This window comes from Borostomias antarcticus (genome assembly GCF_949987555.1).
Source record: "Borostomias antarcticus genome assembly, chromosome: 24".
NCBI classification, from domain to species: domain Eukaryota; kingdom Metazoa; phylum Chordata; class Actinopteri; order Stomiiformes; family Stomiidae; genus Borostomias; species Borostomias antarcticus.
In genome coordinates this window covers 9,971,494-10,041,844 of record NC_140257.1, presented here as the reverse complement: position 1 = coordinate 10,041,844, position 70,351 = coordinate 9,971,494, and the positions used below count along the sequence as shown (strand labels likewise).

Sequence of the window (70,351 nt, the reverse complement as noted above, 5' to 3'; positions counted from 1 at the left end):
CACCAGGCCGGAGGGAAGGGTAGAGTCTGGAGGGAGGTCAGGGGAGGAGATAGATAGAGAGAGATAGAGAGATCGCTTGAGAGAGTGAGGGTGTCTATAATAACTGAGAGCTTTTGATATGGTACTGTATCAGCGTCTGCTAAAATGAGATTCCGTACCAGTATAGTAACTTTAGACAACTTTCAACTGTCTCCCATAGACACGTGTTGCCATTAGCAGCGGTCAATATTGCTCGGTTGCCCTTGATCTGGTGCAGGCGGTAGAATGTGCGATTGTCCAATCAGAATCGAGTATTTAAGAGAGCAATGTAATGTTGCATGCCACACTATGCCAGGGTAGTGTGCTAGTACACTGGTGTAATGTAGGCTACTGTAGTAGCTTGGTGTAGCCGGCCTGATCTCGCGAGCTCATATTCTATTTCACTCCACAGATCAGTCTGGATATTCAATCGTTCTAACTGAATCCACTCTAACCGAGATTGGTTCGTGCCAATCACAACCGTTTATCTGATATGGGGCGGGTTTAATAAGATGACGGAACAGAGGAGCACCGTAGAGGTATTTTCGCTGATTGGTTGTAGGTCTATCCAATTGCGTCCAGAGGCATTTTGATCTACGCCCGTTGGTAACGCCCCTTGGGAATTGGAAAGCAACTGTGAATTTCCAGACCCTTTGCATTTTTTCCAACTGGGTCTGGCGAAACCAGGCTAGTAATGTAGTCTGCTGATACCTTTCAAATGGTAGAGAAAATTTGATGTGGTCCCCCAATCCCACTTCCTGACCAGAGGGAAGATGTTCTCGATCACCCACGCAGCTGAGGGAAACACAATCAATCAATCAATCAATCAATCAATCAATCAATCAATCAATCAATCAATCAATCAAACAACCAATTAATTAATAAATAATGAATGGGTTTGTATCATGTGTAGCACTGTACAGACATGGACATGAATGTCCTGTAAAGGTAATCTATCTATCTATCTATCTATCTATCTATCTATCTATCTATCTATCTATCTATCTATCTATCTATCTATCTATCTATCTATCTATCAATCCATCATGGCTTCAGCAAACTTTGATCATGACCCTAGCAAGGGAGATGGTGACACAAACACACACACACACACACACACACACACACACACACACACACACACACACACACACACACACAAACAAACAAACAAACAGAAGAACACTATTAGATTCAAAGACTGAACAGGAATACGTTACAATCAGATTTGGGGCGGGGGAGCCAGGAGGAAAACATTGAGGAGAAAAAAGGGGTCCCCGCAACCTTTATCCTGCCACCTGTAAACACAGAAACACAGGCTTTAGTTCAGCCAGCTAACTCAGTCATGAAGACATTGGTATTGAGACTGTCCTTTTGCTCAGATAGATAACACGGCAGCTGCTTTGGCTCCGGCTCTGCCAGCGAATGGGCTAACTGTACTCACCATTGCAGTCGCAGGATTGGTCCTTCCAGCCTTCAGCCCAGTCTGGGTGATGGATCAGTTCCGCGCTGATGGTGTCTATGAAGGCCCGCCTCTCCGCCATGCTGGACATCTGCCAGGTCTCAACATCCATGTTCCACAGCCTCTCCCCAGCACTGTTCAACTTGCCTGGAGGCAGGGACAGAGTTTATTGTATGTCTGTGTGTGTGTGGGTGTGTGTCTACGGTATGTGTGAGAGGGTGTTCATATTTCGTTATTGTTAAGTTATATAGAGAGGCACTTTGACACCGTGGCTTTAGGGACACATGAATGACTTTATTCTCTTCTTTGCACCCCCTTTTGTGGGGAATAAGCCACTCCTACAGTTATGACCTGCATGTGTGTGTCTGTGTTCATAGTTCGTTATGACCTGTACTACGTGTACTGTATGTGTGTGTGTGTGTGTGTGTGTGTGTGTGTGTGGGTGTTCATATTTCGTTATGACCTGTACTACATTTGGATATTTTGCAAATGTATTGTACACTTTTTCATGTGTGTGTAAGCTTCCGTGTGTGTGTGTGTGTGTGTGTGTGTGTGTGTACACTGTAAATTATGTGTGTGTGCCTGCGTGCATACCTTCCAGTAGCTGTCCCAGTGTGTTGATGGTATGTAGGATTTTCCGGTCGTCCAGCTGTGCCTTAGGATCGTCTCCGTACTCAATCAAGTCGGACACGCCCCTCACCACCTGCGACGGGCCACACATGCATTCCCCAACTAACCCGTTCTCTTCCTCCGACTCGGGGCCTGCGGAACAGGAAGAGATTAGAAGAGTATATTTGCTCTAGATGAGCACACATGACCTTTTTTAAGACTAAAGAAGAAGGTGAACAATGTTTACCGTTCTCGTGCTCTTTGCCTGGAAGTAGATCAGAGACACAAGTCAGTACTGACAATAGGACAGATAGTGAAGATGGCGAGAGAAGATAACTGGCCTACATACCAATGAATGACAGTGGTATTTTAAATCATACTTCAGATAACAATTGACAGACTTTCCTGCAGAACGACATGAGGACACTCACTTCCTGTCAGCACCACGGGCACCACAACTTCATCTGCTTTGTTACCTGGAACGAAAAAATACATCAATGTGTTTCCAATCAACGATGCCAATCTTATATGGGTGTAACTTTACGGTATTACTGTTTTGTATAAGAGAGATATTCAGTGTGTGTTTGGTGGTTGACCTTTGAGGAAATGCCAGATTGTGCTCGTGATCTCCTTCATGTTCCTCTGCCCATCAGCCAGGGCACTACCACAGGTACCTAGCATTCAAATATGAATGAATGAATGAATGAATGAATGAATGAATGAATGAATGAATGAATGAATGAATGGAATGATCATCCACATCAACCATGTGAACAAGGAGGTCAATATCAATCTTTTTGTGGAGGTATTATTGTTCTGCACAAATACACACTTTCTAGATATTAGATCTGTGTGTGTGTGTGTGTGTGTGTGTGTATGTGTGTGTTTCCACCTTGCAGCAGAATCATGTCCATCTCTGGCCTCTTCTGTATCAGAACTCCACCCTCAAATTCACTCCGGAGGTAGGAAGTGGAGACAAAAGCGTCCAATCCAGAAAAACCGCTTTCATGTGGCGTTATCTCAAACCACACCCCTACGGGAAACAAAGAACTCCAAATATTCGGTTCCTCTGCTCCTGGGACCAGGGACCACAGAAGAACCCTATATGGTTCTAGGAGGTAGTTTTGCCTAGAGTGTAGCCCTCACCTTCCGCGCTGCCTTCTCTGTTGCGGTCCCTCTCGATGGCGGTGTAGATGGGGTAGGGATTGGTGCCGTCTCTGTGGGCCTCTGCAGACAGGAGACGACTGTCCATCTACCGGGACGGAGGGAGGGAGTGAGGGAGAGAGAGAGAAGGGAGGAGAAGGAGAAGAGAAAAGGGGGGGGGGTGAAAGAGAGAGAGAGACAGGAGGGAGAGAGAAAGAAAGGGATTGACCAACTCTCCTTCAAAATTTAACCTACGCCGTGATAGTGAGACCAAGACGCTGACCTCCTTCATGAAAAGCGAGGCGACCAGAGCCCCCCACATGTCGGTGAGGCTGAAGTCGGGGTCCTCTTTCTTCCTGCCCCTGAGCCAGCTGACCGCCTTCTTGAAGCCCACAGCTGGACCCCCCAGCGTCTTGATCACCTCCTGCGCCCGCTCACCGTCCTCAGACCACTCTGGGTCCTTGTACAGGGAGGCCATGCACCTGGGGGGGGGGGGGGGGGGGGGGCGGGTGGAGAGAGAGAGAGAGAGAGAGAGAGAGAGAGAGAGAGGGGAGAAGAGAGAAAGAGATACAGTAAGCAGATAAGATCTAGAGACCTAAACAATAAATAATGTTCTGTTTGTGAAGTGTGTGTGTGTGTGTGTGTGTGTGTGTGTGTGTGTGTGTGTGTGTGTGTGTGTGTGTGTGTGTGTGTGTGTGTGTACCAGGTGGATCCTGACACCCCACACATATAGAGGGCGCTGTCCAGCAGGTCGTCTTGTCCCAGCTGCATCAGAGATCCTAACAGACCCACCGCTGCCCTCTCCCCTCCACCAGACCCCAACAGGGCGATGTGAGGAACATCCTCCTGAGAGAGAGAGAGGGGGGGGGGAGAGAGAGAGAGAGGGAGAGAGAGAGAGGGGGGGGGGAGAGAGGGAGAGGGGGAGAGAGAGAGAGGGGGGGGGGGGGGAGAGAGAGAGGGGGGGGAGAGAGAGAGGGGGAGAGAGAGAGGGGGGAGAGAGAGAGAGGGAGGGAGAGAGAGAGGGGGGGAGAGAGAGGGGGAGGGAGAGAGGGAGAGAGAGAGGGAGTGTTAGGGGGGAGAGGAGGAGAGAGGGAGAGAGAGGGAGGGGGGAGAGAGCGAGGTGTCAAATCATATCAGGTAGATCCTACCATAGTGAAAATGTAGCCTCGTGAGACCATCCTGTCGCAGGCTCACGTTATTCACAATTCGCATGAGAGACCTTTTCAGACTTTTTCAGATGGTTCATCCAATCCCCTGTCAAGTATTTTTGAAAGTGTCTGCCCTTATCCAGTTTCCAACAGAGAGCTCTGGTGCGCCATGTTAGTGAAAAGGAGATAGAGAAAGTGCTTTCTACAATCTCAATCTGAAGGACAGTATATCACGGATGTAGAGGTGTCTATTTGAATGTATGTACTCATTAATTTATAGTCATTAATGAGGGCTTTTGATGACTGATTATAATACAATTTCCCCCAACTCAGTACAGACCCCAAGTGATCTATTATTTGTATTTACTGTATGCATATACTGTATGTTTCTTCCTTTAAAGGTGCAGTTGGGGGTTTGGCTGAGGCACTTTTGTTATTATTATTTTTTAAATATATTTTTGCACTTCTCATTACATCCCTACAGCAAACAATTGATAAAGTGCCCAGACACAATGAAATAAATCCATAATCTGTGGAAGTCGCAGGACTGTAATATGTGCATCCAATCATTTCGAGCTGGCAATTTGAAATGATTGGATGGCTTACCTGCCTGTCAACCCCTACCTAGCGAGTGTCATTTGTTTCCTCCCCGTTTGGAGGAGTGGCTTTGGAAGGTGTCATGGATTTCTGTTTAATAAACCCATAAAGAAGAATAGCCTTGTTTCTCCATTCATATAAAATTGTTTTATTCAGTTACCCTGCAGGGAGGGATGTTTTCCAGTCATGACTATCTATACTGTCACGTCAGAAGAAACGTAGATCAGAATGTACAGAGTATACATGTAGCCTTTTAGACACAATGAAAACATGAATGTGTAAATTTATATTAATCAATAATTGAAGAGATAACAGAGAAGAGGGCAGTCTGGCAGATCAATAGCTGACGTGTAATGAGATACCACAGACCATTGTTTATGGTCCTAAGAAAACCAACGGCAAGACCATCTGGAGAGTGGTATCCCCTTACCTGACATAGCCCTGGGCTTAGGTGGGCAAAGATGGAGGTAGTCTGAGAAAAGCTCTCACATAGGTGTGGGGGTTGTCAGTTGCATTTTTCAAAATGGGTCAACTGTTGTTGTTTTTTTCCTCTCTCTGGTAAAATGTGTGTCAAGGTCTGGAGCCTATGCAATTCTGCGTTTAGTTATTGCTTCCGTCTTGCCTTTATGGCTCCAATTGTTATACAAATAAAAATTTTAAAAAAGTTTGCAAAACTATTTTATTGTTCGTTTATAATTACCAGTCACTAACACTGCATTTATCGTTCATTATCGTTTGCTTTGGCAATATTAGAAGTACTTTCTTGTCGTGCCACTAAAACATTGAAATTGACAGAGGCAGAAACAAAGACAGACAGACAGAATGTAGGAGAGTGGAGAGAGTGAGGAAGATTGAATACTGGAATACCTACCAGTTTACACTCCACGTTCTGACTGCTCAGCCACTTCTGAATCCTTCTCTTTCTTTGCATGACATAGTCCTCCTCTCCATCGCTGATGGTGGGAGATACACAAACAAACTGGCCAAACAGAGGAGAGACCCCATCAGGATACTTTCAGAAGTCAATCATTCATTCATTCATCATTCATTCACTGATCATGGTATTACCCTACCAGCTATTCAAAAACTAAAAGTAACAAGAATGGGCATCTTACTTTATGGCCGTCCCTCTGTTTCACCATACTGCTGGCTTAGTCTTGATGCTGATGCTGATCCTGATCTTGATCTCTCCGCACTCCAGTCCTAGAGTGTGGTCTTATATAACCCCCCCCCCCCCCGCCCCCATACCCGGGCTCAGACTCGCTGAAACTTGCAAGACAGGTGTTCAGGTATGGCAAGACTTTGGCTTGGGGGTTATTAGTCGCACAAACGCACGCCTACTCGTGCACATGTCCCCTCTCCACACACACACGCACGCACATACACACATACACACACACACACACAAACACACACCCATGCACACACACCCTCCTCTCTCTCTCTCTCTCTCCCTGGATGAATGCATCTTTAAACAACTGAAGAAAGATAGTGTTCCCTAACTCTTATCAGATCGGGTATACCTTTCCGCTCCCTGTGTGTGTGTGTGTGTGTGTGTGTGTGCGCGTGCGTATTGTATATCACGTATGTGTGTGTTTTGTATGAGAGAGTTTGAGGCCCTGTTTACACAACAACAAATTTTTCCGAAACGGGAAAGTTTTACAAAACCTCTGCGTTCACACAACAGTATTGTGATAAGGATCCGCGTTCACACGCAAAAAAGATAGAAAACGCTGTAGTAGGCTATGCATGCCAGGCCAGCAGGCAACCGGCTTTGGACATGGCCTACGGAAGTTCTCCCTCCATCTAGGCTCGAGCCATTCACAAAGTTCTCCTTCCATCTAGGCTCGAGCCATTCACAAAGTTCTCCTTCCATCTAGGCTCGAGCCATTCACAAAGTTCTCCTTCCATCTAGGCTCGAGCCATTCACAAAGTTCTCCTTCCATCTAGGCTCGAGCCATTCACAAAGTTCTCCTTCCATCTAGGCTCGAGCCATTCACAAAGTTCTCCTTCCATCTAGGCTCGAGCCATTCACAAAGTTGTCCCACCAAACGCTTGTTCTCCCAGGTCAAATGTTTTTTGACATTTGTTTTTTGTTTGCCTTCAGTTTGCATGTAGCCTGTTTCTCTGCTGATCACAGCATGGGCCTAAAAGTGCAGCACATCTTTGCTGGAAGATAGTTAATGATTATATATTATGAAGAGCATGGTTGCGAGATATCCATTTTAAGAAATGTTGGTTATTTGACATTACGGTTAAAGAAATCAAATTCTTTCACATCCTTTATGAACACCGCTTCCACCAGGTTTTCACACACCTGTCAGACCACTGTGTGAAATGTAGGCCTTGTTATTTCACAATAGTAGGCTAGCCTAAGCACAGTCTTAACACATGTATATTTTGTTATATTAGAAATAAAAAAGGATCCTTAACAGCACCCAGATATGATGTAAACCTAAAAATGACGTGTCTTTTAGCCATATTGACTGCCTTGGGCTTCATGGCCTAGCTGATTTGTAGGTTATGCTATAAAAAAAAAACATTTTGTTACAAGACTATTCTATTCAATTCTACTATATTTTTGTTTTGCTATTCTATGTTATTATTATCATTATTATTATTATGCTTTTCTAATCCCTTTTCTTTATGCAGTAGGTCTCAGCCTCTGTAGTCAATAGGCTAGTCCTAGGTCTCGTTCTGAATGTTTTTGTAATGCCCAGATTATGAACAGCAATCGTTGTGCCCAGTGAGCCAAGTTGTCTGGCGATGGACTAAAATGCTTTAGGGTATCCAGATGTGGTTCCGGGTTTTTTAAACTGGTCTCTTTTGGGGTGAGTTACCGTGCGTAATGCACAGTGTTGAAACTGTAGGCCTAGGCTATATATATATATATATATATATATCATAGGCCTTCCTCATACAGACACATACAAATCATATGATGTTGCTTTCAGTAACATTAAAAACAATCATAAATCATGCAAAGTTGAAGGCCACATCTTCATCAGTTACTGTTGGCATGACACAGAACAGGATTAGATGCTCCATGGTGACCAGGTAACTTGGTGTAATCTTGGCCTTTTCTCACTGGTGACTTGCCTTTGATAGTTTCTTTCCCGCCCTAAGGCAGTAAGAATGATGGGCTCCCATCAGAGAGATAGGGAGGTCCTGTAATAGAAATTTAACTGATCTAGTCAAAAAAGGATTTACCAAGATTCGCTCAAAAGGTTAAGTCTGGTTTATTGTGAAAAACATACGAGCGCAAGGACTTCCTGAACGCAACGAGGGTGGTATCCAGCGAAGTGCCGGCTCTGTCTTTTGCTGTGCCTTATATGCAGTCAAACACAGGTACGGTGCTTCCAGGATGTGATTGGCTACTCCATTGTACGTCATATGAAATGGCAGGCGTGGCCAAGAGTACAGACATGTGACATGAGAAAAAGGCGGCAATTGGGGACAAAGGATGGTTATTCTGTTGTAGACAGATGGCCTCCTGGAAGCCATTTTGTATGTTAGCACAGCTATGTGAATATTTGGGGGAGGTGATGAATTACAAAAGGAGAGAGAGAACAAAGGTTTAAGGTGTTTGGATGTAAATTCCTCAACAGTCCCATTCTGTCAAAAAGGTATGACGTCATATAAATGTAATAGTGGAAAATAATCATGGAAAAGTCAGTTATGTAAATTGATGAGTGGAAGTGCAGTCCATATATGGTTTTGTGAATTTCGGATCCGGATACTGGCCTTTAAACCCATGTCTCTGAAGTGATGGGGAAAGTTGCCCGTACGCATTGCTGTTTTACAACCTAACGCCTGCGGAAATTGACATAAGGGGAAGGGTAAAAAAGAAAATGAGTCCAAGTACTTTAGATGAAACTCATTATCTATAATGAGTAATATTTTACTCCCCTGTGCTATAACGAATGGTGTTTTCATCTGTCTTACGTATGCGTTTAATATCAGGTAATGGTCAAAGCCTTTTCCATAATGAGAGATAAAGGTAGTACACATACTTTTTTTGTCTGAGTAAGAAGTCTAAAGCACACATTGGCCCTTCAGATGACCACTTTTCACCATCGAGTGATAAGGCTGCAACATAAATAGACACATGGTTTCCACCAGTCTGAGTCGTCTTCATCGTTCTCACGTTTGAGATATAGATCTGACTCTGTAGGGCTGTGCTGACTGATATCGATCTGACTCTGTAGGGCTGTGCTGACTGATATAGATCTGACTCTGTAGGACTGTGCTGACTGATATAGATCTGACTCTGTAGGGCTGTGCTGACTGATATAGATCTGACTCTGTAGGGCTGTGCTGACTGATATAGATCTGACTCTGTAGGACTGTGCTGACTGATATAGATCTGACTCTGTAGGGCTATGCTGACTGATATAGATGTGACTCTGTAGGGCTGTGCTGACTGATATAGATCTGACTCTGTAGGGCTATGCTGACTGATATAGATCTGACTCTGTAGGGCTGTGCTGACTGATATAGATGTGACTCTGTAGGGCTGTGCTGACTTTCACCATCTAAAAGAGAATAGAAGAGAACATGTCATTAATCATTAATTAATCTAAGCTGTTCATATGGGTCTGTATCTGGCCGGCTGCATGTGCCTGTGTGTGTGTGTGTGAGTGTGTGTGAGAGAGAGAGAGAGAGAGAGAGAGAGAGTGAGTCAATGTGAGGCTCCTCCATCCATTCATTTAAAAAAAAGTTGGCTTGCGGCTCTTCCATCCTTTCATTTTAAAAATAAATTCATTCATTCCATAAGAACGTTTCTCTCTCTCTCTCTCTCTCTCTCTAGTCTCTCTCGCTGGTTAGTCTCAGTCAAGCTGAGTTTGATGTTCTGAGAGGCTGTTGGGGGAGAACATTTATGGCATCGTTCTGGAGCGCGGATCCACGACATAGAACCTAAGTTACTGGATTGTAACTCCAAGGTTCTACGAGTGGTACGAAAGTCCCTTAGAGCATCGAGCTCTGATATTTTAATTCACTACTTACCTTTGAATAAATGCTTACATTTAGACCAAACAAATAATATGATGGGTAAACACTGCATCTCCCTAGCAGTGTGGTTCACGCTCCCTGACCCACTCCCGGCCCTCTGTGTGCAGGTTCTGTGTGTTGACGCCCGACGAGACCATGGAGGTGTTGAGACGTCTGAGCAGCTTCCACCTGCGCTTCATGAAGGAGTTCTCCTGAACCTGAACCTGAGCCCTGATGCTACTCCTGAACCCTGCTCTCTCCAGCTGCTCGCGTTCCTCTACAAATGGATATGGTTAATGCCTTAGATAGATACTGTATCTCAGTAACTTCCAATGTGCCAATGTTTTCTGTTTAAGTTATTGCTTTATGACTGAAAACATACAGAGAAACCAGTATCGTTTTAAATGTATGACATACACTGGATTTAAATACTATGCATAATTATTTTTTAACAATAAACAGTATTTGCCCATACACTTTTCTGCCTTCGAATTATTCACTGGCCTTTGGACAACGCATATTTCAACTCATTGTCACAAACACAATAGATACTCATTAACAGAGTAAAATATACATTCAACTTCTGCTTTTCAGAAAGCAAATACCAAGTGTCCATAATTCAGATCCACTCAAACAAGTGGATTCCATCATTCCATGTCATGTCCAACAGACAGAACTATTAAGTGTGTTGCCAAAACATTGACCCACTTTGGATTGACCTAGCATGCTTCTTTCAAAAAGAGGCCTGATGGCTTCAGAATACAGTGCACTAGATGAACAGAATTAGCATTTTAGCTAATTATGTGTGGGTAAGATAAAACATCACACAACTATATCACATCCGTCTTCCCTGACTCCTCCGTGGGAGCAGACCCGTGTCCAACGGACGTACGCGTGCGGCAGCGCCCCCTGCTGTCCGGGTTGAGGCGCGCATCCGTCCGCCGCCCTATCAGTCCTCCTCGCCGCCGCCATGCCCCTCGCCTGGCTCGGAGTCCGTGCCGTTGAGCAGCTCCACCAGCAGGGAGACGAGCTGGCCGTCCTGGGCGGGCGCGGGAGTGGGCGTGGCCGGGGCGTGGTCGACGCGCAGGCGGCGGTGCAGCATCGCCTGGACGGAGGTGCGGAGCCCCCAGAGGAGCTCCCAGGACCGGGCCGACAGCTCGCAGCGCACCAGGGAGCGCCCGGGGAACGACACCTCCACGCGGTCCCCGTTCACTGGGGAGGGAGGAGGGAGAGGAGAGGAGGAGAGGGAGGGAAGGAGAGAGGGGAGAGGAGAGGAGAGGAGGAGAGGGAGAGGGAAGGAGAGAGAGGGGAGAGGGAGAGACGGGAGTTAACGAGGCAGCAGGAGGTCGCCCGTGAAACGCCGCTGTGAACTGCGCGTTGGGAGGTGTCCGGTTCCACCGGTGAGGTGTTGGCGGGATACGGTAGATCCGCCCCCTCCCGTACCCACCTCTCTCCGTGATGTCACAGTCGGTGAGCAGCAGCAGCGCCAGCGGGTGGACGGAGGAGGAGTCGCGGACGAACACGTTGCCGTTGGACTTGACCGCGGTGAAGAACGTGAGCCAGCGACTCGGGAGGTCCGCCTCCCCCCTAGAACGCGCCGACAGGAAGAGACAGCGTGAGTACTACGGACTCACACACTCACACACACACACACACACACACACACACACACACACACACACACACACACACACACACACACACACACACACACACACACACACACACAGAGAGACAGACAGAGACAGACAGAGACAGACAGAGACAGACAGAGACAGACAGAGACAGAGACAGACAGAGACAGACAGAGACAGACACACACACACACCTGTTGACGGAGGAACGATGGAGCAGCACCGGGCCGCTCTGCGTGCGGTAGCCCACGGTGGTGGGTTTGAAGCGGCCCCCTTTGGTCACCGTGCCCCTCTTGGTCTGAGAACAGAAACAACGGCGGATGAGGGAGGGTGACCAGGGCCACGTTATTAAGGGGATGAGGGAGGGTGACCAGAGCCACGTTATTAAGGGGATGAGGGAGGGTGACCAGGGCCACGTTATTAAGGGGATGAGGGAGGGTGACCAGGGCCACGTTATTAAGGGGATGAGGGAGGGTGACCAGGGCCACGTTATTAAGGGGATGAGGGAGGGTGAGTTTTGAAGGGGAGGTCTAGCGGAGGAGGGGTACCTGGATGAGGTTGGGGTAGAGGCCGGCTAGCAGCACGGCCTTCACCAGCTCGTCCTCCCGGCTGTGCTGGTTGAAGGGGGAGGTCGGCCGCTGGCACTCGGCAGAACGTGGAACCAGCCGGGCCTCGTGCAGGTTCTCACTGAACTGGGATATCAGACCTGGGGGGGGGGGGTGCACAGGGGGGTCAGAATATGTGTGTGTGTTTGCGCGCGTTCTTGTGTCACCATTGATAATGTGCAGGGTTGCTCCAGACAGTGTGTGTGTGTGTGTGTGTGTGAGAGAGTGTGTGTGAGTGTGAGAAAGTGTATTCTGGGGTCAGAACCTGTGTGTGTGTGTGTTCATGTCTCACCATTGATAAAGCGCAGGGTTGCTCAAGACTGTGTGTGTCTGTGCGTGTGTGCGCGTGTGTGTGTGAAACTGCATTCCGGGGTCAGAACTTGTCTGTGTGTGTCAGAAAGTGCCGGCTGGCAGAAAAAGTGAATGTGATAATGTGAAGTGAATGATAAAGCGCAGGGTTTGCTCCAGACAGAGTGTATGTGTGTATGTGTGTGTGTGTGTGTGTGCGCGCGTCTACGTCTCACCGTTGATAAAGCGCAGGCTGGCTCCGGACAGCGTGTGCGTGTCCAGGTACTCCTCCCTCTCCTCTCGGCCCCCCTCATGCTGAACCCTCCTCCAGCCCAACACGGCTCGACTGAACACCAGGTAGTCACTGTAGCTGGAGCCACTCAGGGCCTGCTTAGCCTGCATAGACCGAGGGCCACAATTACACACAGCACACACTGTTCTGAGGAATCAAACTCAACCTCCCAACTTAAACGAAACCACGGGTTCTCTTCCAGCAGGCGGGGAGGGGGTGGGGGGGGGGGTCCAGACCTTGGAGACGAGGGCCCGGTTCTGCATGCTGTTGTAGAAGGGGTCACGGGTCAGGCAGGCGGCCACGGACAGGAGGGGCAGGACGCAGCGGAACACGGCCGACAGGACCAGCACCTTCCCCAGCCGCGGGTCACATGACATGCAGGCCACGCGCTCTCCCAGCGGCGTCAGGGCCTCCTCCCGGTCCAGCACTCCTGGGTGGACGGGATTGGTCGATTGTTTGACTATTCAAAACCACGTCCACAGCCACCATGACTTGTGCAGAGACAGGGGGAGTGCATCTGAACAACGGTTTGTCGCCATGTCGTTTTTCAACATACTAGGAATTTGCTTGCTGGCTGTTCAGCTAACCTAACCTAGTGGCTGGTGCCATTAGCTAGCTGGCTAGCTTATTCTAGCAGCCTATTCTCTCGCCTATTCTAGCAGCGTTCCCTTCATAATATTTGTGGAGGCAATTTGGCGTCGTATGCCTCCGCAACTTGCCTGCAAATGCACGATTAGAGATATAAGATATAAACGTTATGCTCAGTCCTGTGCTTCTGAATCAGAATTTATTTATTGCCATGTAGTTTTTCAACATACTAGGAATTTGCTTCGGGCATGGAGCATATTCCTAGTACAGTAGGCTATGTTGAAACACTGCATGGCAATAAACAAATTCTGATTATAAAGACGCACAGGGCCGAGTGTAGCGTTTATCTGACCTTACTCTGATCGCGCATTTGCAGACAAGCCGTGAAGACATACAACACCGAAGGATACACAACAGTGCTGTTCAACATAAGGCAGAGGTCTAACGGTAAAGATTCAAGTAAGCGCTCTCATACTGTATGCTAGACGGTGTTACCGGTAACACCGTTGTTGTCATGGATTTATTAGTCGGTGGGAAAAAAAATCCACACCGTGACATCCCAAAGCTACAGAGACCCTGTGTGCCATCAAGTAGTTGTCTCTCTCTATCGTCTCTCTCTATCGTCTCTCTCTATCGTCTCTCTCTATCGTCTCTCTCTATCGTCTCTCTCTATCGTCTCTCTCTATCGTATCGCCGACCGGCGGGGTCGTGCAACGGATCTACAACAGTAATAACTGGGTGTAACTGGCTACCGCATTGGGAGTAAACAGGACAAAATCTGAGAAGACAAAAACAAAACTGGTTTTCTCACCAATATCCTGCAGGTTGCGGACCGCCTCCTCCGTAGCGTCGCGCTCTGGGCTGTCCAACACCTGGGACAGGAAATCCACCGCCTGGACAGAGACAGCGAGCGTCGTCATCAGAAAGCACGCGCACGCACGCACGCACGCACGCACGCACGCACGCACGCACGCACGCACGCACACACACACACACCTCCCCCCCCCCCTCCCTGGCCCGGTCTCTGGTCTCACCTTGACGTGCGGGCTGTGGATCTTGGCCTGCAGCACCAGGCTCTCCAGGGGGGTGCGCAGGATCTCCGGCACGGGGAAGGAGGGCATGGCCCCCAGCCGCGTCCTTGGGAACAGGTGGTAGGCGTGTCCCGGCTGGCACCGGCCGGCCCTCCCCCTGCGCTGGGTGACGTTGGAGCGGGAGATCCACACCGTGTCCAGGCAAGACACCTGCGCCGCGGGAACACGGGAGATACTTTACACCGCTACGCCGCCGTGGTCGGTCACCCCAGACGAAAATATACTTAAAGGGGCACAGTCACGCTTGTTTCAGTTGATATTATTTGGATTAAATGTTTAAATTCTGTGTGTAGGCCTTTTTAAAATCACCGTCAGTGCAACCGTCACCCTACATGGAAAATGGAATCGCATAAAAACCTCAAACGGCAAACAAGTGACATCCAGTGACGTCATTTTGTTGCAGTATTTCCTATACATGGATTTTAAAAAGTCCTACTCAAAGAATTTCAGCATTCACAATATCAAACAACATCAAATGAAACAAGCGTGACTGTGTCCCTCTAAACTGGATCCGACCACACAGGAACAACTCAGGATAGATACTCCACTGATATGCCTTTCCGACTCTACAGTCCCTTTCTAACTACAGCCACATCATATCGACTTTAACAAGGGAGCCTGGGTGTTGTAGTTCTTTACCTTGGTCCGCGGGTCGTAGTTTTGCTCCTTCTGGGAGCCGGCGTCCACCACGTGGACGATGTCGTCGATGGTGATCGAGGTCTCGGCGATGTTCGTGGTCAGGACTATCTTCCTCTGGCCCTCCGGGGGGCGCTGGAACACCACCTGCTGGTCCGACACCGACATACTGGAGTGCACTGGACAGGAGAGAGAGAGAGAGAGAGAGAGAGAGAGAGAGAGAGAGAGAAAGACAAACAGAGAGAGAGAGAGAGATAGATGGAGAGAGAGAGAGGGAGAGAGCGAGGGAGAGAGAGAGAGAGGGAGAGAGAGAGACAAACGGAGAGAGACAGAGAGATAGATGTAGAGAGAGAAAGAGATGGGGAGAGAGAGAGAGAGAGAGAGAGAGAGAGAGAGAGAGAGAGAAATATGTCTCAGAGATGCTACCTTGTCTTAATGGGCATGTGTCCTAGACAAAGGTAGTATCTCTAGTATCTCTAGTATCTCCGGACAGCGTGAGTGTCTGAGGCAGGTGAGACTCCTCTGTCCCGTCTTACGTGGTAGGATCATGTGGGAGCCGGAGCGGAAGGCCGGCTTCTCCTCCAGCCTCTGCTGGACGGCCTTGATCTCCTGCCAGCCTGGGAGGAAACACAGTACTGCCCCTGGGAGGAGAGAGGAGAGGAGGAGGGAGGAGAGGAGGAGGGGAGAGAGGACAGCTGTTAGATATGGGGACGGAGGGAGGGGAAGAAGTTTCAAACGAGAGACGGTGGTCGGATGTTTATTTACCTGGCTCTCGGTGTCTGTGAATGTGCTCGACCACGTCGGCCACGAGGCTGGGGTCCGGCGCGGCGTTATCTTTAGGATCCCCCTGGTCGAACGGACAGAGAGGGGGAGTCGGTTTACGAGACGCAAGGAGAGAAAAAACGCATTGAGGGGAAAAGCATCACGACCGCCCGCTTGACCCCGAACCCACGGCCACAGAAACGAACGGAAGACGCGGACGAAATTAAAAACTGAGTCGGCAGAATCTCCTCACCCGTTCCCCGGGGTCCGCTCGGGCCGGCGGCGGCGGCGGTCGGCCCATCTCCCTCAGCACCTCCTCCAGGTAGCGCTCCTTCACCGGGTGCATGAACCCGGGCACCGTGACCACGGGGCAGCCCCCGAAGTAGCCGGCCAGCCGGCGGGAGTCGCCCGTGGCGCTCATCAGCAGCACGCGCAGCCGGGGGTTGTCCCGCAGGGCGGTGCGCAGCAGCGCCAGCAGCAGGTCGGTGTTGACGTCGCGCTCGTGCACCTCGTCCACCACCACGTGGCTGACCCCCCGCAGAGAGGCGTTGCCCTGCAGCTTCCTCAGCAGGACCCCCACGGTCAGGAAGAGCAGGGACCCCCCGCTGTGCTCCGGGGGACGGCTCTCCAGACGCACCTGGGGGGGGTGCGGGGGTTATTATACTTAATGATCATACTTATTTTATTCTTTGTTAATTGTTATCATTATTATTATTATTATTATTACTACCACTTATTACACATGATACCACATTTCTTATTTCTTAGGTGCAAACCGATCACAGGTGAAAAAGGTGACAAACATGCAAACCCATACATACACTGATCAAACAAATGATCTATTTTGGATTAAAAACGGTTATTTTCACCTAAAGGTGACAAGTCTGCACCCCTGTATTTGTAAGATACATTTTAGAATAAGTATTGTTGTTATCATCTCTATTTTTGGTTATTTAATTAGATAGTTGGTTCTATGTTTTGGTCATATTTGCTATGTATTTCCTGCCGAGCCAAAAGCTGAGCCAAAAGCCGAGCCAAAAGCCGAGCCAAAAGCCGAGCCAAAAGCTGAGCCAAAAGCCGAGCCATCATCTCTCCAGCTCACCTGATACCCCACGGAGCGTTTGAGGGCGGGGCCCATCTCCTGGGCCACCCGGTGAGCCACCGACACGGCGCTGATCCGGCGGGGCTGGGTCACCAGGATGTTACAGTCCGCCCCCTCGCCGCCGCGCACGCCCGCCTCCAGCAGGAAGCGCGGGATGCGCGTCGTCTTGCCGCACCCAGTCTCCCCGGCGATCACCACGACCCTGGAGGACGCCACCGCCGAGAGCACCCGCTGGCGGTGGGAGTCGACCGGCAGCTCCGGCCCCAGGCCGGGCTCCGCCCTCTCCCACTGCTCCCGTAGGTCGGCGCTGAGTTGCTCCGCCTCCTCGGCGGCGAGGGGCCGGTAGGGCCTGCCCGTGATGGCGTCTGTGACCAGGTCCTCGTCCTCCTCCTCGTCCTGCTGGTTCAACCGCTGCTGGGCTCTCTCCTCCTCCTCCTCCCAAAGCTTCTTCATCTCCACCGACACCGGGTACTGCCGTTCAAGACAACACACGCCAGCGAGACCAGCATGAACCCTTTGCCAGGGGTATGAAGGACAGCATGTGCAGTGGGGGGGGGGCTATATGTGTGTGCTTTTAGCTTTCAAGATAAACCAAACCAAAGCCTAACCCGATAAGGCTACCATAGCAGTCAGTCAGTTAGTCAGTCAGTCAGTGAGATCACAGCAGGGGGTGAACTGACCTGTGTGAGGTATTCTCTCAGCCTGTCTTCCAGGTACCCGGGTATCTCCAGAGGGCATGGCCGCCGGTCTTTCGCCCCTGCCTCACGCACCTGCTCCTGGTGATACCTGGCGTGAGTCAGAGGGTTGTTGTCCTGGTCCAGCAGGTTCATCTCCTACATCAGGGGAATGAGGAGGAAATTAGGAGATAATGAGGAAAGGTATCTTCAACACACGGAGCTAAAAGCTGTTCGGCGCAAGTGCATCGGAGGATTTCAAGGATGCTCTTTTTTATTTTATTTTAATACTTTCATTTTCTGAAACTTTTCCCCCTTTTTGTCCCAATCCACCCGTCCTAGTTTCCACAGCCTCTCCAGCAATTATCCCCTGCCTAATAATGAGAACCCATCGCACAACCCTGTCAGTCGGTGACCTGCAATAGGGAGACAGCTTCCTAACTAACCACCAGCCAGGGAGTGACTGGCCAATGTGTCGCTCCCTATGGGCATCCGGCCAGACTTAACGCCGATGCGCTGGACCGCTACGCCGCAGCGGACCCCGGACTCCCAGGATCCTCGGCCCGCTGGTTGCGCCCTACCTTTAGTTTCAGACAGGCGAGGGCGGCGGCTCTCCTCTCTGCCTCCACTCTGCGGCCGGCTGAGGCCACGAAGGTCAGGTCCTCCGGCCACCGCAGGGTCAGCTCGCACCTCTTCACCTTCCCCCCGGTGGTCCGGTACTGAGCCAGCTCCTGCAGAGAGGAGGAGGAGGGGGAGGGGGAGGGGGAGGAGGAGGGGGGGAAGGAGAAGGAGGGGAAGGAGAAGGAGGAGGAGGAGGAGGAGAGGGAGAGATTTACCGTGAAAGAAGGCCGGTGGACTACCAGTGAGTACCGGTGAGTGTTGGACCAAGAGTCGGGCCGTGCTGCGATGGTGAGACAGAGCTACGCACCCTCAACCTGTTGGAGGACGTGGCCACCTGGATAACCCTGGCCAGGAGGCATTTGGGCTGGGGGAACAGGGTAAGAGCTTCACGCAGGTTGGGGTCCTCCTCGGGCAACCTGTCCACCCAAACGAGCACATTGAAGGAAAAAATTATATATAATCAAAATAAGAATTTAAATGCAAATTTTATTCCATGGGGGGGGGGGCGGGGGCTATCCCTAATACCCTGATTGTCTTTGAGGGCCTAGGGATCCACCCTGTGGGATTCCTCCTTCAGGCACGTGGACATGATCAACCTTGTGGTCCTCCTCCGTGTCAAACAGGGCTGACGACATCTGAGCTCCTCTCCCTCGGCCAGTTTTCCTCCTGGGCAGCTGGTTCTCTGGACCCAGTACCCCCAACTCCTGGATGAGTGACAAGGGGAGGAACAAACAGATAATAGATGATTGCAAAAAAAACTTGAAAAAGGCATGAGGTATATATCCCACACCATGTTTGGCGAGGCTTCCTTTCACCTTCAGTCTGTGACAGGCAGCGGCGGCGGCGAACCGTTCAGCGTCAACCTTCTTGGAGGCCAAGCCCTCCACCTCAATCTTGGTGGGCCACATGACCGTGACAGTGGCTTTCTGCGAGCAGACACAAGATTCAACACAATATTATCATAACAAAAGAGGCAAATGGCCTTAAAAATTAAGCGAGGGGTCTCATTCAGATCATCACTGACCTTGACATTTTCAGTGTCTGTGCAGTGGTACTGGATTATTTGAGACACGTCCGACACCCCGAGTGCACGGGAAATGGTGTTATTCAGCAAGGTTTTCGGCTCGGGGAACTCTCTCAGGAGGTCAGGGTTACCTGGACATGAATGATGATACGTGAGAGTCAGAATTAGTGGCTGACATAGCCTAAATGAACAAAACGGAATGGAGATCAGTTCAAACTAACTTACTCTAGCTTTTAACTAAACTAAAGTTATTATACTAACCACCCATGAAGCCTTACGCGCATGCATTTTAAATTAATGTCGACAGCTAGCTAAATGTCCTTGAGGTTACATGATGTGTGTGTGTACATGATGTGTGTGTGTACATGCTAACGTACAGCTAGGCAGATATGTCAACCCCACGTCTCACCCCATTTAGCTCGCGTCGCTGACGTTCCAGGGAGCTGAAAGGTTTGGGCTTTGGTCTTGTACCACCGCACCTCGCTTCTGAAACGGAATCCAATTTTGCCCTCTGAGTGAAACGTTTTTCCAAGGTTGCACAGCGCTCTGAGCCGCACGAGTACTGTGCCGGGCAGCGCCATCTTTGAACTACAAGTTTCTTCTGCTCCTCACGTGCTAATCAACAACAGCCAAATACTGTACACCGCCATCGTCTGGTGGGGAGTGAAACAGTCTACCTTTCAGCATGTGAGGTGAAGGCTAAGCTATGATACATGGGTGCAGAAACAACATGATGCATTACCATAACATATGTATCTGTAGTTTGTTAGTGACCGAAATTGTATTTGTAGTTACCGAAAGTTCGCACCACTCTCGTCATCTCTCTCCCTCTCCTCATCCTCCCCACTGTACCCGCCACCACCATCAACGGCCAGGGGTGCTGGTCTTGCAGCAATCATATCTGTGGATTTGGCAGTAGGCCTTATAAGGGCCCGTCTTTTGTTGGTCCGCAATTTCTCCGCGCTTCGCTTGCGTTTCGTCTTACCCATTTTGAAAATTGAAACACTTTTTTTGTTGTTTTTGTTTAATTCAGATGCGTTGTTTAATGTAACCTCGCGACACTTAATTAATGCACCACCCAACGGGGGAGGGGCTTGACCTATTTCAATTGTGTTGTTTTCTATTTACGATATCCACTGCTATTATAGTATCCACTAGCCTGGCTTTGCCCTAATAATGCATCTCATGTGAGTGCCATGCTATTGGATATTGGTGAAAAAAGTGCTTTTTATATAAAAGTTGTGGGGCTGCAACTATAGCCACCTCAGAGAAAATCCTTCAGCTTTCGAAACCTGCCCATTTCGCTGAGTAACAAAATAATAGGCATATTATCTGTAGACACGGTAATGTAGACCGAGCGACAAACGTCAATGGCGCAATGAATGGTCCCTCACAGGTACAGTATAACCCCAAATAGTATACCGACCTGGACCAGGGCTAGCACAGATGCACTTATGCTTGGTCACATGTTTAGAAAGGAGATTGTATCTGGGAATGCTCGTTTCTGGGAACTGGTAGCAGACAAGCTCTCTGCTGCTGCAGGTCACTGTGCCCCTGAACCTGTCTGCGCTGATCTTAAATCATATCTCAACTTCACTTACAAAAATCTTGAGAGCATGTGTTTTTCTTTCCAAGAAGATGGTGGCGACCAGATGGAAACCGACACAAACTTCCTCTGCGACAGTGGGTATTCACTTTTCTAGATGTGGTCTATCTTGAGCTGTCTACGTAGACACGCATTCATGGAGCAAAGGAAGAAACCATTACTTTGGACCCAAGCGGTGGAGGATGTTTTGATCTGTATGGGCCATGGATGTATTAATAGAACTAATAATATAGTAGTTATATATATATATATATATATATATATATATATATATATATATATATATATATATATATATATATATATATATACAATAATGCTTGATATTTATGAGTCTAACTGGAAATCTTCTATGCCTACTTTTAGTAAAATTGCGTCCACAAATAAACCAAAAAAAGTCACTTTTCACTCCAACACATTTCTCATAAATACCCCAGGCGGAGCTGTTGAGCTGCACAGCTGATTTTTCGCCATCTTGGTCCAGACATAAACACAACACCGAAGACTCGATGGCTATTTGATAATGTGCTGACATCTTGAGGAAACATCTAATCGAAGATATCAATTACCAATCAAAAGGGGACCAATCGTAGCTTGATCGTAGCCCACTGTCTTCCGCAGTGCGAATAATATTTAGTCCATTTGTTTTTCTCTTGAGCTGAGGGTAAGAGATCATTATTTTATTAGTCGTCAGCTGATTGTATTTAACGTTAGTGATCTAGCTGGCTGCTGCGGACAGAGTTGTGTTGGAGGGGAATGAATGATAGCAAGATACCATGGCGACGTGACTGTCTGGCACCCGTCCACAAACACACGCTGCCCTGCTTGAAATATAAAAACATTTTATTGCGGTTACACGCAGATCAGGACTAGCAGCTAGCTGGTGGTGCGTTACTGCTTATAGTCGGCTCGCTAGTTAAATGTTGGCTTTCCCATCTCTCATGTTCCTTATCGATAACAGAATTCCCCTGGAGTCCAAGGATGGGCCAGCGGGGGTCTCCGTGTGCGGACTGAGCCGCGGGGGTGACAGTGCAAGGGGGGCGCGGGGGTGGGTGTGTGAGTCTGGCTGTTCTGGGACTTGGCATGGTGACAGTTGATGGTGGTGCTAAGCGATGGACCAGGACTACGAAAGACGACTGCTTAGACAAATCAACCATCAAAACCTGCCGGAGGGCCAGCTTGCTAAGGTGAGCGACCACAAAAGCTTGGTCAGCAAGGCATTTGTGTCTGTCTGTATGTAACCTCCCAAAACTATGATAAAAGACTAATTCTAAGTGTGTAGATTTAGCACCAGATGTCTATACAGACAGAGTGAATTTAAATACAGCATTAAACATGTCTTTCTTACTCTGTCCACCACAGTCGGGAGGTGCCACATGCAGTCCTGTGAGTGTAAAGTCAGGGGATCGCTTCATTCCTATCCGAGCTGGAAGCAACTGGAGTATCAACTTTCACTATGCCAATGTAAGCTATACAGTCAGTGTCAAAACACTCTCAACAACCTCACTTACACTGCTTATTCTGTCTGCTCAGCCACAAGACTCGTTTGGTTTGCTTCCCAGTGTGATCACAGTCGCACTTAACTTGTCCCCTCTTCACAGGAAAACTGTCGATCTCCCAACCAGAACCACAGGGCAAAGGACACGGGTTCGGACACGGGGAAAGGTAGTCACAGTGCTTGTCTCATCGAGCTCATCGATCAGCTCGGGGCTCCAGCGTGTGTGTGTGTGTGTTGGAGCGCTTTTCATACTGAAATGTTACTTTCCCTTGGCTCTTTGTCTCTGACCCCCACACACACACACACACACCTCTCCTACAGACACTGTTGCGTATGCAGCCCTGCTGAGGAACGAGCTGCTGGGAGCAGGTATAGAGACCGTCCCAGACCCCCACACGGACGACCGCAGGCACACGGCCCCCGCCCAGGACACCCGCAGCCTCTTCAGGGTGAGAGACGGACACACGGAGGTTCACAGACGAGACTACTGACCCACGGTAGCCTCAGGCGACCCTCTGCGTTCGCTCGCAGCGCCCCAAGACGGTAATTTTGCACTGGTTGGATTCCTGACGTTTTTGTTTTTGTTGACGCTTTTGTTGTTGTTGTCCGTAGTACACTATCCACACAAAGAGAGTGCCTTTCGACAGCGGTAACGAGGTATCGCCGTACTCCCTCTCTCCACTCAGCAACAAGAGGTACAGGAAGACCGACCCCGCTCAACATTGAACTACAGACATTTTGAAACATGTCACATTTTGTCAGTTACGTACATTTGTATGCCAAAACATAGTGTCACGGGATGTCGTCGTCTTCTGACTTCGCGATTTCTGATTTTTCTTTTTCCGCAGTCACAAGCTACTTCGCTCCCCTCGAAAGCCGGCCCGCAAAATCTCCAAGATCCCCTTCAAGGTGCTGGACGCCCCGGAGCTGCAGGACGACTTCTACCTCAACCTGGTGGACTGGTCGGCCGGAAACCTGCTGAGTGTGGGCCTGGGGGCCTGCGTGTACCTGTGGAGCGCCTGCACCAGCCAGGTGAGACCCCTGGTTTAAATGAACAGTCATGGCTGCCCGGTCGGGTGACACAGCAGATGAAGAGAAGAACCGCAGGTCACGAAATTAGACTGTGTACTCCGAAGACTATGCTGTCTATTTCGTGAGTGCCGGCTCTTTTCGTTAGGGTCCTGTTTACGATCAGAACCTGACATAAGAATAACCTTCCGTTGCGACGTTAAGAGGCTGAAGAGCGTGCGGTGTGTCAACGGGGCGACCGCTCATTTTCCATCGCCGCGTCTCCCTGCAGGTGACGAGACTGTGCGACCTATCGGTGGACGGGGACTCTGTGACGTCCGTGTGTTGGAATGAGAGGGTGAGTCGACGGGACGGCAAAAACAAACCGCTCCGTGTGTGGAAGATAAGTCCGTTTTCTGTTGTTGTTTTTTTGTTTGTTGTTGTTTTTTTCCCCTTCTCGGTTTCATTAGCTTCGCTCTGTTATCTCAGGGGAGCCTGGTTGCTGTGGGAACCCACAAGGGCTACGTCCAGATCTGGGACGCGGCCGGAGGCAGGAAGCTCACCAGTCTGGAGGGACACTCGGCTCGTGTGGGTCAGTGATGCGCGGCCCGGGTTAGGGGGGTCCGGTTGCGCGGGTGACGGGTGTGGGGATTTTGCATAGCGCTCAACACCACCTCTCTCCTTCCTGTGTGTTCAGGAGCCCTGGCCTGGAACGGTGACCAGCTGTCCTCGGGCAGCAGGGACCGGGTCATCCTCCAGAGGGACGTGCGCACCCCTCCCACCGCCGAGAGACGGCTCCAGGGTCACCGGCAGGAGGTGTGCGGCCTCAAGTGGTCCCCGGACCACCAGCACCTGGCCTCCGGGGGCAACGACAACAAGGTGAGGATGGGCCAGGCGGCGCTAGCCGAGCGCTCGTCGCCCCCCACCCCCTCCCCCCGGTCAGCGTCCTGTCAAAATCAGTCGAAGGTCACTCACAAACCGCGGCGGATCCTCGCGCCGTTTGCCCCCCGCCTCCCCTCCTCTCCCCTCCAGCTGCTGGTGTGGAACAGCTCCAGCCTGCTCCCGGTGCAGCAGTACAGCGACCACCTGGCGGCGGTGAAGGCCATCGCCTGGTCCCCCCACCAGCACGGCCTGCTGGCGTCCGGCGGGGGCACGGCCGACCGCTGCCTGCGCTTCTGGAACACGCTGACGGGCCAGCCGCTGCACAGCACCGACACGGGCTCCCAGGTCTGCAACCTGGCCTGGTCCAAACACGCCAACGAGCTGGTGAGCAACAACCGCCCAAGACACTGACTTTAAACGTCTCATACAAGATACTGTGACAGAGGAACGGAAATGTTTTTGAGATGCTATGTTTTACTCCAGACTGTGTATAGGGCTTGGGAAAATATAGTCCCAGACACAACCATCTTGTTTCTACACAGGTGTTTCTATTCGTCTGATTGCATAGGATTCTATGCAGTAGAGCCAATCAGACAAATGGATACACCTGTGTAGAAACAAGATGGTCGTGTCTGGGACTACATTTTCCCAAACCCTATTGCTTTATGTATTGTTGACTGTTGTATAGTCTGTCACTGTATACTGCTGCTACCTTGACCAGGTCTTTCTTACAAAAGAGATTATAATCTCAATGAGTATTCCTGGATAAATGAAAGTTGAAAAAAAAAAAAGAGAGATTTAAATGTGGACTCAAAGTACATCCCTGTGGGTTTGGTGAATAACTGTTGAATCCCACCGTGGAATGTCTTTAAAGTTTAGCGGTTGGGATTTCTTGAGGCTTCTCGTGACCCGTTAAAAAAACAGACCTATCCAAAAAGCTCGTCTCAAGCTCACCGCCCTAATGGGGGTCACCCGTTGATTGGTTTGGTTGTACCTTCCAGGTGAGCACCCACGGCTACTCTCAGAACCAGATCTTGGTGTGGAAGTACCCCTCGCTGACCCAGGTGGCCAAGCTGACCGGGCACTCCTACAGGGTGCTCTACCTGGTAAGACTGGAGCCATGGAGGGGAACGCAAGTGGCCATGCTGTGATCAAATTTAAAATGTCTGTATCAGATGCCGCCGGTTCACAGTTTAAAAACATTTGTCTTGAAAATGGCAGTTTTAGAACTTTCAACGTTCCAAAGTCTCGAACCGTGTTCTTAACCAGCTTAAAGCGTTGGCTGTATGTAGACCCGGTTTTAAGGTGCCACTTCAAATTGCCTCAGATACGTTTAAGTCATGGAGGAAGTACGGCTTCTGAGCCCTCACTACTCCTCTTCACCCTCTCACTTATCCTCTCATCCCTTCTTTCCTCTCCCTCTCTCCTCCTCTCCTCCCATCCTCTCTTCCTCTCCAGGCTGTGTCGCCAGACGGCGAGGCCATTGTGACCGGGGCAGGTGACGAGACGCTACGCTTCTGGAACGTTTTCAGTAAAACTCGCTGCACCAAGGTACCATATCCAACCAGAGACCTTCACATTAGGTTTCCGTGTTCCATTAAACTAGTCCATTTTAATCATTTAAAAATGTAACAACCTGTCTCTGTGTCCCAGGAGTCCAAGTCGGTGTTGAACCTCTTCACAAGGATACGATAGTGAAAGGGGGAGGGCTCAGACTGTAGCAGGTAGGAGGGCTGGGGTGTGCTGGACATCTCGATGCTGCCCCCCCCTATCCTGCATAGGACCCTCCCACAATCACTACACTGTCACTCAGCGCACCAACCATCACTACAAACTCCTCAATTCCACTTTTTTTTTTTCTTCTTTTTTTTTTATACAAAGGACATCCACCTCCAATAGTGGCTTGCCACTGTCCCTCAAAAGCGATGTCAGGTATTACAAAGCAGAGTCAGGACATGTCAATGTACATGTCAAAGGTCTCTTCTATTTTGTTGTGAGTGTCATACAGATGTTTTGTTATATAATATATATATATATATATATAAGGTATACAGAGATTAAAGAGAGTATAAGCTATGTAATACACCTTCTCATAATGGTGTTATCATGTTTCTAATGAGAGAGAGAGAGAGGGGGGGGGGGGGAGAGAGAGAGAGGCCTGACAACAGTGGCCTTGCTGGGGCATTTCTATATTTTGATAATGTGTGTATGTACTATGACCATAGTATACAGCAGAGAGAATAAAATCCAGTACACAGCCTGCCCATGCAGCTGCCAAGAGTCACTTGTGTTTATTGCTGTTATTTCATCCTACACTCACACGTCTCATACATCCATATTCAGGATACAGTGTAGGTTTTTATCAAAATGCCCTTTGGACTTAATAATAATAATAATCACATACTACACACCACATGCTTTTCACAAATAAAAGGATTTTCCTCGGCCCCTTGTGTGCAGTGTTCGCGAGGCAGGTTCTGAATCCACACATCTTCAGCCCATAGTTGGCAAGTCCTTGTATTGGCAGCGTCGAGTTCCATGGCCTTGACGTAAAATAGAGAGACCGTCCCCGATACACTCTGGTTCACAGGCAACAGCAGCGTCATCAGCCGTCATTTCTCTTTGACACCGACGTTCACAATCTCCCCTGTAGGAAGACAACACAGCACAGGCCAGGTCCTCGCAACGCGCTCCCATATCTCTTTGAGCTACAGATCCATCTGCACCGGTCCCAGTATGGTGTGGTGACCCCGTCCCGGTCGTCCACACAAACGGCTAGTAGTCTGTGGTGTATCCGGCCCCGTGCAGGCCTCGACACTGCAGAGAGAACTCCTTCACTATCTCCTTCACGTGCTTCTTGTTGGCGTGTTCCCTGAGAGGAAAGATACCAAAACATGGTTGTAGAGTGTAGCCTGTAGATCAATAATACGTTGTCTTCAGTTTCAGCTCTAGAGCTTTGTTAGCCGACTGGAAGTTGCGCAGATGCGCAGAGTTTAAGTGAGTACAATGCACACCTGCGGTGACACGGCCTAGAAAAACAAACATAATAAAGTAGGTCGTCGCACACTCGACTCTATCCTAATTATTGGTGGAAGTCGGGAAACGTTACGGTGACAGGCGTCCGTCCGTATGTGCGCTGTGCTGGAGGTTTACCTGAGGAGGTGCTGGCTGAACGTCTCCTTCTGCTCCGCGGAGACCTGGGCTGAGGGGAACCCAGGGGTCTGCAGCCCTTCCTTCAGCCACCGGGTCAGCAGCGCTGGGCAGTGTCTGTTCAAACAGAACAGCACCTCGGAGAAGTGCTCCGTCAGGCTGCACGGTGACTGGCCTCCAACAGCCTGGACACAGGAGAGAGAGAGAGAGAGAGCGTCCCTCACACTCCAGATAACCAGATTATATTATTAATTCAAACGACTGCGGCGCGTGGGTGTTTACCGGCCATGCGACCGTGTTTTTGCACATATTCTCAGGGAGGGAACTCGGTCTTACTTACTTCCAGGATGGTCTGAGTGAGAAGTTCTCCATCCCTCTGTAACACCTGCCCTACTGAGGGTACATCTCCACAGTGGGGCACCAGCTCCGTCTGAGTGGGAGGGGCCAGAGAACGCTTAGATGATCACAGATATACAGCACGGTGAAACAATATGGTGCAGTGGTGTCAATTATGGGGGCGAGGAGCTGTGTATTATTCCTAGTTCCACTTACAAAGAACATGCAGGCTGACCTCGCTGTGGGCATCTCTGGGAATTTGAGTGATAGGACCCCTAGTGGGAGAGACCAGTGTTAGCCAGGCAGATTGGATACCAGTTTTTACAAACCGGTACAAAGGAAACTCAGATTGCATGCTTTGAAATAACAGACTATATTTTGTCATAAGGGCTACACACAGTGCTACTCACCGCAGTAAAACAGTGCTTTAACATCAAGCTGGTCAGAGAGGTAGACATCAGGTTTCCTTTTGAACGCCTACAGAGTCCAAAACACAGACAACAATACACACAAAAGTTTTTCTACTGTATAATTTATATGGCGTAGCACGCATGAATAGCGCGACAGCGACGTTCAAACGAACCTGAGCATGTAACTGCATGAACGACTCTGCAATATCTGGGTGATCCCTGGGACCTAGGAAGACGTAGCGACACAACAAGGAACCAAACACATACTAGTACCATAAACAAGGCCAGAAAAGAAGAAAGAGGCTCAGGGATGTACAGTAGTACAATTACCTTGCTGGAACACGGAGAGAGTGGTGGACGTGACCAGCTCGATCAGGCCTTGGATGGGAGTGAAGTGGTCTTTCTCTCCCGCGAATATGTGCACCATCTAGAAGAACACAGGCCAGTTTGTGTCAGGAAATCATTACGGGAGTGAGCGCTTGGGCACGGAGCTCTGGAGTGTGAGTGTGTCAGACTCCGCTGCTCTCCGATTGGACGCCCGGAGGCCCACCTGGCGCGTGAGGTCCAGAGCAGAGGCTTGTGGGACGGCGCTGTACATCTGGCCCAGCATCTCGCTCAGCTGCGCCACCATGGGAGCGAAGTCGAAGAGGAGGGTCCGCACCGACTTCTCAAACACCCCGCACACGGCCTGGGAGGGGGCAGACGCCGGGGTTTGGTAAACGCACACACACGCACGCCTGACACGCATAAACGTACCGAGACACACACTTCCTGATCGTGCTCCACGTACCTCCACTACTTCGGAGTCACGGAGCCACTTGCTTAGGACGGTACGTATCAGTGTGAACACCTGCTGCAGCACCACCACCACCTGGGAGACGAGAACATCACCGGTTTCAAGAAGGTCCAGCGCGTCCGAGGTGAGGTTAAGGTTCTAGGGGTTCCGGGCAGGCACACTCACGGGGTGGGTGCCGGCCTGAGCCGGGCCGGGTCTGGCTTGGATGGCCTGCTCGGAGCCCTCGTCCTGACGGTTGACGTCCAGCGTGGTGAACAGGCTGGACAGCATTCCCAGGATGTGCACGATGGACGGCTTGTTAGTGGGGCTGGGCTGTGACCAGACGGGGATTGGGGCGACACAAGAGCGTTTCGTAGCTTTTCAAAATCTCAGTATTGAATTCCAACACAGAGCAAGCGGATGTGTAATGATTCTGGGCCATATATGGGCCGGAACTAAGCCACAAGGGCCAGATCTGGCCTGTATATGGCCCAGATCCGCTTGCTATCTGGGGAGGTTGTGCCAGCCTGCAGATAATAATATGTGTAATCTTCAGTTTCAGCTCTAGAGCATCAAAGTGAGAACAACGCCCACCTGTGGTGACGAGGTGCCGACCAACAAAAGCAAAAGTGAAACTTAAAGCCCCATTATGTAGCAGTCCAGTTTTGTGCACTTTAGCAGCCCCTAATGGCCACTAGAGCCATTACAACCGCAGTACCATTGTGGTAAAACGCTGAGAGACGCACGTGCATTTGTTGACAACTGACAGGCTGAGGAAAATGGAGTCTGCCGGCAAATTCGAAGAGGAGAGCTAAAGGTAAAGCAGAACGTTCATGCGAGAGAAAACCGCGGCTCGCGGGCAAAAGTTACATAGTGCAAATACAGGCCGCCGGACCCCTCTGTGGGAAAGGAAGAGGTGCTGTTCTCGCTCCTAATAATCCAGCACACCAATAGATCGACTTTGAAACTGATATTTTAAGATGAAATCAACAACATAGTCGGGCTTTAAGTAGCTCGCCGCACGCTTAAAGCTCTGATGCAAAAAGATTTAATAACACATAAAGAATCCCAATGTGTGTGGGTCGTAGCTTTAGTTAGTAGGTCTGTGATGGTGCGCTGTGGGTATACTGTTCTGTATGTACCTCCTGATGGGCTAGGGCTTCCAGCCTCTGGATGTGAGGGCTGATGAGGGAGTGCAAGTTGCCCAGGATCTTCTCCACGGGAAGGGCAGAGAGGAGGAAGCCCAGGGCCTGCATTAGCCACATGCACTGGCTGCTCTGTGTGCACACACACACACACACGCACGCACGCACGCACGCACACACACACACACACACACACACACACACACACACACACACACACACACACACACACACACACACACACACACACACACTGTGGGGTCTGTCTTCAATTATATCCCTTTTTTTATCTTATTAAACTACTACAGCAAGTAAACAGATTCTGCAGGGGCTTCATACTGACCTTGTGGATTTCTTTGACCAGCGCATCCTGTGAAAAGAACTGGCATTAGCTCTGAACTACCAAAAGCTACTGTAGCTGAGAATTATGTACGGTTGTCGTGGAACAATGTGGCTGCCCGGGCTAGACCTGTGAGACTGCCATGATGTCATGAGCGTAGGGGCCGAGGTCGTGGCGACACTCGCGACAGATCCTCTTCAGGGTGGAGACACTGGATACAGAAAGCTCCGCCTTCACCAAGCCCTGCAGCACCATGGGTAACACATTGGCCAACATCACAGGGTGGTCTGCCAGCCATTCAGCCAGAGAACCTATGACAGGAAGAGAGGACATATAAGGAGAGAGAGAGAGAGAGAGAGAAAAAGAGAGAGAGAGAGAGAGGAAATACAACCACTGTAAAGACTGAATCATCTGTGTATCCGTGCATTATCTGGACTGTACTGATCTCTGTACATACGCCTGGTGGCTGTGGCTCAGTGGTAGAGCGGTTTGTCCAATGACCGCAGGGTTGGCGGTTTGAATCCCGCCTCCTCCTGTCCATATGTCGAAGTGTCCAGCTAGACACTGAACCCCAAATTGCTCCCAATGAGCACGCTAGCACCTTGCATGGCAGCTGCTGCCGTAAATGAGAGTCAATTGTAAAGTGCTTTGGATAAAAGTGCTATATAAGTGCAGTCCATTTACGGTAGACACACTGTACAAACAGAACAGATGCCTTTAAACACATTTGTAAATTTAAAAGAAATGTTGCAGTGGTTACAGTTCTCACTTACGTATTTGTATTTATATTTTTCAATCTGCAATATCCACATTCTTCCTATTCTGATGAAGGCCATGAGAGGCTGAAACATCTTGGTATCATGAACTAGCCACTTATTAAAACTTTTAATATATACAAGAATGCCTTATGCGCTGTTTTTGACCATATTTATATTTTAATTTATCTTTAGGCCTACTTATGTGTGTATACAGTATATAAACACACAGTTATGTTTATACATCTCCTTATTTTAGTATTTAATTGTACTTTTGTGTATTTTTTTGGTTTTATTTCACACTTGCTTTGGCAATGTAAACGTACAGTATCTTGTTTCCTATACCAATAAAGCCCCTTGAATTGAGTTGACTTGAATTGAAAGAGAGAGAGAGAGAATAGGGGATAGAGAGAGGTACAAGCAGAAGTCACTGAAGCAAGAGAGGCAACAGGTATGAAGAGGAAGCCGAGGGAAACCTCTTCCTGTGACACAGCAGCAAAGGTCTGGCTACCTATCGTGTACATGACGGTGTCCGCCAGCAGGATGTTGCTGATGCTGATGCGAGGGATGAGGCCGATGAGCCCGGGGATAACGTCCGAGTAGTTGACGTCTATGGTCTCTGCTATGGACTGGAAGCCATAGAGCAGCGCTTCAGTGTCCTGGGGGAATCGTTAATGAGATCAAATAAATACAGGAATCCTGCTGACGTACGAACGGAGGGACAGCGGTAGTGAAGAGGTCGAACGACGGCGATGTAATGACCGATCACAACAAGATACGAGCGAGGGGGACGTCTAAACGGGACACGTGGGAGGTGGTACCGACCTGCCAGACTGCTGGTCTCTCGGCGTCCATCAGCAGTCTTCCCAGCCTATCGTAGAGGTTGCTGAGAAGCTCCGCCCCCAGCATCTCGTACACATACATCAGAGTGTCTGATATGTCGACCCTAAAAAACAAAACGAACAAAGAAACATCCAACATCAGCAACTTTCAAAATCTTTTGTACAGTACAGTGTATAAGGCCAGCAGTAAAAAGCTTTTTTCCAGTCCAATGGCGTAAATTCAACCAGATCCTGTATTTCCCGCGGGCTGCCTGTTCACCTGTAGATTCTGAACTGCTCCTTGTCGTCGGAGGACCAGGAGGCGTACTCCTCCTCCGAGGGGTAGTGGGCCTTATGCAGCAGCACGTCCACCAGCTGGAAGTACACGGGCCGGTAGACCTGCAGGTAGACCGCCTGCTTCTCCTCCTCAAACGATAGGATGTCGTCCTGGAAAACACACACACACACACCTCAGTAATGAGGCCAAACTAACAGACAGGCCGACACACGGAACATTCAACACAGACAGACAGATACACACACACACACCTGCAGAGTGTACCAGAAGGTGAGTGTGAGGGAGCTGGTGGTCTCGCTGACAGGGTAGTGTCCAGGGATGCCGGTGCAGAAAAGGATCATGTTGACCAGGGCCAGGTATCCCTGCCAGTGTTCCACCTGCTCCAACAGAGTCCTGTCTCCAACACACACATATATGTACAGCTGGAGCACAGTGTGTGTGTACAGCATATGGGTGTATGTGAGAGAGGAGTGTGTACCTGGAGTGTGTCTCCCCCAGAGCGACTCTAATGTGTGTGTGTGTGTGTGTGTGTGTGTGTGTGTGTGTGTGTGTGTGTGTGTGTGAGAGAGAGAGAGAGAGACTGAGAGAGAGAGGAAGAGGGAGATAGAGAGGAGTGTGTACCTGGAGTGTGTCTCTGCCAGAGCCACTGTAATGTATGTGTGTGTGTGTGTGTGTGTGTGTGTGTGTGTGTGTGTGTGTGTGTGTGAGAGAGAGAGAGAGAGAGAGAGAGAATTGGGAGTGTGTACCTAGAGTGTGTCTCCCCCAGAGCCACTATAATGTGTGTGTGTGAGAGAGAGAGAGAGAGAGAGAGTTGGGAGTGTGTACCTGGAGTGTGTCTCCCACAGAGCCACTATAATGTGTGTGTCTGTGTGTGTGTGAGAGAGAGAGAGTTGAGAGTGTGTACCTGGAGTGTGTCTCCCACAGAGCCACTATAATGTGTGTGTGTGTGTGTGTGTGTGTGAGAGAGAGAGTTGAGAGTGTGTACCTGGAGTGTGTCTCCCACAGAGCCACTATAATGTGTGTGTGTGTGTGTGTGTGAGAGAGAGAGTTGAGAGTGTGTACCTGGAGTGTGTCTCCCCCAGAGCGACGGCGATGCGACAGATGCCGTGAGAGGTCTCCATGTCTCCGTCCCGGGCGGCTGCCTTTAGCTGGTCATGGAGACCCAGTACTAGAGGCATCAGGTTCACCAGGGAATCAGTGTACCTGAATACATACACACACACACACACACACACACACACATCAACGTTTCTGCCAGATCAATTACTGATCTGCTTTTACTGAATCGTCTTCTTTTCAAATGTGTGTGCGTGTATGTGTGTGTGTGTGTGTGTGTGTGTGTGTGTGTGTGCTTGAGACACGTGACCGAACGCCTGACCTTTGGCAGTCAGGCTGCGAGATGGCGCTGACAATGGCCTCCACAGCCGTGTCGAACAGCTCCGGGTCCGACAAGGCGGCGAAGCAGTCCTGGACCAGCGCCTCGCTCTCCCCCAGCGGCACGTCCAGCCTCACCCAGCTGGACAGGCAGCGCAGCGCCCGCTCCTTCACCCGCCCGGGGGCGTCCTGCGCCCGGAGCAGCCGGCGCAGCAGGGGACACACCGCCGCCCACTCCCCAGCCAGGGCCTCCCTCAGCTGGGCCCGGCGAGCCGGTGCGAGCCGGCAGCTCTGGAACTCCTCGGGAAGCACGGTGAGGAGCTCCAGCAGGGCCAGGCGGTGGGCGTGACGGCTCCCCACCTCCTCCTCCTCCTCCGCCTCTGCCCCGCCCCCGCCGCCTCCCGGCTCCTCCGGATGAAACACCCTCACCATGTCGGCCACGGCCTGCGGCCAGGCCTGGGGCATGGCGTGGAGGGCCATGGAGGCCAGGGCCACGCACAGCCTGGTCAGCACCATCTTGGGCCCCGAGGAGAAGCGGGAGACGTGGGAGAGCAGCTGCATCCTCAGGCTCTGGTGCTCGTCGGCGGGGAGGTCGTCCCAGTGGCGGGAGATCTTGGCGTGCAGAGTGCTGGCGCCGAAGAACTGGATCTCCGGAAGCTGTTTGAACAGCGCAGTGGCAGCGCAGAGAGGTTATTAGTAGGTATTATGACAACGACAAGGTTGTAGGTATTTCATTGGACAAAGATTAGGCGAGCACCTTGTCAGGCCCGAGCAGGGCCCAGCAGAACTGCCAGGCCTGGGGGGAGGACTGGGCCTGAGTCAGCCACTTCTGGGCCACGTTCTTATTCTCCATGTCCGGGTCATAGTACAGCTGCCGGAGGGCCTGGAGACACGGCGAGAAGGGAGTCAGTGAGGGGGGGTCGCCCGGGGTGAGAGACCCCCGTCCCGGTTCAAAGAAGCGCCCCTCCTGACACTGTTCTGTCAGAGGGACAGTTCTTTCACGATACTGAGAGATACGTCGCAAAGATCTTTGACATGTACGGCTGCGTTCTGCAGTTTGCCCTGGGTATACATGTATCCTACTACCTTATTACAACCGAGAGGACATTAAGGCATGGGAAGGATTCTATGACCAACTGCTTGAGGGGAAAAACTGTGTTGCTCATGGCAACTAATCCCAAGCACATGGTGATGGTTAAAATTAGAACAGCATGTTTGTAGCTGATATCATGTTACAACAGCCCCTTACCCTGAAAAAGACCCATATTAAAGTATAATAGCCCATACAAACTGCCCTTTGCTGTCTTTATTTGCGAGAGAAAATGAATATAATGCAGGCAATTGTTTTGGTTAGACTTTGAATATGGGGTAACGTATAATGGGTTGTCATATTAGAAAGCTTTGCTTTGTCATTTGGCTACTGTCTTGAGCCATTGGATTTTGCAGTGCAAATACATTTAGGTGGAGGTTCTGCATTCATGTCAAACAACACTCATCATTTTTAATATGAATGCTTTACTAGTGTGACTTACCGACTCTACATTGTCCACAGTTAATTCCAACACGGGGCTCTGCGCCTGGCTGGCGGGAGGCTCCATCCCCGGCAGAGGAAGCCAGTTCAGGCGGACGGCTGTAGAAGTATTGCACGGTCCCGCTGCGGTCGTCCGTGGCAGCCGGGCTTAGCCTACAAGTTAATTCTTTAGCTCTGCTGACACTGAGGCGTCTCCGTCTGAGAGCGTATAGCCTGCACAAATCAGATCGATGGCATTCATTATGTGACAGTGACACTGACAGTGTTGACCAATAAAGTAGCTCAGTCACACCAACAAAAACAATTTCGGGGTGGTGCGAGCGAACGGGATCCACGCAACACTGACCTCTGGAGGAATCGCTTCGTTGTTGTGCCTTGGTCACTCGGGATATTGACACGGTTACGATTAGAAATCCCTTATACCCTACTGTAAATTTTAATGAATAAAAATGATTATGACAAGCCTATAATGCTAAAATGATAGTTCCTAGGCTACCTTTTGATAACAGGTCGATCCGAAGATATGCATTCCAAAAGACTGTTAACTGTAGCGTTCCTCAAATACGCGCGCCTGACGCACTGACAGCTGCGCGCCTGACGCACTGACAGCTGATTGGACTGGGGTGCGCCTCGACAAAGAGACAGTGAAGACGCGGTCAGAATACACATTTGTAGACCCCGCATTTTCTCGGAGGCAGAAAAAAAACAGACGACTTCGAAACAATAATATGTGACACGTTTAGGCCCAGGGGAATGTCCACTCTGGAGTTGTTAGCCTACTGAATACGTCACTTGCTGCCCCACCCCTTCTTCTCCTCACCGACCCTCGGGATATTTTTAGCGATGATGATGTGCCCTGTCAAATAACGTAACGGAAAGAACATCTCCGGCATGAAAACAACGGGTCTCGTAGGCTATTGAGTATTTGATCGTTGCGTTCACGGACAGCAGTAAATGAGATGAAAATTGAAATTATTCTAGTGTTTTGCGCATTGGTGCTCCTTACCAGCTCACCGCAGACAAAAGGTAAGGTGTCATCGGTGTGTGTGTGTGTGTGTGTGTGTGTGCGTGTGTGTGCGTGTGTGTGTGTGTGTGTGTGTGTGTGTGTGTGTGTGTGTGTGTGTGTGTGTGGCATATCCCTCAGGGCATTGGCTTCCTATTTCTGTGGTGTCATTATTCTGCTTGATGTCATCACATGATAGCCCTTTGACAGTTCAAAGACAAGGTTTTTGTAGGTTAAATTTGGATCTAATATGATTCCATTAGTTGTGTCAGTCCACTCTTTGATATAAGAGATGTGACGGTGTGGAAATTTCATATCTTGTTTATAGTGACCAAAACATTATAATGTGCTGACATTTTTCTACAACTACTGATACCCACACTGAAATAATTTCAACAAATTTAATATTAAAAACCAAACATAAAATTAGCAGCACTATGCACATTTTGTTTCAGTAAACATTAAAATAATTCATCTTGGAGACTGTTACTAACTTTGGTTGATGCTGGACAGTATTTACAGTGAGTTTTTCAAAGCACGGAAATCAAAGAGGGTTTTAATGATAATTTTATCACAATAAATTTAATCGAATTGGTTTATCATTTTATCAGTTATCGTTACATCCCTGTTTGATATGCCGCTTACCAGTAAACAGGCTAGAGCCTGCACACTTTGATAAAAGAAAAGAGATACAGTGCATCTGGAGAAGCCAGATCCCAGAGCCCAGACTTGAACTCTTGGAGAGATCTGAAAATGGTTGTGATCCAACCTGATGGAGCTTGAGAGGATCTGCAAAGAAGAATGGGAGGAACTGCCCAAAAATAGGTGTGCCAAGCTTGTAGAACCATACTCAAGGAGGCTGTAATTGTTGCCAAAGTTGCTTCAAAAATTGAGTAAAGGGTGTGAATACATACACACATACACGCACCAGATATTTGAATGTTTTATTTTTAATAAATTTGCAAAAATTTCAACTTTTTTTTCACTGACATTATGGGCTATTGTATGTAGAATTGAGGGAAAAGGGTTTAATCCATTTTGGAATAAGGTTGTAACATAACAATGTAGAAAAAGTGAAGGGATATGAATACTTTATGGATGCACTGTAATTCATATATGCTATAATTAATGACTTTTTTTGGGGACTAAATGTGCTTTATTCAGAGCTTAACAGCTTTAAGTTTCTCATGCCAAGTGTCCCACCATAACTTGCATCATGGCCATTATGAATCTACAAATCATATTTGTACACTCTTGTAAATGTCAACTTGCAATCCATACATTTGAAAAAAAAAAAATTAGGATGGGTTTCAGGCATTCATATCACATGACCTTATCCAGCAGATATGTCTTTTATTGGCTTGTGGCCAGACTCCTCTGTCAGATGCCTTGTTATTGTCTGGTCGTATTTGTCTGACTCCACTTATGTCACATAACTGGCCCAGAAACATAGCCTGGAAGCCTGTCTTTCACGCAAAAAATCTACTTTTGCGTATTCACATCGATTTCCAGAAATTAAAATGTAACCCGGCCAATCAGAGACTGCGTTCTAACTGCTGTGCCCCAGTGGAACACAGCCCCTGATTGGTTCCCATAATTGATGGCGTGAACTACAGGCCGCTACTGACAAAACCATACATCCATGGGCAAAACAGTGGCGTCTCCCGAAGCAATGAGAGGAGAATGCAGCCATAAGTGCCGAATTTGACTCAATAACAACAATTAAACAAGAACAAGAGTATACATTAACGGGAGTTTCTCAGCACTATTGAAAGTTGCTTGCTCTGTTGCTCTGTTGGCATCACATGGTTTGTTACGCTGATTAGCTGAAGGAGTTTGTCAAGGCAAGTACTCTCGTCCACTCACATGGGTCTTTGCAGTAGCAAATGAGCCTGTGGGAGCCAGACTACCAGAAACACGTCCCAACATAGAGATGCATTTGTAATGTCTCTTGGTGTATTCACTATAAAATTAGGAAACAGTAACATGAATCTTCTCCTTGTAGCTCAGAGCCCTGCTTCTCCTCACATCGTCACCCCACCCGCCCTCCAAGGTGAGGGTGCGTCCGTTGCATCCCCTGAGCCCTCATTGGCTGCTGAAAGCGAGGACCCTAGCCCTGCCAATCAACCCTCTGCAGACCAAGATGGAGCTCCAACTGAGCCAGGTGTTACAGTGGGTGACGGGCTTCTCCAGTCGGAGACAGATGCAGTTACAGATGCTGGCGACAGGAGTGACGTGGTCACAACTCCCAGAATAACCACACCTCAGTCGATGCCTCCACACACGGACGTCCCCGCTGCACCCAGCCAGGACTACAGCTCTGTCTCAGGTAGTTACCGAAATGCCCTCTGTTCCTGTTCATGATATTCACAGATCAGTTCCGATATTCGGCTTGACTTTGATGAGGAAATGACTGTCTATAACACAACAGTCTTTGTGATCTGATGGTACAGTATTTATTTGATGTTTTGTACTTAAATGGTTCTCCATTTCCAGTTCCAGTGTTCCGCTCCATGGTCTCCATGGCCCAGACATAGCGCTGTGTATAGCGAGTTGCCATCTCTGTTTATCTAGACGGGCTGTGTGTACATTCTGGACTAGAGCGACACACTCTGCTAAAACTGCTTGCAAACAGGCCCACCACGAGCAAACCACGGACCAGTCCCCCTGTTCTCCACTCTCTCCCTCCCCTTGTCGTGTAGCGGCAGGAGTACAGCAATAACATGATTCAGGAGGTGTCTTTTTACAGGAGGGACAAATATAACTTTCTGCGCGACGCCTCCTCACTCACTTCCAAAATTACACACAAGGTGACATGACGCAGTCACGGGACTTCACTCTCTCAGAGTTGTCATTTAGAACTAGCGCTACAGGAAGCTGTGGATGACCTCACTAATGTCAGCTTGTATGATTGCAATCTAGGATCGTAGCGATCCCAGCACTCTGACCCCTCCCTCTGTGCTCTCTGACCCCCCCTCTGTGCTCTCTTACCCCTCCCTCTGTGTTCTCTGACCCCTCCCTCTGTGCCCGCTGACCCCTCCCTCTGTGCTCTCTGACCCCCCCTCTGTGCTCTCTGACCCCCCCTCTGTGTCCTCTGACCCCTCCCTCTGTGTCCTCTGACCCCCCCTCTGTGCTCTCTGACCCCTCCCTCTGTGTCCTCTGACCCCTCCCTCTGTGCCCTCTGACCCCTCCCTCTGTGCTCTCTGACCCCCCCTCTGTGTCCTCTGACCCCTCCCTCTGTGTCCTCTGACCCCCCCTCTGTGTTCTCTGACCCCTCCCTCTGTGCCCGCTGACCCCTCCCTCTGTGTTCTCTGACCCCTCCCTCTGCGCCCTCTGACCCCCCCTCTGTGTCCTCTGACCCCTCCCTCTGTGCCCACTGACCCCTCCCTCTGTGCCCTCTGACCCCTCCCTCTGTGCCCTCTGACCCCTCCCTCTGTGCCCTCTGACCCCTCCCTCTGTGCCCACTGACCCCTCCCTCTTACTCAGCCGTTCCCAGCAGATCCTCTTCCCCACCACCCTCTTCCAGGAGCTCCACCCCTGCAGAGCCCAACTCAACTCCAGGGGGCGCTACCCACCTCGCTGGAGACCACCTTACCACCTCCACCCCCCACACCCTGAACACCACTCCTCCACCCCATGACGTAACAACGTCGCAGCCCTCCGCTTCTCCCATTACACTGGCCCTGACCCCAGCCCCCACCCAGCCCCCCGCGACCAGCCGTCCTCCGGCCTCCGCCCCGCCCCATGCCCCCGAGGGCCCACCCCCTCAGGACGCGCCGTCTGAGCTCAACGTTGGAGATGAAGGTAGGGTGATGAGCAAACGTGCCTGTGGTCTCATGGTGAACAGTGCGAGCAAGAAGGGTGTGTCCGTTTATCAACAGTATCACCTTTTTTTTTGAGCTCTCTCTCTCTCTGTTCCAGACGGCAAAGTGCTACATCACCCCAGCTCTCCCCTGGATCCTCTGCTCGCTGGTCTGGTTTCAGTCTTCATCGTGACAACGGCCATTATATCGGTCGTCCTCTTCCTCAAGTTCCGCCAACGGACTGACCACCCAGAGTTCCATCGACTGCAGGATCTTCCCATGGTGAGTTTGTACTAGCATACATGTCAGAATCAGATCCTCTTTGAAAGTATTTCTTAAGGGTGTCTCAATGCAATTGGCGAATATTGTGATCAACTAACTGGAATCTCCACAGACAGTTGATAACTCATTATCTCAATTCAGCGTTGTTTGTGTTGTTCTCCAGGATGACTTGATGGAGGACACGCCTCTCTCCAGATACACATACTGACGGAAGCATCTCAATGGTCAATCTTACATATAGAATAGCAGCCAGGACAGATATTTTGGATCCTGATAAGGCATTTGATGCTCTCAGTGGCCACATGGTTTCCTCTGCTGAACTGTTGCCTCTTAGATTGTGTGAGTCTGTGAAACAATGAGGCCAGAGTCTTCTAAACAACATTTAAGGCTTCTTTGATTTGGAGGTGTCCTTATTAGGTAAATGTGATCATTCCCTTTGAAGTAGTATGACGTTTTGCCCTCAGTGGGAATTGATTTATTTCTCTGAGATGGCCTGAGTAAACATTGTGCTCCCTCCATGGATTAATGTGAGATATACACAGACACACATATTAAAGTGACAGTCACATTGCCACCTAGGGGAGACAAGTGGTAGTGAGATTCCGATATGGAAAAAAAACAAAAAACAAACGAGCTCGAACAACGAATGTCAACCTTCAAGTTGGTCTAGATTCCACGATGAAGATGGACAGTAAGTGAATGAGGTAAGCTGTATGTACGTACAGCACTGAGCAAGATTATTTTAATGTGATCCCAGAACTGACCAAACATGAGAGAAGTGCTCTTTCAAACCCAAATGCCTAATAGGTTTGTCTTAAACCAACTACCCTTGGTCTTACTTTAGGGAGTCTCATGGTGGTAAGCCAATGCTAGGATAGGCTGATTCATCACATGCAGTAGGAGATTAAGTGAGAGGTCACAACACAGGAGCAACCCAGTGAGTGACTTAATCACTCAAAAGCCATATCTTTAATTAAGATTTAAAATGATAATTTACTCAAAGAAGTTTGCTTGATTTACTTATCTGGCACTATTGGAAGCCAAAATGTAGTTTAGACAAACATGTTTAAATGGTTTATGTATACTGCATTGGCAAAGATGAGAAATGTTTAATTGTGGTAAATTGTAAAATCTAAGTATACACTTACTGTATTATTTGTTGAGTATCCAACTGTAATCAATAATGTAATCAATATTTTGGGTGTTTTACTAAGCACTGCACTGCTGTAAATGTTTGAATTGGAAATGGTAGACAAGCAGTATAGAAGAGAAGAATGAGCAGAATCATGACTTGTGGCTTCTCTAACCAGAAAAATATTTAGCTTTGTGATTCAGATGTGCTGAAACAGGTCCTATATGCAGTGTTATATTGTGATTTACCTGTAAGTGCCAAAGTCATGTATATGCTGTAATACAGTTGCAGGGTTAACTGTAAGAGGTGAATGTTAAACTCTTGTTCCTTTTTGATAATAAAATATGAGTCCTCAAAAGTGTGCAGTGTGAGCTTATGAATACAGGGTATATTATGGCAAGGTGAAATTGTAGCAAAACATTATTTAGAGTTTGTATAGCTGAATACCGAGGATGGGGTGATGCAAGGAGACTCGCGACACTGTTGGTAGCTCCCTTTAAAAAAAAAAAGAAAAAAAAAATTCTAGCATAAATGGACTGCGCTTTTATCCAAAGCGCTTTACAATGGCTTCTCATTCACCCATTCACACACCAATGGCGGAAGCTGTCATGCAAGGTGCTTTGCCCAAGGACACTTTGACATGTGGACAGAGGAGTCGGGATTCGAACAGCAGACCCTGCGATCATTGGACGACACGCTCTACCTTCTGAGCCACAGCCCAGTTATACATTAAAAAAATGTTGAGCCCTCACAGGCTCTTTGTCAGGTTATTTTTTGTAATGAGTCAAACAGGTCCAGGTGTTCCTCATTTACAGGATGAGTCAAAGCTCCCATCGCTACCAATGTACTGAAACGATCAGATAGCGTACATTTTCAGCCCAACCAACAAGGTCATAAGAAGCCACTTCTGTATCCAAATTATATTAGGACTATACAGTGACGTGAAAATGGTAAAGTTCATAGGCCTACTGCTTGAAATAATTATTTACTTTATGGTTATTCGTTCCTCTATAGTCCACAAACTGGCCAAAAAGAGTGTGAGAATATAGAAAATATCTGAACCCAAACAGTCTTTTCAGTATGCTTTAATTGATTTTACAGAAAAAGAGAAAGAGTTATAGTGTATAACAGCAGCATATTCAGTACTGCCATGAAAGATAGTGCTTCTAAAAAGCTGGTTGAGAGTTGGGTCTGTAGACTCAGGCCTCCACCTCAGCGTTCAACTGCTGTTCAGGTAGTGCTTCTTCCAGCTGCTCGGGGTCTAGAGATAGGGAGTTAACATTGGCGTGTCATTAACAATACAGCATAGCAGCTCCACTGGTTTTTAAAGGCATCATCACCACTCTGGGTTGTCTCCATCACTGGGTTTGTATTCAAAGACAAACAATGATGCAGGGAACACAGCCAAGAACATGACACACCAGGTAGCTATAAATATAGGAAGAAAGATAAAAGTCTTCTTTTGCTCATCCATCTACTGACCTCTGAGTTGGATGGGTCCCAGCACCAGGGTGTGGGTGTCATGGTTGGAGTAGGTGTCATCGTTGGAGTAGGTGTCATCGTTGGAGCCCAGGTCCCTGGCCTTGCGTGAGGAGCAGCCTCTGCGACAGCGGGAGTTGGAATCCGAGCTTTGGCAGATGATGATCTTGCACTGCAGATAGACGGACTTGCTGGCTCGCAGGAACTTGAAGGCCTTGAAGGTGAAGCGGGCGTTGTAACTAGTGCCTGAGAGGTAGGAGCGGTAGGTGCTGTCCCTTGTACATCTGTGGGCACATTGCAGACAGCAGGACTTAGAATAGTTTCAACGCCATGAGAGTTCTTATGCTGATACATTATGTAAGCTATGCTAACTACGTTACTGTATGCTGCACATATTTCTATGGGTCTGGGACACTTCATGCTAAACATGTTTAGTTTCCTGGCCACCTCTGAGATCCCAGGGACACCAATCAGTAACGATTTTCTCATTCTTTTAGCTCCCATCCAACCTGACCTCGCTCATCTAGCATGGGCTAACGTCTCTTTGCTGCCAGACTCAATAAATAATACGAATCGCTGCACTCCGCATAACGACGCTAGCATTACTTAATGCAAGTGGAAGATGATATTTTGGACTGTGCACTGCTAGAAGTTTGTTTTTCATTTTATCACAAACTAAAAGACCTCCAGTGTTTGTGTTTGAGATATGTGGTTTTCATTGCTTCTACATCCTGTCACTCTCAATCTTGATGCCTAGACCCGCCCTCTGAAAACACGTTGGGGTGGCAAAGTGGCACAGACTCTATTATGTAGCATGTGGAGCGCAGGGTTTCAATGTAATATTTGAGTCCGGAGAGAGACTAGACTTACAGAGACTATCAATATCCATGTTACAGGGTGAATTTACCAGATTATGGAAGTTACCTAGTAAAGCCTACAGGCTCAATTGACTGTTTTACGAACTGTATAGGCCAGAACCAATTCAAAGATAAGTCACATATTTTCCCCTTTGGTTTGGTCTAGTTACAGTACCTTCCCTGTATTTATAGTAAAAAATAAACAATAATGTTTTGTGTTCTTAGATCCCCTCTCCAAGCTGTTATGTCTTCTTACCCGTTACGGACCAGGTCGTAGTATCTGCTTTGGAAGTCGTGAGGCGAGGGCGAGGTCACACATGTGTCCAGGAACAGAACCAGACTGCTGTCGTCCCTGTTGAGACGTACCTGGACATACAGGTCCTGGTTGAGTTTGACCTTGAACGGGTTGTCCGTCACCTGGTAGTAGAAGTTACTGGAGGTATAGAAGGCCATGGTGCCGTTGAACCTGCCTGTGCCCACGATGGTACTGTTGATGACCTCATCGGTCTCATACATGATCTGGACCATGGTGTCCTGCTCCATCCGACAGCTCACTTGTAGCGTGAAATGAGACTGCCGTGAGATCTCGCCTGAACCGGACTGGTAAGCGCGTACGGCATTGGTGTAAACCATTCTCCCGTTCTCAAACTGTCAGGGTGGATGTCAGAAGAAAGGGAGATGAAGGAGTAGAGAACAAGTGGTTGGGAAATACAATGGTACATGTTGTTTCCTATACTGATTAATCTACTTGCAGTATACACCTCATATGTAGATCTTGCAGCAGATCTCATATGTAGACCCAGTATGCATGCAATAAGGTATTCATGTGGTAGAATGTGAAATTTAGTGTCTCCACTTCTTTAGTGTTTTGGTGAAACAACTACTGCGAATCCTGCTGGATGTGGTGATAGTTATACTTGGAAGTGAAGGCCCACCTCTCTCTTGGTCCCACAGGTGTTGATGGGGAATCTGAAGACCACCTGGGAGCTGTACACCGAGGGTCTGCAGCGCTCGTCATTGAGGTACAGGTTGTAGCCGTCGTAGCCCAATGAGTTCAGATAGGACCTTTCGATCATTATTCTCATGTTGTCTGATGAGCAGTCCACTTGCCCTGGTAAACGAAAATACATACTGTAACTTCCTGCTTGTGGGTCCCATTAGTTGGTTGGGGATCAAACCTCCAACCACCTACATGCCCACTGAGTTGGTCATAGCAGATTCAAAAAAAAAATCATCAGTTACCTTTGTTTGTTTGGAGGGTGCTGCTGAACCGGGCCTGAAACCCTCGGCCAACCACAGAGCTGTCGGTGCGGAAGAGAACTGTCATTTGGTTGGAGGAGGAGGTGATGGCATCCAGACTGCTGTTCGTGAAACACACCTTTCCAAGGAGTCGAGAGTGAATGGACGGCCCATCATACACATTGATGTAGTCACACTGGCAGCAACGCTCCAGCCTGTATCAAACAAAGGTCATGAGTCATTTATAACTGGTTACGGCACAATCGACAAGTTTAGTGTTCATTATCTATCAATCTGTCCATTTCCATATATGTATCTGTGTATCCAGAGGAAGGAAAATGAGGCAGAAGATCTGCTTTTAACAGAATTCTAATGAATATTCTAAAAAAGAATCCCTCACTCACTCCAGATCGATGATTGACAGGACGACCCTTTGTCCAGAGGGCGCTGATAGCCGCCACACACAGTTAGTGTTGTCATGGTAATAGTTAGGGTAGTATGGGCTGGAGAAAGACCCAGAACCAAAAAGGTTCTCTCCACATGAGGAGGGGTCTCCTAGAGGGGAAAAAGGAGAATAAAAGTCCTCAGATCAGATGCAAAATGAGTGAAGATGTCAATACTAAATTATTTTAGTATTTTAAGTCTTATTGGCGAAATAGAAATGAAATGTACTCAATCTGTCTGTAGATAGTACATGTTGACTGTCTTCAATTTGGGATAGCTTACTACATATTTAATGCTAATATTCAATAAAAAGTTGACAAATGTTACATTAGCTAATGGTAATGTCAATGTATTGGCTTCAAGAAAATAGCAGAACATTAGCATAGCAAGCTTATTTATGCCTACAGAAGGCTATACTGCACATTACATCATGACATCATTTTTGGTGTAATGTTTTTAAATGTAAAAAACAACAACATGCCTACTAGGAAAACTAGTCCTCTTTTAAGATGTCAATAAAGGCCAATATTATATAGGTCTAATTTCTGTGATCTATTCTATAGATACATAAGCATGGACACACTATTGACTGCAATAACCCAATTATTGACCTTATTCTAAATAAGACAATATTTAGATTAATGCCTACCATACACTAAAAGACTTAAAAGACCCTCACATCTAAAGACAAATGTGTCCAGCTTTTAGTCACAGACTAGCCTATAAGATTTCACAAAGACTGGAATCTTGCAGGGTTATTATTTGCAAGACTAGCCTACATTTTGAGACTGCAGAAATTCCTGTCCATTTTCTCCCCTTCTCCCCTCTATCATGGTACATATATCTAGAACCCGGTTTGCTGTTTGGTGATGGAGAGAGCACACCTAGACTATACCCTTTTGAGTGTTTATTTGGTAACACTTTACAATAAGGTACCGAAAAATGAGTAGTTACTGAGTAGCTAATGAGGAACCAATGATTAGTTAATGAGTAGTTACTGAGATTAGTTAATGAGTAGTTACTGATGTAGCTACTATAGTAGCTACTATAGTAATTACTGAGGAACTAGAGAACAGACTGGGGACTACTATAGTACTTAGTATTTACTGAGGAACCAATGATTCTTTAATGAGTAGTTACTGATTAACTATGAATCCATGACTGTATAGTAGATACTGGTGGGTTAGTAGAGAACAGACTGGGGACGACTATAGTAGTTAACTGAGGAACCAAGGACTATTTAGTGAGTAGTTACTGATTTAATTTAATTTAAGCTTATAATGCTACTCAAACCTGTGATTCAAATTCAAATTCCGCAAACATTCAACTTTCTGTTTGCCATGGACGTTTGCAAACATAAGTGAACAGTCTGAGAAGATATTTTGCAGTGAATAATAATGCAGGAGATTAGGAGTTAGCTAGCTAGCTACAGCAGCAGTGTCGATTTCAGTTTGGCAGTTGATATCACAGCTGGAGAAAATATCCCCAGATATTGTACCCCTCTGTGTGTGTGTGTGTGTGTGTGTGTGTGTGTGTGTGTGTGTGTGTGTATGTGTGTGTGTGCGTGCGTGCGTGTGTGTGTGTGTGTGTGTGTGTGTTTGAGCTAGTACAGCAAGTATACTGACCAGGGTCCTCTGTGGTAGCAGGATGGGTGGTGGGTTGAACCTTGGCCAGTTTGAGGTCATACTTGCCCTCAGCTCCCATCCGATAGCCGTAGAGGTTGCCGGTGTCCCATCGGACGTTGAGCCAGACACCGCTGCCCAGCTCCGTGACGACCGTGCCCAGGCTCGGTGGCGGACCGTCCTGTAAAAACACACACACACAGCGTCAAGAGAGAGAAGACTAACAGGACCCAAAGGAGTCAAATATAACCAGAGCAAGACTATATGGCAATCAAGCCGGTTACCAGTGTCAACAACACACCCATGACTCAATAGCAATCAGCTCCCACACATGAACAACACATACAACATTTCTGTTGACAAAAATGACAGAGACGGACCAGATGAACAAGTGTGAAATCTAACCAGAGAAAGACAAGAGCAAGCAAACGTTTAACTGAAAAGTGAAAACAAACTATAAAATGTATATTTGTCTGCAGGTAGCCGTATCTAGGAACCCTAGTTTCAGCTGATGATATTCAGATTTGTATCATCGATCGTGTCACATGATGCTGCTGCTCACCTGATTTCCCCACTTCCAGTCCTGTCCCCTCATGACCCTGGTGCCGATCTTCATCATGGCTGCCAGCTCGGGGCCTGAGACTAGAGAGAGACAGAGAGAGAGAGAGAGAGAGAGAGAGAGAGAATCATGAACTATGGAGAACAGGCTATAATAATAATAATACTAATAATACTAATACTACTACTACTACTACTACTACTACTACTACTACTACTACTACTACTACTACTAATAATAATAATAATAATAACAATAATAGTAATAATAATAATAATAATAATAATAATAATAATAATAATAATAATAATTGTTCATTTTGTTCATAAAGCACTTTTCATTGTGAGACTGAGACAATTTCAAAATGCTGAAACAATCTCAGCCATTAAGAAAACAAAGTAAGCCAAATAATAGAAAACGGAATAATAACAGACATTAATTAATATATAAAATATGACATTACATACAAAAAGCTTCTCTAAATCTCTAGAGGGCTAGCCCTCTCCCCTACTCTAACTCTACTCTGGCCCTACTTTAACCCTTCTCTAGCTCTAGTCTAACCCTACCCTAACTCTACTGTAGCCCTACTCTAACTCTACTCTAGCTCTACTCTAGCCCCTAATCTAGCCCTATACAATACAAATATGCTCCAAACCAGATTCCTGGCTGAATGCCTTCAATCTAAACAACTGCTGATATTAGCATAAGCAGTCACTGTGGGCCCCCTGATTTCGAAGCATGCGAGCATATCGAAAAACATTTTCGGTTGCTCAAAAACATGATTTAGCTAGGTAAATGCTGTTTTATTGCTTGGAATAACTTTAAGTTGCCACATTATAAAAAAAGCTCATCATATCTCACATCCTCAGTGACATTAGGAGTTAGCTAGCTAGCTGCAGCAGCAGCAGTGTTGATCTCAGTTTGGCAGTTGATATCACAGCTGGAGACGCAGCTGGAAACTACAACATCCCCAGAAATTGTACCCCTCTGTGTGTGTGTGTGTGTGTGTGTGTGTGTGTGTGTTTGAGCTAGTACAACAAGTATACTGACCAGTGTCATCCTCTGTGGTAGCCGGATGGGTGGTGGGTTGAACCTTGGCCAGTTTGAGGTCATACTTGCCCTCAGCTCCCATCCGATAGCCGTTGCTGTTGCCGGTGTCCCATCGGACACTGATCCAGCCATTGCTGCCCAGCTCCCTGATGACTGTACCCAGGCTCGGTGGCGGACCGTCCTGTAAACACACACACACACACACAGCGTCAAGAGAGAGAAGACTAACAAGACTCAAAGGAGTCAAATAGAACCAGAGCAACACTATATGGCAATCAAGCCGGTTACCAGTGTCAACAACACACCCATGACTCAAGAGCAATCAGCTCCGACACATGAACAACACATACAACATTTCTGTTGACAAAAATGACAGAGACGGACCAGATGAACAAGTGTGAAATCAAACCAGAGAAAGACAAGAGCAAGCAAACGTTTAACTGAAAAGTGAAAACATACTACAAAATGTCTATTTGTCTGCAGGTAGCCGTATCTAGGAACCCTAGTTTCAGCTGATGATATTCAGATTTGTATCACCGATCGTGTCACATGATGCTGCTGGTCACCTGATTTCCCCACTTCCAGTCCTGTCCCCTCATGACCCTGGTGCCGATCTTCATCATGGCTGCCAGCTCGGGGCCTGAGACTAGAGAGAGACAGAGAGAGAGAGAGAGAATCATGAACTATAGAGAACAGGCTATAATAATAATAATAATGATAATAATATTAATGATAATAATAATAGTTAATTTTGTTCATAAAAAATGTGTGCCTGTGTGTGTGTGTTTGAGCTAGTGCAGCAAGTATACTGACCCTCGGCCACTTTGAGGTCATATTTGCCCTCAGCTCCCATCCGATAGCTGTTGCTGCTGTTGGTGTCCCATCGGACCCTGATCCAGCCATTGCTGGCCAGCTCTGTGATGACCGTGCCCAGGCTTGGCGGTGGACCGTCCTGTAAAAACACACACACACACACAGCGTCAAGAGAGAAAAGACTAACAACTGTCAACAACACACAAATGACTCAAGGGCAATCAGCTCCCACACATGAATACGTTTCTGTTGACAACAATGACAGACGGATCAGACAAAGAAGTGTGAAATCAAACCAGAGAAAGACACACAAGCAATCAAACGCTGAACTGAAAACAAACAAAAAACATACAACAACATGTCTATTTGTCTGCAGGTAGCCGTGTCTAGGAACCCTAGTTTCAGCTGATGATATTCAGATTTGTATCATCGATCGTGTCACATGGTGCTGCTGGTCACCTGATTTCCCCACTTCCAGTCCTGTCCCCTCATGACCCTGGTTCCGATCTTCATCATGGCTGCCAGCTCGGGGCCTGAGACTAGAAAGAGACAGAAAGAGAGAGAGAGAGAGAGAGAGAGAGAGAGAGAGAGAGAGAGAGAATCATGAACTATGGAGAACAGGCTATAATAATAATAATAATAATAATAATTCGTTTTATTCTAAATAATTTTTCATTGTGAGAGTGAGACAATCTCAAAGTGCAAAGTGTAAGCAGAATAATAACAACTGGAATAATAACAGACATTAATCTCCTCCGCCCCAGCCACACCGCAGGGTGAGCTGTAATGATTTCAGTGACATGTTTGTTTGTCTGTTAGCAGGATTACGCAAAAACTACTAGACCGATCTTCATGAAACTTGGTTGAAGAGTGTAGCATGGATCAACTAACAACCCATTGAATTCTGGAGTTGCTCTGACATTCATTGTCAATAGGGGGAATTGAAACGGCCATATCTTGACATAGGGAGGTCACAGCGACACAGGGTTTAGACTGGCATAAAGCTCTCAACCTAACGAATGCAGCAATACCAAACATGTCCTGCTGTTGATATATAAACTAGGGAGCACAGACCTCTGCCCATGAATGTGTTTGGTATTGCTGCATTCGTTAGGTTGAGAGCTTTATGCCAGTCTAAACCCTGTGTCTCTGTAACCATCCCATGTCGAGATATGGCTGTTTCAACTCCCCCTGATCAGCGGAGATGTCTTACCCTCTGTGAGCTCTGGACCCTCTGTGATCTCTGGACCCTCTATGGTCTCTGTAGGCTCTATGGTCTCATAACCCTCTGTGGTCACCCAACCTGAAAAGACAAATTAAAAATGTATGTTAGTGAATGTTGTCCTAACACAAATGTTCATCATAGATCCAATATAAGAGTCATACCACTGCACAGACATACAAACAAATATACAAACTGTAGGCCTACCATGAGCTCCATATGAGAGCAGTGCAGAGCACAGGACCAAAAACAATGTTCCAGTCGCCATGTTTCACCTGCTATCCGAAGATGCCACAGCTCCTCACCACAATGGCTTATAAGAGTTCACTTGCAACTTCCTCATAGCACCCATAAAGTCATTGAAATGGGAAATACCAATAAAAATGTACTGTCTGTGAGAAAACACACACATGGGTGTCATAAAGTATGAAATAATAGTAGTAGTACTAGTAGCCTTACCTGCTCCATCCTGGATGTGGATGTGCTCCCGGATGTCCATAATCCTGTATGTGAATGATCAGTGTGAAATAGTTGTTTAGAAACTGGCTTTAGCAACCCTATATGGAATGGATATATCCGTAGATAAAGAAATGTTCATAAAGAAATGTTCTAACAAACTATTACATCAGGGAATGAAAACGACTTGAGCCATGACATCAGAAGTACCACTTTTGCAAAAGAACTACTTAATACAAAAGCTGAGGTAATTGAACAGAGAAAAATGAAACCACCAAAATATAAGTAAAAACAGGAACAGATGAACAGGTGGCCAACATAATTTGGAATCTAGTTGACACAAAACATTGCATTTGAATGTTTCCAATCATGACCTTGCAAGCAAACATGGAACATGTTCTTCAAAGAGAACACCTTCACATACAGCAGTCTATATAGGCAGTTTGAAGCAACTGGCAAATATTACCCTCAGCCTTCTGAGAATTGAACTACGATTTGGATGTCTAAGCTTCCTCAATATATTTAGCTCTCTTGCATCCATGCGTTCTATGTATCCCCCCTCGAAACACACACGGTAATGGTAAATGGACTGCACTTACAGTATATAGTGCTTTTATCCAAAGCACTTTACAATGGAATCTCTCATTCACCCATTCACTCACACATTCACACACCAATGGCGGCAGCTGCCATGCAAGATGATAGCCTGCTCATTGGGAGCAATTTGGGGTACAGTGTCTTGCCCAAGGACACTTCGACATGTGGAAACTGCTGATTGTACAATCATTGCCCGCACACCCCCCCCCCCCCCCACACACACACACACACACAGTCTCTCTTGTGAGAAGACAGTATTTATAATTATATTGACTCAGGTGCCTGATGACTTTCCTTATTATGTTCAAGTAGCTATACTGTCAGTTCTCTCATCATTCTATGTTTACACACCTGTAGATCATGTATCATTTTCCCATGATCTTCCCTAGTCCAAGTGGCACTTGTAGCAAATACTATCTATAAAGGACTTGTGACTACTAAAGTAAAATGAGACAAACTGGACCAGTCAGGTTCATCTACAGGAGCAATGGGATAAATAATGCTACCAGAAGCCAAGGTAAAGTATAGTCAAGAAAGCAGGCATATACTGTATTGAAACAGAATAAACGTGAAATAATAAACAAATGAGCTCAAATAGGATAGAATTAAAATACTTCAAAAAACTTTACATAAAAACAACAACTTTGTAGCCCCTTTGGCCGTTATGCAGTATATTATTTCTTATAATGTGGGACTTATTCTATGGGTGCACCCTGTATTTACTGTAAGTGGTATATCTACGTACAGTATGTATAACTAAAGTATCTATAATTTCAACCCTTAGTTACACTATATAATATACAGTCATAGTAGATATAAATCAGAGATTGCTAACAAGAGTAATAGTAAACACTCTAAAGAACAATACATAAGAACCACTGTCCGTAAACTCTCAGTGAACCCCAGGTGAATGTATGAAACTTGTGTATTGTTCACAGTTCTGTCCTACCACACCGGTGGGAAGCAATAGACTTGAGGTAGAGTTAAGCTCCAAGGGAATGAAGCTCACCATTTCTGTCGTGTATCATCCACCAGGCCCCCTCTGTGAGTTCCTGGAGGAGCTTGATACACTCACACTTCCCTGATGATGTGTCCCCACTCATCCTTTTCGGCGACTTCAACATCAAGTTTATCTGTCCCCTTAAAGGAGTAGTAAAGGGAAAATGCATGTTTAGCCCTCTTTTAAGGTTACTTATGATCATATACAATGGTTCAGATCAAAACGTTGACAAAACTAACACTTTTGAGAAAGTCTGATCTCAACGTTGGAGATGAAGGTAGGGTGATGAGCAAACGTGCCTGTGGTCTCATGGTGAACAGTGCGAGCAAGAAGGGTGTGTCCGTTTATCAACAGTATCACCTTTTTTTTTTAGCTCTCTCTCTCTCTGTTCCAGACGGCAAAGTGCCACATCACCCCAGCTCTCCCCTGGATCCTCTGCTCGCTGGTCTGGTTTCAGTCTTCATCGTGACAACGGCCATTATATCGGTCGTCCTCTTCCTCAAGTTCCGCCAACGGACTGACCACCCGGAGTTCCATCGACTGCAGGATCTTCCCATGGTGAGTTTGTACTAGTATATATGTCAGAATCAGATCCTCTTTGAAAGTATTTCTTAAGGGTGTCTCAATGCAATTGGCGAATATTGTGATCAACTAACTGGAATCTCCACAGACAGTTGATAACTCATTATCTCAATTCAGCGTTGTTTGTGTTGTTCTCCAGGATGACTTGATGGAGGACACGCCTCTCTCCAGATACACATACTGACGGAAGCATCTCAATGGTCAATCTTACATATAGAATAGCGGCCAGGACAGATATTTTTGATCCTGATAAGGCATTTGATGCTCTCAGTGGCCACATGGTTTCCTCTGCTGAACTGTTGCCTCTTAGATTGTGTGAGTCTGTAAAACAATGAGGCCAGAGTCTTCAAACAACACTTAAGGCTTCTTTGATTTGGAGGTGTCCTTATTCGGTAAATGTGATCATTCCCTTTGAAGTAGTATGACGTTTTGCCCTCAGTGGGAATTGATTTATTTCTCTGAGATGGCCTGAGTAAACTTTGTACTCCCTCCATGGATTAATGTGAGATATACACATACACACATATTAAAGTGACAGTCACATTGCCACCTAGGGGAGACAAGTGGTAGTGAGATTCCGATATGGAAAAAAAACAAAAAACAAACGAGCTCGAACAACGAATGTCAACCTTCAAGTTGGTCTAGATTCCACGATGAAGATGGACAGTAAGTGAATGAGGTAAGCTGTATGTACGTACAGCACTGAGCAAGATTATTTTAATGTGATCCCAGAACTGACCAAACATGAGAGAAGTGCTCTTTCAAACCCAAATGCCTAATAGGTTTGTCTTAAACCAACTACCCTTGGTCTTACTTTAGGCTAATGCTAGGATAGGCTGATTCATCACATGCAGTAGGAGATTAAGTGAGAGGTCACAACACAGGAGCAACCCAGTGAGAGACTTAATCACTCAAAAGCCATATCTTAATTAAGATTTAAAATGATAATTTACTCAAAAGAAGTTTGCTTGATTTACTTATCTGGCACTATTGGAAGCCAAAATGTAGTTTAGACAAACATGTTTAAATGGTTGATGTATACTGCATTGGCAAAGATGAGAAATGTTTAATTGTGGTAAATTGTAAAATCTAACTAACTAACTTACCGTATTATTTGTTGAGTATTCAACTGTAATCAATAATGTAATCAATATTGTGGGTGTTTTACTAAGCACTGCACTGCTGTAAATGTTTGAATTGGAAATGGTAGACAAGCAGTATAGAAGAGAAGAATGAGCAGAATCATGACTTGTGGCTTCTCTAACCAGAAATATATTTAGCTTTGTGATTCAGATGTGCTGAAACAGGTCCTATATGCAGTGTTATATTGTGATTTACCTGTAAGTGCCAAAGTCATGTATATGCTGTAATACAGTTGCAGGGTTAACTGGTGAATGTTAAACTCTTGTTCCTTTTTGATAATAAAATATGAGTCCTCAAAAGTGTGCAGTGTGAGCTTATGAATACAGGGTATATTATGGCAAGATGAAATTGTAGCAAAACATTATTTAGAGTTTGTATAGCTGAATACCAAGAATGGGGTGATGCAAGGAGACTCGCGACACTGTTGGCAGCTCCCTTTTTTTTTAATTCTAGCATAAATGGTAAATTGCGCTTTTATCCAAAGCGCTTTACAATGGCTTCTCATTCACCCATTCACACACCAATGGCGGCAGTTGTCATGCAAGGTGCTTTGCCCAAGGACACTTCGACATGTGGACAGAGGAGTCGGGATTCGAACAGAAGACCCTGCGATCATTGGACGACGCGCTCTACCTTCTGAGCCACAGCCCAGTTATACTGGGGCGGGTTTAATAAGATGACGGAACAGAGGAGCGCCATAGAGGCATTTTCTCTGATTGCTTGTAGGTCGATCCAAGAGGCATTTTGATATACGCCAGTTGGTAACGCCCCTTGGGAATCTGAAAGCAACTGAGTTTCCAGACCCTTTGCATTTTTGAGCCACTGTCTATTCCCGTTTGCGCATACACTAGTGATATTACGGTAAAGCAGGTAAAAGGGCCTATTATATTTTTATTCATGTGGCCTACTAATTTTAGCCTCCACATCATGTCATTCTCAGAACTTGTAATATATCATGGGAGCGTCCATCACCATACATCTCTCATAATCACTTTTCTGTTCAGAATTGCCAAGTAGCACCAGCGATGCCATGTTTTAGCCTCATTGTGATATGCCTTGAAATTGCCTCTATCCAGGCAATGCATTATAGCCTACCCTTGGATCTCAAATGTTCTTCTGAATATTTACAGAGTATTATATTCTGAGTGGTCAGATAAGTGTTAAGTATCAAAAAAGGTGAAATTATGCTGAAGTGAAGTTTACTGCCTTAGCGAGGTGTGTGGAGAACTTAGCTACTGTTTCTAGAACCAACTGCACACCACCATACTTACACTGACATAAGTGTCCAATGATGAGGGGATACAGTAGTGTATGTTTATTCGATGTGTCATAGGTTTATAGATATGGTGAATGTTGAAGCGTTTTGGCGATCACTTTCTCTCCTCCGGAATGACAAATCAGTAAATGTAAAATGGATTGTGAACTCGTTTCTAAATAAAGTGTTTTCAAACAGAAATGGTCTCTTTAGAAAGAACCTCATGTTCGTCGACTACACTCAACTATCCACAATACTTAACAGTACTATTATAACCACTAGTAGCATATATCTTCATATTATTCTGTAGAATATGAAGAGTGTGAGAATATAGAAAACATCTGAACCCAAACAGTCTTTTCAGTATGCTTTAATTGATTTTACAGAAAAAGAGAAAGAGTTATAGTGTATAACAGCAGCATATTCAGTACTGCCATGAAAGATAGTGCTTCTAAAAAGCTGGTTGAGAGTTGGGTCTGTAGACTCAGGCCTCCACCTCAGCGTTCAACTGCTGTTCAGGTAGTGCTTCTTCCAGCTGCTCGGGGTCTAGAGATAGGGAGTTAACATTGGCGTGTCATTAACAATACAGCATAGCAGCTCCACTGGTTTTTAAAGGCATCATCACCACTCTGGGTTGTCTCCATCACTGGGTTTGTATTCAAAGACAAACAATGATGCAGGGAACACAGCCAGAACATGACACACCAGGTAGCTATAAATATAGGAAGAAAGATAAAAGTCTTCTTTTGCTCATCCATCTACTGACCTCTGAGTTGGATGGGTCCCAGCACCAGGGTGTGGGTGTCATGGTTGGAGGAGGTGTCATCGTTGGAGTAGGTGTCATCGTTGGAGCCCAGGTCCCTGGCCTTGCGTGAGGAGCAGCCTCTGCGACAGCGGGAGTTGGAATCCGAGCTTTGGCAGATGATGATCTTGCACTGCAGATAGACGGACTTGCTGGCTCGCAGGAACTTGAAGGCCTTGAAGGTGAAGCGGGCGTTGTAACTAGTGCCTGAGAGGTAGGAGCGGTAGGTGCTGTCCCTTGTACATCTGTGGGCACATTGCAGACAGCAGGACTAAGAATAGTTTCAACGCCATGAGAGTTCTTATGCTGATACATTATGTAAGCTATGCTAACTACGTTACTGTATGCTGCACATATTTCTATGGGTCTGGGACACTTCATGCTAAACATGTTTAGTTTCCTGGCCACCTCTGAGATCCCAGGGACACCAATCAGTAACGATTTTCTCATTCTTTTAGCTCCCATCCAACCTGACCTCGCTCATCTAGCATGGGCTAACGTCTCTTTGCTGCCAGACTCAATAAATAATACGAATCGCTGCACTCCGCATAACGACGCTAGCATTACTTAATGCAAGTGGAAGATGATATTTTGGACTGTGCACTGCTAGAAGTTTGTTTACATTTTATCACAAACTAAAAGACCTGCAGTGTTTGTGTTTGAGATATGTGGTTCTCATTGCTTCTACATCCTGTCACTCTCAATCTTGATGCCTAGACCCGCCCTCTGAAAACACGTTGGGGTGGCAAAGTGGCACAGACTCTATTATGTAGCATGTGGAGCGCAGGGTTTCAATGTAATATTTGAGTCCGGAGAGAGACTAGACTTACAGAGACTATCAATATCCATGTTACAGGGTGAATTTACCAGATTATGGAAGTTACCTAGTAAAGCCTATAGGCTCAATTGACTGTTTTACGAACTGTATAGGCCAGAACCAATTCAAAGATAAGTCACATATTTTCCCCTTTGGTTAGGTCTAGTTACAGTACCGTCCCTGTATTTATAGTAAAAAAGAAACAATAATGTTTTGTGTTCTTAGATCCCCTCTCCAAGCTGTTATGTCTTCTTACCCGTTACGGACCAGGTCGTAGTATCTGCTTTGGAAGTCGTGAGGCGAGGGCGAGGTCACACATGTGTCCAGGAACAGAACCAGACTGCTGTCGTCCCTGTTGAGACGTACCTGGACATACAGGTCCTGGTTGAGTTTGACCTTGAACGGGTTGTCCGTCACCTGGTAGTAGAAGTTACTGGAGGTATAGAAGGCCATGGTGCCGTTGAACCTGCCTGTGCCCACGATGGTACTGTTGATGACCTCATCGGTCTCATACATGATCTGGACCATGGTGTCCTGCTCCATCCGACAGCTCACTTGTAGCGTGAAATGAGACTGCCGTGAGATCTCGCCTGAACCGGACTGGTAAGCGCGTACGGCATTGGTGTAAACCATTCTCCCGTTCTCAAACTGTCAGGGTGGATGTCAGAAGAAAGGGAGATGAAGGAGTAGAGAACAAGTGGTTGGGAAATACAATGGTACATGTTGTTTCCTATACTGATTAATCTTCTTGCAGTATACACCTCATATGTAGATCTTGCAGCAGATCTCATATGTAGACCCAGTATGCATGCAATAAGGTATTCATGTGGTAGAATGTGAAATTTAGTGTCTCCACTTCTTTAGTGTTTTGGTGAAACAACTACTGCGAATCCTGCTGGATGTGGTGATAGTTATACTTGGAAGTGAAGGCCCACCTCTCTCTTGGTCCCACAGGTGTTGATGGGGAATCTGAAGACCACCTGGGAGCTGTACACCGAGGGTCTGCAGCGCTCGTCATTGAGGTACAGGTTGTAGCCGTCGTAGCCCAATGAGTTCAGATAGGACCTTTCGATCATTATTCTCATGTTGTCTGATGAGCAGTCCACTTGCCCTGGTAAACGAAAATACATACTGTAACTTCCTGCTTGTGGGTCCCATTAGTTGGTTGGGGATCAAACCTCCAACCACCTACATGCCCACTGAGTTGGTCATAGCAGATTCAAAAAAAAAATCATCAGTTACCTTTGTTTGTTTGGAGGGTGCTGCTGAACCGGGCCTGAAACCCTCGGCCAACCACAGAGCGGTCGGTGCGGAAGAGAACTGTCATTTGGTTGGAGGAGGAGGTGATGGCATCCAGACTGCTGTTCGTGAAACACACCTTTCCAAGGAGTGGAGAGTGAATGGACGGCCCATCATACACATTGATGTAGTCACACTGGCAGCAACGCTCCAGCCTGTATCGAACAAAGGTCATGAGTCATTTATAACTGGTTACGGCACAATCGACAAGTTTAGTGTTCATTATCTATCAATCAGTCCATTTCCATATATGTATCTGTGTATCCAGAGGAAGAAAAATGAGGCAGAAGATCTGCTTTTAACAGAATTCTAATGAATATTCTAAAAAAGAATCCCTCACTCACTCCAGATCGATGATTGACAGGACGACCCTTTGTCCAGAGGGCGCTGATAGCCGCCACACACAGTTAGTGTTGTCATGGTAATAGTTAGGGTAGTATGGGCTGGAGAAAGACCCAGAACCAAAAAGGTTCTCTCCACATGAGGAGGGGTCTCCTAGAGGGGAAAAAGGAGAATAAAAGTCCTCAGATCAGATGCAAAATGAGTTAAGATGTCAATACTAAATTATTTTAGTATTTTAAGTCTTATTGGTGAAATAGAAATGAAATGTACTCAATCTGTCTGTAGATAGTACATGTTGACTGTCTTCAATTTGGGATAGCTAACTACATATTTAATGCTAATATTCAATAAAAAGTTGACAAATGTTACATTAGCTAATGGTAATGTCAATGTATTGGCTTCAAGAAAATAGCAGAACATTAGCATAGCAAGCTTATTTATGCCTACAGAAGGCTATACTGCACATTACATCATGACATCATTTTTGGTGTGGTGTTTTTACATGTAAAAAAACAACAAGATGCCTACTAGGAAAACTAGTCCTTTTTTAAGATGTCAATAAAGGCCAATATTATATAGGTCTAATTTATGTGATCTATTCTATAGATACATAAGCATGGACACACTATTGACTGCAATAACCCAATTATTGACCTTATTCTAAATAAGACAATATTTAGATTAATGCCTACCATACACTAAAAGACTTAAAAGACCCTCACATCTAAAGACAAATGCGTCCAGCTTTTAGTCACAGACTAGCCTATAAGATTTCACAAAGACTGGAATCTTGCAGGGTTATTATTTGCAAGACTAGCCTACATTTTGAGACTGCAGAAATTCCTGTCCATTTTCTCCCCTTCTCCCCTCTATCATGGTACATATATCTAGAACCCGGTTTGCTGTTTGGTGATGGAGAGAGCACACCTAGACTATACCCTTTTGAGTGTTTATTTGGTAACACTTTACAATAAGGTACCGAAAAATGAGTAGTTACTGAGTAGCTAATGAGGAACCAATGATTAGTTAATGAGTAGTTACTGAGATTAGTTAATGAGTAGTTACTGATGTAGCTACTATAGTAGCTACTATAGTAATTACTGAGGAACTAGAGAACAGACTGGGGACTACTATAGTACTTAGTATTTACTGAGGAACCAATGATTATTTAATGAGTAGTTACTGATTAACTATGAATCCATGACTGTATAGTAGATACTGGTGGGTTAGTAGAGAACAGACTGGGGACGACTATAGTAGTTAACTGAGGAACCAAGGACTATTTAGTGAGTAGTTACTGATTTAATTTAATTTAAGCTTATAATGCTACTCAAACCTGTGATTCAAATTCAAATTCCGCAAACATTCAACTTTCTGTTTGCCATGGACGTTTGCAAACATAAGTGAACAGTCTGAGAAGATATTTTGCAGTGAATAATAATGCAGGAGATTAGGAGTTAGCTAGCTAGCTGCAGCAGCAGTGTCGATTTCAGTTTGGCAGTTGATATCACAGCTGGAGAAAATATCCCCAGATATTGTACCCCTCTGTGTGTGTGTGTGTGTGTGTGTGTGTGTGTGTGTGTGTGTGTGTGTGTGTGTGTGTGTGTGTGTGTGTGTGTGTGTGTGTGTGTGTGCGTGCGTGTGTGTGTGTTTGAGCTAGTACAGCAAGTATACTGACCAGGGTCCTCTGTGGTAGCAGGATGGGTGGTGGGTTGAACCTTGGCCAGTTTGAGGTCATACTTGCCCTCAGCTCCCATCCGATAGACGTTGCTGCTGCCGGTGTCCCATCGGACACTGATCCAGCCATTGCTGGCCAGCTCCGCGGTGACCGTGCCCAGGCTCGGTGGTGGACCGTCCTGTAAAAACACACACACACAGCGTCAAGAGAGAGAAGACTAACAGGACCCAAAGGAGTCAAATATAACCAGAGCAAGACTATATGGCAATCAAGCCGGTTACCAGTGTCAACAACACACCCATGACTCAATAGCAATCAGCTCCCACACATGAACAACACATACAACATTTCTGTTGACAAAAATGACAGAGACGGACCAGATGAACAAGTGTGAAATCTAACCAGAGAAAGACAAGAGCAAGCAAACGTTTAACTGAAAAGTGAAAACAAACTATAAAATGTCTATTTGTCTGCAGGTAGCCGTATCTAGGAACCCTAGTTTCAGCTGATGATATTCAGATTTGTATCATCGATCGTGTCACATGATGCTGTTGCTCACCTGATTTCCCCACTTCCAGTCCTGTCCCCTCATGACCCTGGTTCCGATCTTCATCATGGCTGCCAGCTCGGGGCCTGAGACTAGAGAGAGACAGAGAGAGAGAGAGAGAGAGAGAGACAGAGAGAGAGAGAGAGAGAGAGAGAGAGAGAGAATCATGAACTATGGAGAACAGGCTATAATAATAATAATACTAATAATACTAATACTACTACTACTACTACTAATAATAATAATAATAATAATAATAATAATAACAATAATAGTAATAATAATAATAATAATAATAATAATAATAATAATAATTGTTCATTTTGTTCATAAAGCACTTTTCATTGTGAGACTGAGACAATTTCAAAATGCTGAAACAATCTCAGCCATTAAGAAAACAAAGTAAGCCAAATAATAGAAAACGGAATAATAACAGACATTAATTAATATATAAAATATGACATTACATACAAAAAGCTTCTCTAAATCTCTAGAGGGCTAGCCCTCTCCCCTACTCTAACTCTACTCTAGCCCTACTTTAACCCTTCTCTAGCTCTAGTCTAACCCTACCCTAACTCTACTGTAGCCCTACTCTAACTCTACTCTAGCTCTACTCTAGCCCCTAATCTAGCCCTATACAATACAAATATGCTCCAAACCAGATTCCTGGCTGAATGCCTTCAATCTAAACAACTGCTGATATTAGCATAAGCAGTCACTGTGGGCCCCCTGATTTCGAAGCATGCGAGCATATCGAAAAACATTTTTGGTTGCTCAAAAACATGATTTAGCTAGGTAAATGCTGTTATATTGCTTGGAATAACTTTAAGTTGCCACAATATAAAAAAAGCTCATCATGTCTCACATCCTCAGTGACATTAGGAGTTAGCTAGCTAGCTGCAGCAGCAGCAGTGTTGATCTCAGTTTGGCAGTTGATATCACAGCTGGAGACGCAGCTGGAGACTACAACATCCCCAGAAATTGTACCCCTCTCTGTGTGTGTGTGTGTGTGTGTGTGTGTGTTTGAGCTAGTACAACAAGTATACTGACCAGTGTCATCCTCTGTGGTAGCAGGATGGGTGGTGGGTTGAACCTTGGCCAGTTTGAGGTCATACTTGCCCTCAGATCCCATCCGATAGGTGTAGTGGTGGCCGGTGTCCCATCGGACGTTGAGCCAGCCATTGCTGGCCAGCTCCGTGACGACCGTGCCCAGGCTCGGTGGCGGACCGTCCTGTAAACACACACACACACACATACACACACACAGCGTCAAGAGAGAGAAGACTAACAAGACTCAAAGGAGTCAAATAGAACCAGAGCAAGACTATATGGCAATCAAGCCGGTTACCAGTGTCAACAACACACCCATGACTCAAGAGCAATCAGCTCCCACACATGAACAACACATACAACATTTCTGTTGACAAAAATGACAGAGACGGACCAGATGAACAAGTGTGAAATCAAACCAGAAAAAGACACAAAAGCAAGCAAACGTTTAACTGAAAAGTGAAAACATACTACAAAATGTCTATTTGTCTGCAGGTAGCCGCATCTAGGAACCCTAGTTTCAGCTGATGATATTCAGATTTGTATCACCGATTGTGTCACATGATGCTGCTGGTCACCTGATTTCCCCACTTCCAGTCCTGTCCCCTCATGACCCTGGTGCCGATCTTCATCATGGCTGCCAGCTCGGGGCCTGAGACTAGAGAGAGAGAGAGACAGAGAGAGAGAGAGAGAATCATGAACTATAGAGAACAGGCTATAATAATAATAATAATAATGATAATAATAATAGTTAATTTTGTTCATAAAAAATGTGTGCCTGTGTGTGTGTGTTTGAGCTAGTGCAGCAAGTATACTGACCCTCGGCCACTTTGAGGTCATATTTGCCCTCAGCTCCCATCCGATAGCTGTTGCTGCTGTTGGTGTCCCATCGGACCCTGATCCAGCCATTGCTGGCCAGCTCCGTGATGACCGTGCCCAGGCTTGGCGGTGGACCGTCCTGTAAAAACACACACACACACACAGCGTCAAGAGAGAAAAGACTAACAACTGTCAACAACACACAAATGACTCAAGGGCAATCAGCTCCCACACATGAATACGTTTCTGTTGACAACAATGACAGACGGATCAGACAAAGAAGTGTGAAATCAAACCAGAGAAAGACACACAAGCAATCAAACGCTGAACTGAAAACAAACAAAAAACATACAAAAACATGTCTATTTGTCTGCAGGTAGCCGTGTCTAGGAACCCTAGTTTCAGCTGATGATATTCAGATTTGTATCATCGATCGTGTCACATGGTGCTGCTGGTCACCTGATTTCCCCACTTCCAGTCCTGTCCCCTCATGACCCTGGTTCCGATCTTCATCATGGCTGCCAGCTCGGGGCCTGAGACTAGAGAGAGACAGAAAGAGAGAGAGAGAGAGAGAGAGAGAGAGAGAGAGAGAATCATGAACTATGGAGAACAGGCTATAATAATAATAATAATAATAATTCGTTTTATTCTAAATAATTTTTCATTGTGAGAGTGAGACAATCTCAAAGTGCAAAGTGTAAGCAGAATAATAACAACTGGAATAATAACAGACATTAATCTCCTCCGCCCCAGCCACACCGCAGGGTGAGCGGTAATGATTTCAGTGACGTGTTTGTTTGTCTGTTAGCAGGATTACGCAAAAACTACTAGACCGATCTTCATGAAACTTGGTTGAAGAGTGTAGCATGGATCAACTAACAACCCATTAAATTCTGGAGTTGCTCTGACATTCATTGTCAATAGGGGGAATTGAAACGGCCATATCTTGACATGGGGAGGTCACAGCGACACAGGGTTTAGACTGGCATAAAGCTCTCAACCTAACGAATGCAGCAATACCAAACATGTCCTGCTGTTAATATATAAACTAGGGAGCACAGACCTCTGCCCATGAATGTGTTTGGTATTGCTGCATTCGTTAGGTTGAGAGCTTTATGCCAGTCTAAACCCTGTGTCTCTGTAACCATCCCATGTCGAGATATGGCTGTTTCAACTCCCCCTGATCAGCGGAGATGTCTTACCCTCTGTGAGCTCTGGACCCTCTGTGATCTCTGGACCCATTATGGTCTCTGTAGGCTCTATGGTCTCTGGACCCTCTGTGGTCACCCAACCTGAAAAGACAAATTTAAAATGTATGTTAGTGAATGTTGTCCTAACACAAATGTTCATCATAGATCCAATATAAGAGTCATACCACTGCACAGACATACAAACAAATATACAAACTGTAGGCCTACCATGAGCTCCATATGAGAGCAGTGCAGAGCACAGGACCAAAAACAATGTTCCAGTCGCCATGTTTCACCTGCTATCCGAAGATGCCACAGCTCCTCACCACAATGGCTTATAAGAGTTCACTTGCAACTTCCTCATAGCACCCATAAAGTCATTGAAATGGGAAATACCAATAAAAATGTACTGTCTGTGAGAAAACACACACATGGGTGTCATAAAGTATGAAATAATAGTAGTAGTACTAGTAGCCTTACCTGCTCCATCCTGGATGTGGATGTGCTCCCGGATGTCCATAATCCTGTATGTGAATGATCAGTGTGAAATAGTTGTTTAGAAACTGGCTTTAGCAACCCTATATGGAATGGATATATCCGTAGATAAAGAAATGTTCATAAAGAAATGTTCTAACAAACTATTACATCAGGGAATGAAAACGACTTGAGCCATGACATCAGAAGTACCACTTTTGCAAAAGAACCACTTAATACAAAAGCTGAGGTAATTGAACAGAGAAAAATGAAACCACCAAAATATAAGTAAAAACAGGAACAGATGAACAGGTGGCCAACATAATTTGGAATCTAGTTGACACAAAACATTGCATTTGAATGTTTCCAATCATGACCTTGCAAGCAAACATGGAACATGTTCTTCAAAGAGAACACCTTCACATACAGCAGTCTATATAGGCAGTTTGAAGCAACTGGCAAATATTACCCTCAGCCTTCTGAGAATTGAACTACGATTTGGATGTCTAAGCTTCCTCAATATATTTAGCTCTCTTGCATCCATGCGTTCTATGTATCCCCCCTCGAAACACACACGGTAATGGTAAATGGACTGCACTTACAGTATATAGTGCTTTTATCCAAAGCACTTTACAATGGAATCTCTCATTCACCCATTCACTCACACATTCACACACCAATGGCGGCAGCTGCCATGCAAGATGATAGCCTGCTCATTGGGAGCAATTTGGGGTACAGTGTCTTGCCCAAGGACACTTTGACATGTGGAAACTGCTGATTGTACAATCATTGCCCGCACACCCCCCCCCCCCCCACACACACACACAGTCTCTCTTGTGAGAAGACAGTATTTATAATTATATTGACTCAGGTGCCTGATGACTTTCCTTATTATGTTCAAGTAGCTATACTGTCAGTTCTCTCATCATTCTATGTTTACACACCTGTAGATCATGTATCATTTTCCCATGATCTTCCCTAGTCCAAGTGGCACTTGTAGCAAATACTATCTATAAAGGACTTGTGACTACTAAAGTAAAATGAGACAAACTGGACCAGTCAGGTTCATCTACAGGAGCAATGGGATAAATAATGCTACCAGAAGCCAAGGTAAAGTATAGTCAAGAAAGCAGGCATATACTGTATTGAAACAGAATAAACGTGAAATAATAAACAAATGAGCTCAAATAGGATAGAATTAAAATACTTCAAAAAACTTTACAGAAAAACAACAACTTTGTAGCCCCTTTGGCCATTATGCAGTATATTATTTCTTATAATGTGGGACTTATTCTATGGGTGCACCCTGTATTTACTGTAAGTGGTATATCAAGTACAGTATGTATAACTATAGTATCTATAATTTCAACCCTTAGTTACACTATATAATATACAGTCATAGTAGATATAAATCAGAGATTGCTAACAAGAGTAATAGTAAACACTCTTAAGAACAATACATAAGAACCACTGTCCGTAAACTCTCAGTGAACCCCAGGTGAATGTATGAAACTTGTGTATTGTTCACAGTTCTGTCCTACCACACCGGTGGGAAGCAATAGACTTGAGGTAGAGTTAAGCTCCAAGGGAATGAAGCTCACTATTTCTGTCGTGTATCATCCACCAGGCCCCCTCTGTGAGTTCCTGAAGGAGCTTGATACACTCACACTTCCCTGATGATGTGTCCCCACTCATCCTTTTCGGCGACTTCAACATCAAGTTTATCTGTCCCCTTAAAGGAGTAGTAAAGGGAAAATGCATGTTTAGCCCTCTTTTAAGGTTACTTATGATCATATACAATGGTTCAGATCAAAACGTTGACAAAACTAACACTTTTGAGAAAGTCTGATCTCAACGTTGGAGATGAAGGTAGGGTGATGAGCAAACGTGCCTGTGGTCTCATGGTGAACAGTGCGAGCAAGAAGGGTGTGTCCGTTTATCAACAGTATCACCTTTTTTTTAGCTCTCTCTCTGTTCCAGACGGCAAAGTGCCACATCACCCCAGCTCTCCCCTGGATCCTCTGCTTGCTGGTCTGGTTTCAGTCTTCATCGTGACAACGGCCATTATATCGGTCGTCCTCTTCCTCAAGTTCCGCCAACGGACTGACCACCCGGAGTTCCATCGACTACAGGATCTTCCCATGGTGAGTTTGTACTAACATACATGTCAGAATCAGATCCTCTTTGAAAGTATTTCTTAAGGGTGTCTCAATGCAATTGGCAAATATTGTGATCAACTAACTGGAATCTCCACAGACAGTTGATAACTCATTATCTCAATTCAGCGTTGTTTGTGTTGTTCTCCAGGATGACTTGATGGAGGACACGCCTCTCTCCAGATACACATACTGACGGAAGCATCTCAATGGTCAATCTTACATATAGAATAGCAGCCAGGACAGATATTTTGGATCCTGATAAGGCATTTGATGCTCTCAGTGGCCACATGGTTTCCTCTGCTGAACTGTTGCCTCTTAGATTGTGTGAGTCTGTGAAACAATGAGGCCAGAGTCTTCAAACAACACTTAAGGCTTCTTTGATTTGGAGGTGTCCTTATTAGGTAAATGTGATCATTCCCTTTGAAGTAGTATGACGTTTTGCCCTCAGTGGGAATTGATTTATTTCTCTGAGATGGCCTGAGTAAACTTTGTACTCCCTCCATGGATTAATGTGAGATATACACATACACACATATTAAAGTGACAGTCACATTGCCACCTAGGGGAGACAAGTGGTAGTGAGATTCCGATATGGAAAAAAAACAAAAAACAAACGAGCTCGAACAACGAATGTCAACCTTCAAGTTGGTCTAGATTCCACGATGAAGATGGACAGTAAGTGAATGAGGTAAGCTGTATGTACGTACAGCACTGAGCAAGATTATTTTAATGTGATCCCAGAACTGACCAAACATGAGAGAAGTGCTCTTTCAAACCCAAATGCCTAATAGGTTTGTCTTAAACCAACTACCCTTGGTCTTACTTTAGGCTAATGCTAGGATAGGCTGATTCATCACATGCAGTAGGAGATTAAGTGAGAGGTCACAACACAGGAGCAACCCAGTGAGAGACTTAATCACTCAAAAGCCATATCTTAATTAAGATTTAAAATGATAATTTACTCAAAAGAAGTTTGCTTGATTTACTTATCTGGCACTATTGGAAGCCAAAATGTAGTTTAGACAAACATGTTTAAATGGTTGTTGTATACTGCATTGGCAAAGATGAGAAATGTTTAATTGTGGTAAATTGTAAAATCTAACTAACTAACTTACCGTATTATTTGTTGAGTATTCAACTGTAATCAATAATGTAATCAATATTGTGGGTGTTTTACTAAGCACTGTGTCGTTTAAAAATTGGAAAGAATCTTCTGGAGAAAAATGCAGTTTAAACCAAATTTATTGAGCACGCCAAGCAGGTCAAAATATCGGCGTTACTGATTTTCACTAGGTGGTACCCGAGTTGATATACTTGGCTTCAGGCCAATGAGCACATGACAAACAATTTTGCATACAAGGGAGGTACATTTTAACACAGATCTGGTCAACTTGTCTTGTAATAGGTCAATTGGTGTCACTGGGCTCTGCCCCCCTCCGGACATGGGGCAGTCTTAGGGTTCTTCCTTTGTCCTGCACGTTTCAACTGTACTTGAAACAACCTCAGAGGTGTTATCTCTTTTGTCCTCAGGAGCAAAGGAATGTTGCCTCAGGACAGGACATTTGTTGTCATTTAGATGTTAAACTGCTTGTAATTACAAAGTTCTATCTCAACTGGAGTTTATTCATTATTCTTAGTAAAATGATTACTACATGAGAGTAATACAATGTATTGATGTAATACCGTATAAAAATATACTACATATCCCCCCTTCGAGGCGTCCTAACGCCTCGACACAAAACATTAAATATAACAAACAATCCCCAAAACACATACAAATAACCAAATCATCACACAACAACAAAGCAAATCGGGGGCCAGAGGTTACTAGCACTTAGCCCCTCCGAAGGAGAACAGCCCTCAGCGCTGTCTCATCTCCTCGTCCCATGCTGGCGCAATCTTCAGACATCAAACCCCCAGGTGTCGCAATCCTCTCTGACACCCAGAGAACAATGTCCGTAGCAAGATGGGAAGCTCACCCCGTCCGAAACAGGGAGAACACTCCAGGAATGTCCAAGAATGACCCTCAAGTCATCCGTGACTCCACACAGTTCATAGCTTCATGCTGGTGAGGGGCAACCACGCCTTGGTAGCCCACACAATACACTCCAAGATAGTCTGAAAACATCAACACAGAACTACACAAAAAACAGAACATCCTATAGACATAGACTAAACCTAAATTACTACAAAACAGAACAATCTAACCAAGGAGACGTGTACACACACCTGAATCAAAAACACAGGTGAAATGTAGGCGACATCCTCAAGCTTGATTGAACAAGAAACCCTAAACAGAAATGACATAAAATGCTAAACATCAAGTAACCTCATGTTCCAACACATATCAGAAAAAGATAGAAAAGACAAACAAAAGGTTAACAGACAAACAACAGGTTTCAGGCAGTCCCCAGGAAGGCACGATCCAGGCTCCTCAAAGACCTGCCGCCCAGGGTCCACCAGCACCTGAAAGATAACACTCAACAAAGACTGGGGTCAAACAGCAGAGGAGAAGGCCTAAAGCCAACTCCTCACAAACGCATCATCATTCTGTGAATGAAATTCATACAGTAGAATGCATAAACGAACAGCTTATGGCCATTCATTGACTATTGAAACACAAACTCCTAAATCAAAGTGAGAAACATAACCTATTTGAATTGACTAAACAGCTTTGTAAACCAATTATCTAAACTGATGTTATATGAAACCATAACTGAATACTCCTACTATTATGAAATTCCTGTAATAAACTGAACTTAGCATCAAATCATCGATAACCATTCAACACACATGACTTTTTGTTTTTGTTTTTCTGAACAAAAAGATGGTTCATACTCTGGAGTCCATATTCAACTAGTTTGCTTCTATAATAATCTTCTGGAGACAAGTGTTTCTCCAAAATGTCACAGATGTAATAAAAATATTCCTCATCACTTCAACTTCAATAATGAACTCAGGCTCAGAGGTGACAACGTAGGTTATCACCGCTATCATTCTCCTAAAAAATTGATTCTAAAAATGTAAGAAATACTTATTGTATTGTAAATTGCTGATGACATCTAGCCAATGACATGTTCAACTTCCTCTTCACCCCCCCCTTTTTTTTTTGAATTCATCAGAATAATAATCTCCCCCTGTCTGAGGCTGTTGGAAAACAGGGAACGGGAGTGAAGATTACATCATTGGTTGTTGTTGTTGTTATTGTTTTGCAAAACAACAGCTTGTTACTACTCCTCTTCTATCCATTTTCCATTCAAGAGCTGACTTTGAGTGAGTTTCCTCTTCAGCTCAGCATCTTGTTCCTTCAGGGTCCGTTCCTTCTTCCTGTAATGCTCCACTAGATGAGCAATATGATCAATGTAGATGTTCTTTACCATAGACCCAAGACCAACCACTTCCCCCAATTTACTCCTCACGG

General features: G+C 46.3%; 3 protein-coding genes across 3 annotated transcripts; 1 reads left to right on the top strand and 2 right to left on the bottom strand.

The window, feature by feature from the left end:
• Window positions 1-10,918: 10,918 nt before the first annotated feature.
• Window positions 10,919-19,873, bottom strand: dhx30 (DEAH (Asp-Glu-Ala-His) box helicase 30; the record flags this gene model as incomplete). The annotated part of the gene is made up of 20 exons (XM_084458224.1): window positions 19,696-19,873; window positions 19,287-19,417; window positions 19,078-19,188; window positions 18,788-18,966; window positions 18,570-18,678; window positions 18,223-18,372; window positions 17,648-17,800; window positions 16,968-17,438; window positions 16,119-16,502; window positions 15,869-15,950; window positions 15,640-15,744; window positions 15,107-15,282; window positions 14,411-14,617; window positions 14,188-14,269; window positions 13,025-13,218; window positions 12,733-12,892; window positions 12,152-12,309; window positions 11,798-11,901; window positions 11,417-11,556; window positions 10,919-11,181 (listed from the first exon to the last, which is right to left on the bottom strand). The coding sequence occupies exons 1-20, from the start codon at window positions 19,865-19,867 to the stop codon at window positions 10,919-10,921; spliced, it is 3,531 nt and encodes a 1,176-aa protein (XP_084314350.1). The 5' UTR covers window positions 19,868-19,873.
• A 2,107-nt stretch (window positions 19,874-21,980) lies between these two features.
• On the top strand, window positions 21,981-26,035 carry LOC311325136 (fizzy-related protein homolog). Its single transcript, XM_084457796.1, has 13 exons — window positions 21,981-22,079; window positions 22,255-22,356; window positions 22,494-22,557; window positions 22,712-22,839; window positions 23,003-23,085; window positions 23,239-23,422; window positions 23,691-23,756; window positions 23,888-23,990; window positions 24,096-24,277; window positions 24,431-24,664; window positions 25,282-25,386; window positions 25,739-25,831; window positions 25,934-26,035. Exons 1-13 carry the CDS (start codon window positions 22,005-22,007, stop codon window positions 25,973-25,975), a joined length of 1,461 nt encoding a protein of 486 aa, XP_084313922.1. The 5' UTR covers window positions 21,981-22,004; the 3' UTR covers window positions 25,976-26,035.
• Window positions 26,036-27,055: 1,020 nt separating this feature from the next.
• Window positions 27,056-35,282, bottom strand: LOC311325114 (importin-13-like; the record flags this gene model as incomplete). Its single annotated transcript, XM_084457772.1, has 21 exons — window positions 27,056-27,152; window positions 27,434-27,615; window positions 27,771-27,860; window positions 27,983-28,041; window positions 28,177-28,243; window positions 28,350-28,402; window positions 28,507-28,603; window positions 28,727-28,864; window positions 28,967-29,047; window positions 29,138-29,284; window positions 30,094-30,228; window positions 30,440-30,466; window positions 30,566-30,747; window positions 31,703-31,850; window positions 32,017-32,137; window positions 32,293-32,459; window positions 32,562-32,703; window positions 33,373-33,513; window positions 33,689-34,341; window positions 34,442-34,567; window positions 35,217-35,282. 21 exons carry the CDS (start codon window positions 35,280-35,282, stop codon window positions 27,056-27,058), a joined length of 2,919 nt encoding a protein of 972 aa, XP_084313898.1.
• Window positions 35,283-70,351: the final 35,069 nt, after the last annotated feature.

Coding starts and splice junctions, on each gene's coding strand:
- LOC311325136 (XM_084457796.1), top strand. CDS start 22,005: ATGGACCAGGACTACGAAAGACGACTGCTTAGACAAATCAACCATCAA. Junction 23,757..23,887: donor CCGTGTGTTGGAATGAGAGG/GTGAGTCGACGG, acceptor CTGTTATCTCAG/GGGAGCCTGGTTGCTGTGGG. Junction 25,387..25,738: donor CCTACAGGGTGCTCTACCTG/GTAAGACTGGAG, acceptor CTTCCTCTCCAG/GCTGTGTCGCCAGACGGCGA.